At 51.1% G+C, this 71,608-nt stretch overlaps 2 protein-coding genes across 2 annotated transcripts; one reads left to right on the top strand and one right to left on the bottom strand.

Annotated features, from left to right (window-relative positions):
* Positions 1-34,254: 34,254 nt before the first annotated feature.
* On the bottom strand, positions 34,255-35,063 carry LOC120638142 (small proline-rich protein 2E-like). The gene is made up of 2 exons (XM_039910741.1): positions 34,872-35,063; positions 34,255-34,598 (listed from the first exon to the last, which is right to left on the bottom strand). Exons 1-2 carry the CDS (start codon positions 34,965-34,967, stop codon positions 34,338-34,340), a joined length of 357 nt encoding a protein of 118 aa, XP_039766675.1. The 5' UTR covers positions 34,968-35,063; the 3' UTR covers positions 34,255-34,337.
* Positions 35,064-52,807: 17,744 nt separating this feature from the next.
* On the top strand, positions 52,808-53,347 carry LOC120638162 (proline-rich protein 9-like). The gene has a single exon (XM_039910851.1). It carries the CDS (start codon positions 52,808-52,810, stop codon positions 53,345-53,347), a length of 540 nt encoding a protein of 179 aa, XP_039766785.1.
* The last annotated feature ends 18,261 nt before the right edge of the window (positions 53,348-71,608 follow it).

Below are 71,608 nucleotides of genomic sequence, written 5' to 3'. Positions count from 1 at the left end.
CCTCTACTGTAGGACTAGATTCTCGACTGTAAGTTTGTTCTCTAGAATATAAACTCACTGTGGGAAGGGAATGTGTGCATGTATTGTTATATTGTACTCTCCAAAGCGCTTAGTACAGTGCTTTGCAGTTAGTGCTCAAGAAATAAAATTAAATTGAAATTTATTTGAACTACACTGACGATATGGAGCATGTAAAGCAACTGTTGGACTCCCAAGCACTTAATAGACTGCTCTGCATAAAAATAGAAGCAGCGCAGCTTAGTCAAGAGAGCACAGGCCTGGGAATTAGAAAGACCTGGGTTCTAATTCTAGGCTCCACCACTTGTCTGCTGTGTGACCATTGGGCAAGTGACTTAATTTCTCTGGGTCTCAGTTATCTCATCAGTAAAATGGGGATTAAGACTGAACCCCATGTGGGACATGGACTGTGTCCAACCTGATTAGCTTCTATCTATAAGCTTCTATTTTTATGCAGAGCAGTCTATTAAGAGCTTGGGAGTCCAATAGCTACTGTCTACGCTCCATATCTTCAGTATAGTTCAATTCAATCGTATTTATTGAGCACTTATTGCCTGCAAAGCACTGTACTATCTAGTACGGTGCCTGGTACATAATAAGCTCTTAACAAATACCATTTTAAAAGAGTAAACAAAACAGGAATATTCTACTGGACAGAATATATATTTACAATTCCCATGGTTGTGAACAGATGCTCTTTGTGGACAGGGACTATTATGATATTGCCCTTACACAGCATTCAACCCCTTGTATGTTCAGAACATATCATTGCTAGTATAAATAGTTAATGTACGAGCCATTGATATGCAAAACAGTGCAAGACATAACCCTTACTATGTTAGGCAAAAACTGGGTGATAAAAAATTTTTAAGAGTCAGGTTTTTACCATCCTGGTCGAGGAAAGATGAGGCGGGGTTGGGTAGAGTCAAGTGAAGACTTAGCCCAAAGGCTACATCCACATTGCCTGATTTTAAGCACAGAAGCTTTTCGGCCCTGGTGGCTCAGCTGCAGCCCAACCCCTAAAAAGGAGCCATGGAACGGGAGAGAAAAGGAATTTTTACAGCACCTATACTTTATTCCAGTACTCACTACCTTGGTGAACTCATTCACTCCCATGGCTTCAATGATCATCTCTACGTGCATGATACCCCAATCTACATCTCCTCCCCTGTTCTCTCTCCTTCCCTCCAAGCTTGCATCTCCTCCTGCCTTCAGAATACCTCCACCTGGATATCCTCCCGTCACCTAAAACTCAACATGTCCAAGACTGAGCTCCTTATCTTCCCTCCCAAATGCTCTCCTCTCCCTGACTTTCCCATCCCTGCGGACGGCACTACTATCCTTCCCATCTCACAAGACCGCAACCTAGGTGATATCCTTGACTCCGCTTTCTCATTCATCCCACTTATCCATTCAGTCACTGAAACTTGCAGGTCTCATCTTCATAACATCACCAAGATCTGCCCTTTCCTTTCCATCCAAACTGCTAGCACGTTAGCACAATTGCTCATCATATCCCGACTGGATTACTGCATCAGCATCCTTTCTGATCTCCCAACCTCTTGCCTCTTCCCCACTTCAGTCTATACTTCACTAGGCTGCCCCGATTATCTTCCTACAGAAACGTTTTGGGCATGTCACCCCACTCCTCAAAAATCTCCTGTGGTTGCCTATCAACCTCCATATCAAGTAAAAACTACTCACTATTGGCTTCAAAGCTCTCTATCACCTTGCTCCCTCCTACCTCACTTCCCTTCTTTCCTTCTACATCTCAAGCCGCAAACTCCACTCCTCTGGTACTAACCTTCTCACGATGCCTTGTTCTCACCTGTCCTGCCGTCAACCCCTGGCCCATGTCCTACCTCTGGCCTGGAATGCCCTCCCCCATCACATCCGCCAAACTAGCTCACTTCCCCCTTTCAAAGCCCTACTGAAAACTCCCCTCCTTCAGGAAGCCTTCCCGGACTAAGCTCCCCTTTTCCTCTTCTCCCCTCCCCTCCCCACTGTCCCCACTCACTCCCTCTGCTCTACCCCCCTCCCCACCCCACAGCACTTGTGTGCATATATGTACATATTTATAATTCTATTTATTTGATTAAAGATGTGTATATAACTATATTTCTATTTATTTATTCTGATGCTATTGACACCTGTTTACTTGTTTTGATGTCTGTCTCCCCCCTTCTAGACTGTGACCCCGTTGTGGGCAGGGATTGTCTCTATTTGTTGCTGAATTGTACTTTCTAAGTGCTTAGTACAGTGCTCTTCACACAGTAAACGGTCAATAAATACGATTGAATGAATTCATCAGGAGGAAGGTGGGAGGAGGAAGGGGGTCAAAAATATTATTTTCTTCTCTAGAGAAAGAATTGAAATCTATCCCTCTTCTGGCTCCACCAGAAAGGACCACATGGGGATAGATTCATGCGGTGACAACCCCTACACAGCCCAACTCCTAACACTGATGATGCTCCCTCCCAAAGCCCTCTATCTTACCGGGACAGTCTTGGAGTCCCACAGTGGGTGAGGTCTACAAACCAGGACATGGGGAGGGTTACGCCTCTCTATAGAATTGAGGGCCCGAGGCCTTGGTTAAGCCCTGTCGTCAGATCAGGCAGAGATCCTGCCCACAGATCCTACCTCTGAGTGGAGACATCTCCCCTCGCAGAGAGACGGGCAATCCTCTCCTTACTAAACCCAAGTGATACTAACACATATCGATGTCTGTCTCCCCTCTAGATGGCAAGCTCATTGTGGGCAGGGAATTGTGTCTGTTATATTGTTGTATTGTCCTCTCCCAAAACCTTAGAACGGTGCTCTGCACACAGTAAGCGCTCAAAAAATTAGATTGACTGATTCCCATCACCTCAAGAAGGAGTCAGGCCAGTCTTAGTGGTCAAAGTTCATGTGAGACCACATTTGACGTCAAAGGAAACTGCACTGTCCTAGGCAAGAGGGGCAGAAATAGACGAGAGACTGCCCTGGGGCAGCGCAGTCCTAATGGACTGGGAGCATATTGCAGCAAGCCGCCACTTTGTCCTTCACCAACACCAACGTGGAGAAGGGTACCCTGATAAGCGCTTAGTACAGTGCTCTGTACACAGTAAGTGCTTAATAAATACGATTGAATGAATCTGCCTCCAAGAGACCTTCCCTGACTAAGCCCTCCTTTTCACTTCCCCCAGTCCTTTCTGCATCACCCTGTCTTGCTCCCTTTATTCATCCCCCCGTCCCAGCCTCAAATCATATCCATATCTATAACTTACTTATTTTAATCCATCTCCCCCTATAAATTGCAAACTCATTGTGGACAGGGAATGTGTCTGTTTATTGTTATTTTGTACTCTCCCTAGTTCTTAATACAGAGCTCTGCACACAGTAAGCACTCGATAAATACAACTGAATGAATGAATGTGCCAGATCCCAGAGCTTCAGACATCACCCGCTCCACCCAGGGCACCCCGGCCATGGCATGTCCAATGTGCTTCTCGGGAGTGGCCAAGGATGGTTGTGACCACATCAGCACTGACATAGCTGGGCTTCGGATCCTGCCCCGAGGAACATATTAAAAGCAATCCCATAACCTTCTTTATTCCAGCTTCAGATGCTGCCTGTTCATCATCAGTGGCATTTATTGAGCACTACGATACGCAGAGCTCTGTACTAAGCGTTTGGAAGAGTTCAATACAACAGAGTGGGCAGACATGTCCCCTGCCCACAACCTGCTTACAGTCTAGAAGGGGAGAGAGACATGAATTTATAATGCATAATTTAAAGATATGTACATAAATGCTGTGGGGTTGAAAGTGGGGTGGATAGCAAATGCCCAAAGGTCACAGATACAAGTGCACAGATGACAGAGAAGGGAGAGGAAGCCAGGGAAGAGGGCATAATCAAGGAAGGCCTTGGAGAAGCAGCGTGACTTCATGGATAGAGCACAGGCTTGGGAATCAAAAGGACATATGTTCTAACCTCATGTCTATCACTTGTCTGCTGTGTGAACTTGGGCAAATCACTTCACTTCTCTGGGCCACAGTTATGTCATCCATAAAATGGGGATTAATACTGGGAGCCTCATGTGGGACCTGGACTGTTTCCAACCTGATTAATTTATTCATTCAATAGTATTTATTGAGCGCTTACTATGTGTAGAGCACTGTACTAAGCGCTTGGAATGTACAAATTGGCAACAGACAGAGACAGTCCCTGCCCATTGACGGGCTTACAGTCTAATCGGGGGAAACAGACAGACAAAAACAATAGCAATAATCTCATTAAAACAATAGCAATAAATAGAATCAAGGTGATGTACATCTCATTAACAAAATAAATAGGGTAATGAAAATATATACAATTGAGCGAACGAGCACAGTGATGAGGGGAGGGGAGACGGGGAGGAGCAGAAGGAAAGGGGGGAAGAGAGGGCTTAGCTGAGGGGAGGTGAAGGGGAGGTAGAGGGGGAGCAGAGGGAGCAGAGGGAAAAGGGGAAGCTCAGTCTGGGAAGGCCTCTTGGAGGAGGTGAGCTCTAAGTAGGGTTTTGAAGAGGGGAAGAGAATTAGTTTGGCGGAGGTGAGGCGGGAGGGCATTCCGGGATAGCAGGAGGACGTAGCCCAGGGGTCGAAGGCGGGATAGGCAAGAACGGGGGACGGTGAGGAGGTGGGCGGCAGAGGAGCGGAGCGTGCGGGGTGGGCAGGAGAAAGAGAGAAGGGAGGAGAGGTAGGAGGGGGCAAGGTGATGGAGAGCCTTGAAGCCTAGAGTGAGAAGTTTTTGTTTCGTGCAGAGGTTTATAGGCAACCACTGGAGGTTTTTAAGGGGAGTGACATGCCCAGAACGTTTCTGCAGGAAGATGAGCCCGGCAGCGGAATGAAGAATAAACTGGAGCGGGGAGAGACAGCAGGAAGGGAGATCAGAGAAAAGGCTGACACAATAGTCCAGCCAGAATATTATAAGAGCCTGTAACAGTAAGATAGCTGTTTGGGTGGAGAGGAAAGGGCAGATCTTGGTGATATATAAAGGTGAGACCAGCAGGTTTTGGTGATGGATTGAATGTGTGGGGTGAACGAGAGAGCCAAGTCAAAGATGACACCGAGGTTGCGGGCTTGAGAGACGCGAAGGATGGTCGTGCCATCCACTGCGCTAGGGAAGTCAGGAAGAGGACAGGGCTTGGGAGGAAAGATGAGGAGCTCAGTTTTGGCCATGTTGAGTTTTATATCTTATTTATTTCTATCCCAGAGCTTAGGATAGTGCTTGGCACATAGTATGCGCTTAACAAGTTCACTAATAATAATAATTATTATTAATAAAGCTGGGAGAGTGAAGAGAGTGATGGTCCGGTGTATATGGAGAGGAAGGACATTCTAGACTAGGGGAAGAATACTGGAAAAGCGGTCAGTAGCTAGATAGATGAGATCGGAGCACCCTGAATAAGCTGGCTCTATAGAGGAACGAAGTGAAGCAGCATGGCCTAGTGGATAGAGCACGGGTCCAGGAGTCAGAAGGACCTGAGTTCTATTCTGGGCTCTGTCACATGTCTGCTGTGTGATCTTTCATTCATTAATTCATTCATTTAAAACGTTCAGGACATGTCAACACCCTCCTCAAAAAAATTCCAGTGGTTGCCCATCCACCTCCCTATCAAACAAAAACTCACCATTGGCTTTAAAGCCCTCCATCACCTTGCCTTGCTTCTCTCCTTCTACAACCCAACCCGTACACTTCACTTTTCTTGTTCTAACCTTCTCACTTTGCTTCCATCTTGCCTGTCTTGCTGCTGACCCTTAGCCCACATCCTGCCTCTGGCCTGGAACATCCTGCCTCTGGCCTGGAACGTCCTGCCTCCTAAAATCTGACAGACAATTACTCTCCCAGCACTTCAAAGCCTTACTGAAGGCTTTTCTCCCTCAAGAGGAGTTCCTAGTCTAAGTTCCACTTTTCTTCATCTCCCACTCCCTTCTACACTGCCCTAACTTGTCCCTTTGCTCTTCCCCCTCCCGGCCCCACACCACTTATGTACATATCTATCATTTTATTTGTATTACTGTCTGCCTCCCCCACTCTAGACTGTAAGCTCATTTTGGGCAGGGAATGTCATTGTTTATTGTTGTATTGTACTTTCTCACAGAGTAAGTGCTCAATAAATACAATTGATTGAATGAATGAATATTTTTTGAGCACTTACTGTGTGCAGAGCACTGGACTAAGCGCTTGGGAGAGTTCAATACAACAATTAACAGACACATTCCCTGCCCACATGAGTTTACAATCTAGAGGATCTCAGGCAAGTTACTTAACTTCTCTTTGCCTGTTACCTCATCTGTAAAATGGGGATAAGAGTGTGAGCCCCATCTGGGGCAGGGACTGTATCCAAACTGACTAACTTGTATCTACCCTAGCAGTTAAAATAGTGATTGGCACATAGTAAGCACTTAACAAGTACCATAATTAATATTATTATGTCTATCTTTCCCCTCATAAATTGTAAGCTCATTTTGGACACAGAACATATACCAAGTTTGTTATACTGAACTCTTCTAAGTGCTCAATAAACGCGATCAATTGTTCCTCGTCCCCATGGAACCACAACCCCGCCTTGAGCGATACACAGGGGCTGTAGACAAACTCACATTCAACCAGGTGCTTAAACTCACTTGTGGAGCGGGTGATAGCCAGAAAGGCTAAGAAGTCATTATTATTAAGCACTTACTGTGAAGTATCAATGTAAGCACACAACCTCTCCACAGAACGTGGAAAGGCTATCCTTATCAAAGGTACACCTCCTCCAAAAGGCCTTCCCTGATTAAGCCTTCTTTTCCGCTTCTCTCACTCCCTGTGTCGCCCTAACTTGTTCCCTTTATTCATGCCCCCTCCCAGCATCACAGCACTTATGTCCATATCTGTCATTTATTTCTATATATTAGTGTCTGCCTCCCCCTCTAGACTGTAAGCTCATTGTGAGAAGGGAATGTGTCATATATTGTACTCTCCCAAGCATTTAGTACAGTGCTCTGCAAAGTGAGCACTCAACAAATACTACTGAATGTCCCTTGCAGTGTTGGTGTAGCGCCAGTTCACCAGTGGTGAACCAGTGGCCTAGTGCTATTAATGATGTTGCCACTTGGTCTTGGAAGTTTTCAGAAATTTCTGCATGAGAATGATAATAATAATGAAAATAATAGTATTTGTTAAGCACTTATGTCTCAAACACTGTTCTAAGAGCTGAAGTAGATACAAGCTAATCAGATTGGACACAGTCCCTGTCCCACATGGGGCTCACAGTCTTAATCCCCATTTTACAGATGAGGTAACTGAGGCCCAGAGAAGTGAAGTAACTTGCCCAAGGATGCCCACAGCAGACAGATGATGGAGCTGGGACTAGAATCCAGGTCCTTCTGACTTCCAGGCCTGTGTTCTATCCACACAGAACCACTCACCACCTTGATTGTGGAGTTGAGGCGGGTCAGTCAGAAGCAATTGACTTCATCAGCTGATAATCAGCATTGATTTAGGCTTAGCTTTATTTTGCCCTCAAAATGACCACGCACACCCACAGTGACTAAAGTACCCCACAAAAGAAACCCCTCTTATCCACCCCTTCACTGATTCTAGCTGAGTTCTGACCCCTCAACTTCAACTAGATGTGGTCCTGCCCTTACTTTAAAATTACCCCCAATGCCAACACTTCCACTCCACCGCTCTTCAATCAAGTAGTTCTCACCCCTCCAATCTCTCCCCTCATTTCCAGACATTAAGATACTAAACTCTACATTAGTCCATGTGAGCAACACAATCATTAGCAACTCAACCACCCTCCTCAAACGGTTTCCAGGGCCATTAACATCTCAACCATCATCACGAGCCTCAGTAATAATGATAATAATGGTTTTCGTTAAGCACTTACTGTGTGTCAAGCACTTTTCTAAACTCTGGGCTAGATACAAGTTAATTAAGTTGTTCCACATGGTGCTCACAGTCTTAATCCCCATTTTACAGATGAGGTAACTGAGGCCCAGAGAAGTTAAGTGACTTGCCCATGGTCACACTGCACACAAGTGGCAGAGCCAATATTAGAGCCAATCCACCTGAACCCAATCGCCCCCTGAATCCCATGCACCCCAAGTTTAGATAAAAGCCCAACCCTACAACATTTCCCAGTCAACATTTCCGAATACTCAATTTAAACGCTCGGGCAAGCTCTAAAATCCCCCAAAACCCACACAATACCACCATTAGCAAGGCAATAAATCACAATTGAACCAGATCCCACAGAAATGAAAAAACGGGGGGGGGGAGGGGGCAGCAACGCACCACCACCAATATCAAGGCAATAAATCACAAATGAACCAGACCCAATAGAATAGAAAAAACAGAGGGAGGCAGCTACAGCCGCAGCTCCCAACTTACCATCTCCTGGAGCTAGACGACCTCTCCATCTCTCTCCCAAAGGAAAAAAAAATCACCCTCCTCCCCAGCACTTCCTATGGGGCAGAGAAGAATCCAGAAGGCCCTGGGGTCTTAAAGGGGCAGCAACTATTGTTCGACTGAAAGGCACTTCAGGGAGAGTATAGTGTTTTGCACACAGTAAACACTCAATTCATTGTCATTCAATTGTATTTATTGAGATCTTACTGTGTGCAGAGCACTGTACTAAGCGCTTGGGAAAGTACAATGCAACAATAAACAATGACATTCCCTGCCCACAACGACCTCACAGTCTAGAGTGGGGGAGACAGACATCAGTACAAATAGATAAAATTGCAGATATCCAGCATTTAAAACAGTGCTCGGCACATAGTAAGCATTTAACAAATACCATTATTATTAGATATGTACGCAATGAATGAAGGACCAGGTGTTCCTTAGGGAGGAGAAGCAGCGAGGCCTATTGGGAAGAGCCCTGAATCAGAGGACGTGGGTTATAATCCCAGCTCCACCACTTGTTTGCTGTGTCACCTTGGGCAAATGACTTAATTTCTATGCATCTCTGTTACCCTATCTGTAATAATAATAATGGTATTTGTTAAGCGTTTACTATGTTCCAAGCATTGTTCTAAGCGCTGGGGTAGATACAAAGTAATCAGGATGTTCCATGTAGGGCTCACAGTCTTAATCCCCATTTTACAGATGGGGTAGCTGAGACACAGAGAAGTTAAGTGACTTGTCCAAAGTCACACAGCTAAGTGGTGAAGGCGGGATTAATAATAATAATAATAATAATAATAATGATAATGGCATTTGTTAAGCACCTTCCACTTCCATGTCGCATACCCACTTGGAACAGGGAGAAGAGGGCGGAGGAACGCATCGCCCGGGGAGCCATGGAGAGGAATACAAAGGCAAACACACCTCCCCGGAACCATGAAGGGGAGGGTCTTGCTGCTCTCTGGGTAACACTGTGCCATGTCCCCAGAATGGCAAAAAGGGCAATAATAATAATAATAATTGTGGTATTTATGAAGTGTTTACTATACCATGGACTGCCCAAAAGACAAACAAATGAATTTAAGAGCAAATTAAACCAAAGTGGTCTTTGGAAGGCCAAATGACTCGACTTAGACTAGCATATTTTGGATTTATAATCAGGAGGACTAATTCTCTGGAGAAGACACTAATTCTAGGAAAAGTCCAGGGAGAAAGAGGAAGAGGCAGACCAGCAGCTAGATGGATAGAGACTATAACAACGATAACGGAAGAACCATTAGAAAGGTTGCGGATTATGGCAGAGAACAGGACATTCTGGAGAAATTATATCCATGTAGTCGCTATGAATCAGAAATGACTCGAAAGCACTTAACAATAATAATAATAATGATAACAATAATAATGTGCCAGGCATTGGACTTGCTCGAGAACAGGGGTTCTAGCTCCCCGAGGAGCCTGGGTGTGTGGTCAAGCTGCATACCATGCTGTTCGGTACCTAGGAGAGTGGCACCCATATTCCAACCACCCCCCTAGCCTGGAGTTCCCATCCTGGGGCCGAGCCCGGATGGACCGTCGCAGCTGGAAAGACAGACAAAAGGAACACAGGAGCCAAGAGAAATTTTACAAGAAAGGTTTATTGAGGCGGGGGGAGGGTGGGGAGAGGAGAGGGAGGTTGTGACTTCCTCATGGCGGGATTTTCGGGCTTTCTGGATGAACCTCTGACGAGGGCCCAAGCCGACACCGTGGCCGGCTAGGGGAAGTCCATGTGATTGATGGCCAGGACCTGTTCTGCCTTAAGAGAGTCAGTGGGTCGCTTTTGGGGATGAGGCCAGGAGGGGTCTGCGGACCACATGGAGGCCTATTTCTGCTTGGTTTGGGGAACCTGCTGGACCGGGGGGACTTTCTGCTGGGAGGTGGGTGGGCACGGCGTGGGATTCTTCGGGGGGCACGGCTCCTTGACGACAGGGGCAGGCGGGCACGGCTCCTTGACCACAGGGGGAGGCAGGCATGGTTCCTTGACCACAGGGGGAGGCGGGCACGGCTCCTTGATGACAGGAGGAGGGGGGCACGGCTGCTTCGTCTGCTGCTGGTATTGCTGAGACATCTCGCTGGCAGGTGAGGAGGTGCTGCTGTGGGGAAGGGAGTCAGAGGAAACTCACACCTGATCTGGTCTCTCCTCGCCCCGATCCACAGTCGACCTTCCCTCTCTGTCTCCCGGTGTAGCCTCGTCTCTCTGACTCCCTTTCTTAGAGAAGCAGCATGGCTCAGTGGAAAAAGCCCGGGTTTGGGAGTCAGAGGTCATGGGTTCTAATCCCTCCTCCTCCACTTATCAACTGTGTAACCTTGGGCAAATCACTTCACTTCTCTGTGCCTCAGTTACCTCATCTGAAAAATGGGGGTTGAGAATGTGAACCCCACATGGGACAACCTGATTACCTTGTACCTGCCCAACGCTTAGAACAGTGCTTGGCACATAGTAAGCACTTAACAAATGCCATTATTATTATTATTTCTTCATCGTGTCTCCACTTCTCAGCCTGTCTCTGTTCGACTCTGCCTCTCTTCTGTTCCATGTGTACCATTTTCCTATCGCTTTGGGTCTCTGTCTCTCCTTGGATTCCCTCTGTCTCCTCTTTGTCTCCCGACACTACTTTTGTCTCCCAGTCTCGGCCCCTGCCTCTATCTCTCTTTCTATGTTCTCTCCCTCCCGACTCCCCTCGAGGGGGTGGATGGGTCAGGCTGTTTCTTAAGGGGACCCCGGGACCGCCCTCATTGATGGTAGGAGAAACTGCTCTGTCTCGGTCCAGCCGTGCCAAAACGGGGAACTCGAACCTGCCACCCTGAGGCTTTTCCCGTTAAACGGAGCACACACAGAGACACTCGGACATGGTCAAAGACTTCGATGCAGAGGTTGGAGACACACAGACAGATAGAGATGTATACAGAAAACACAGAGGTACAGAGAGAGACACACAATCAGATTCAGAAAAACAAAGAAATAACCAGAGAGGTACAATAAACCAGAGAAAAAGAACACAAGCTGAGATGGACTGGGGAGATATGGAGATATATATGGTGTGTATGTATATACATGGTATATATGGTGTGTATATATATATGACTGTGAGCCCCACGTGGAACAGGGACTGTGTCCGACCTAATTAACCTGTATCTACTCCAGCTCTAAGAAGGGTGTTCGACACCTAGTAGGTGCTTAACAAATATCATGGTATATGATATGTTCATGATATGTATATCATGGTATGTGTATATATATACACAGATATATATGTATATACAGATAGGGAGAGAGACAAAAACTTGGGTTCTCACGAGATATGTACATATAAAGAGAGGCAGAGATAAAGTCACAGAGAGTAACAGAGACTGAGATACGCACACATACATCACAGAGACGCACAGAATCAGAAACTAGAGTAGTCACAGACTTGTACTTTCCAAGCGCTCAGTACAGTGCTCTGCACACAGTAAGCCCTCAATAAATACCACTGAATGAATGAATGAATGAAACACAGAGACAGAGAAAAACAGAGATTGGGGTAGGCAAGAGAGACACTGATGGATAGGCAGACAGATAGGAAAGGCACTCAAGGTCGGCCAAACAAGGGGATGGGAGAGACACAGAGGCACAGGCAGCCGGGAGGAGAGAGGCAGGAAAATGACCGAGACACTGTAAAATGTACACGGAGGTAGGAAAAAACGGAAGTAGAGAGATAAAGGGCCAAGTTCAGAAAGAAAAATGTAGAGTGAAACAGAGAGATGCAGCGACCTTCATAGGAGGGGCGCAGAGGCAAGGGAGGAAGGCATGTGGGGAAATGGAGGCAGGGGCATAGAGAAGGCCAGGATCTGGGAGCTGAGGCAAAGGGGACTCACCGAAGGAGGTCGAAGGAGACGGGCTGGAGCTGTCTGGTTTGTTCGTCTCAGGCACCGTCCGCCCTTTATAGAGGCTCCGGGAAGGTTGGGGGGGGGGGGCGGGGTCCTGTAAATTTTCCTTCCCTCCGTGCTGCCTGCCCCTCCCCGGGGGCTGGGATCGCCCTTGTCGCGGAGCCCGCCCAGGACCAGCCCTAAACCGCCCTGCCAGACAGGTGGACGCGGGATGACGAGGAGGAGCAAAAGGGCCCCACCCCAACCCCCCGCCCCAATCATGTACCTGGAGTTTCCCTCAGAGGTCTTGCTGGAGCCGAAGGGGGTCTCCTGGCCCGCGCATCCCAAATGTCAGTCAATCACCGGGGGAGATAGAATAATAATTATTATTATGGTATTTGTTAAGTGCTTACTATGTGCCAGGCACTATACTAAGCGCTGGGATGGATACAAGCAAATCGGGTTGGATTCAGTCCCTTTCCCCTGTGGGGCTCACAGTCTCAATCCCCATTTTACAGATGAGGTCACTGAGGCACAGAGAAGTAAAGTGACTTGCCTAAGGACATACAGCACACAAGGGTGGAGGCGGGATAAGAACACATGACTTTCTTATTTGCAGGCACATGCTCTAACCACTACGCCCTGCTGAATGGACACTGGATCAGAGGCCCGGGACGGCCATGGCAGAGAGGTCAGAGGAACCGGGAAACAGGGATCCCTCTAGACTGTAAGTTCGTTGTGGGCAGGGAATGTGTCTGTTTATTGATCTATGTACTCTCCCAAGCGCTTAGTTCAGTGTTCTGCACAAAGTAAGTTCTCAGTAAACACGATTGAATGAATGAATGAAAGGAACTGTCCTGAAGTCGGCTGCAAGTCTAAAGTAGAAAACACACACACACATACTACTACTACTACTACTACTACTACTACTACTACGTCTTGGGGAAAGAACAGAGTAGGAAGAAATCATTGCTGCCCTGGAGAAGTTTCCAGTCTAGATAGAGAGACCGAACTACCCCCCTCCCCAACACACACACACACTTAGACACGCAATCAGACCACAAAGGTACACCTAACACACCCAGTTGCTAGTCTATCCCGCCTCCGACCTCTCCCCCACGTCCTCTAGCCCACGTCCTGCCTCTGGCCTGGAACGTCCTCCCTTTTCATACCCGACAGATAATTTCTGTTCCACCTTCAGAGCCTTATTCATTCAATTCAATAGTATTTACTGAGTGCTTACTGTGTGCAGAGCACTGTACTAAGAGCTTGGGAGCATACAATATGACAATAAACAGACATATTCACTGCCCACAGCAAGCTTACATTCAAGACACATTTCCTCCAAGAGGTCTTGCCTAACTAAGCCCTCATTTTCTCCTTTCCCACTCACTTCTGCATCGACCTGACTTGCTCCCTTTATTTACCATCCCCGCCCCCAGCCCCACAGCACTTATGTACATATCCGTAATTTATTGATTTACATTAATGTCTGTCTGCCCCTCTAGGCTGTAAACTCGTGGACAGGGAATGTCTGTTATATTGTTGTATTTTGCTCTCCCAAGCGCTTAATACAGTGCTCAGCCCACAGTAAGCGCTCAGTAAACAAGATCGATCGATCGGCCATTTGAAGACCAGAAACAGCATGGCTTAGTTGATAGAGCACGAGCCAGGGAGTCAGAAGGACCTGGATTCTAATCCCGGCTCTGCCACATATCTGCTGTGTGATCTTGGGTAAATTACTTAACTTCTCTGGGCCTCAGTTACCCTCATCTGTAAAATGGGGATTAAGACTCTGAGCCCCATGTGGGACCGGGACTGTGTCCAACCTGATTAACTTGTACCCACCCCAGCGCTTAGAATAGGGTTTAGCACATAGTAAACCCTTAACAAGTACCATAATTATTATTATCATTAATATTATTATTACGACTCTGTTTAGCGAAACGGCACCAACGCCTGTGATTGTGAGTGTGAGTGGATGCGTGTGTGAAAGTATATTGCACACTCTCATCCCTTCACTCTTGGGCACAGCTCGGGCCCAACGAGGAAGCGGGGACCGTCTGAAATTGTGTGCGCAGCAGCGGGGACGATTGGCCCTAAACCAAAAGCAGCGTGGCTCAGTGGAAAGAGGCCGGGCTTGGGAGTCAGAGGTCATGGGTTCTAATCCCGGCTACGCAGCTTGTCAGCTGTGTGACTTTGGGCAAGTCATTTAACTTCTCTGGACCTCAGTTACCTCATCTGTAAAATGGGGATGAAGACTGTGAGTCCCACGTGCGACAACCTGATCACCTTGTATTCCCCCCCCCAGCGCTTAGAACAGTGCTTTGCACATAGTAAGCGCTTAACAAATACCACCATAATTATCCTCATCCCTCCCGCGCCTTCCCCGGGGGTCGGCGGGGGCCCCTCTGAAGCGGCGAGCGCTGTCCACGGTCAGGCCATAGGACACGGGACCCAACGCCATCGCGCTGGACCAGGTGTCCCCTGAGCTCGGATTGAGGGGGTGGAAGCTGGACCTTCCCTCCCTCGTCTTCGAGAAACGGCGGGGAGAGGAAGCACCCGAAGCGGAAACAGCAGCCGTGCACAGACAACCATCACCGTGAAACCCGATCGTGTCCCCGCACGACGAGACAGGACGAAACCGGATCAGCTGGAGCCCGGGGGGTGGCCAGGAAGCAGGCGCGGGTGGAACCCGCACGGCCACTCCCAACTACCTCACAGCCGACCGGGCCGGCCGGATCCCGCCACCGTCCGACAGGCTGCCCCCCAAGTCTGACGAGGTGCACATCCACCCCCCCCACCCCCGCCAACCCCTCCCGCCTTTCCCGTCCATCGATGGAGTTCTTCACAGCTGGCATTCAAGCAATCAAATATTATAATGATGATGGTATTTGTTAAACGCTTACTATGTGTCAGGTGGTGTACCAAGCGATCGCGTTGGACACACGGTCCCCGTCCCACATGGAGCTCATAGTCTCCAGCCCCATTTTACAGATGAGACTACTGAAGCATAGAGAAGTGAAGTGACTCGCCCAAGGTCACACAGCAGACAAGTGGTGGAGTCAGGATTAAAACCCATGACGTTCTGACTCCCAGGACTGTGCTGTAACCATGAAGCCATTATCTACTGAGAATCGACTACGGAACACTGTACTAGACACTAGCAACAGAATACCAATCTCCCCCCCACCCCCTTCAGGGGGCTTATGGTGGAGAGGATACAGAACAATTATTAATGTAGACAGGGAATGTGTCAGTTTCTTGTTGTAGTATACTCTCCCAAGCGCTTTGTACAGTGCTCTGAACATAGTAAGCGCTCAATAAATGCAATTGAATGAATTATTAGTATTATATGGTAATAATAATAAGTAGCTGTAGGAGAAGAAGAGCAGCAATAGAAGTAGGAGATTGTAAATTCGTTGTAAACAGGGAATGGGTGTATTTATTGTTATATTGTAATCTCCCGAGAGCGTAATACAGTGCTCAGCACACAGTAAGCGCTCAATAAATACGAACTGATTGAATGAATGAAAGAATAAATGAAAGATGCAAGAGAAAATGATTATTTCCAGCCATTGTCTGATGGCGAAACTCAGTCCTTTCCCCTTCCCCAGCCTGGCTGACCGCCCCCTGCCCCGCCCCGCCCCGGGATCCAGAACCGGCCGGTCCCGCTTTGCGCCGACCCCGGGATCCGGCCTCTCCCGGGGCCCCCGGCAATGACTCCACCCGGTCAATCCTTCCCCGTCGCCATCCCGGGCTTGTCGGACGGGGCGCGCACAGGAACGGTTGTCGATCCATTTCCTCTTTCCGGACCGCGTCACCCGCAGGGTCTTTGGAGAGAAGGACCGGTCGGTCTAGAGATGGATTCCCCTACCGGGGCGGGGCCGGGGAACGGGGCCCGGGGATCCGGGCGAGGGCCTGCAGACAGTGGCTGGAAATTATGCGTGTCGTCCCGGGATAGTTTTATCCTTCCTCCTTCTCCTGTTGCTAATGATGTGTCTCCCTCTCTTCCTCATGCACTGGAAACCCCCTGAGGGCTGGGAGGGAAGAGCATCGGCTTAGAACGGTGATGGGAATCGAAACACCTGGATTCGAGCCTCGTAGCCGTCGTTTGCCTGCTGGGTCACCTCTGCGCCTCCGTTTCCTCGTTTGTAAAATGGGGATTCGTCACCTGTTCTCTCTCCCCTTAGACTGTGAGACCCGTGTGGATTGTAAACTCGAGGTGGGCAGGGAAAGTGCATGTTTATTGTTAGAGTGTACTCTCCCAAGCTCTAGGTATAGTGCTCGGCACACAGTAAGCGCTCAATGAATAGGATTAAATGAGTGAATGAATGACTAGGTATTGCATCTGATCTGATTGTACATTCCAAGCGCTTAGTACAGTGCTCCGCACATAGTAAGCGCTCAATAAATACTATTCATTCATTCAATAGTATTTATTGAGCGCTTACTGTGTGCGGAGCACTGTACTAAGCGCTTGGAATGAACAAGTCGGCAACAGATAGAGACAGTACTACTGAATGAATGATTGCATTGTATCAACCCCGGCGATTAACACAGTTCTTGGCATAGAGTAAGCGCCTAACAAATACCATAGTTATTACGAAACTACTACTGCCACTGTTTGCCGTGTGACCGTGGGCAAGTCACTTAACTTCTCTGTGCCTCAGTTACCTCATCTGTAAAATGGGGATTAAGACTGTGAACCCCACGTGGGACATCCTGATTCCCCTGTGTCTACCCCAGCGCTTAGAACAGTGCTCAGCACATAGTAAGCGCTTAACAAATACCAACATTACTACTCGTAATAATAATGGTATTTGTTAAGCGCTTAACTATGTGCCAGGCATTGTACTCAGCGCTGGGTTGGATACAAGCAGATCGTGACTAGTGGCTAGTGAGTGTCCTGTCTCCAACATCTGTCCCTCCGAAGACAGGACTCCTGTGACCTCTGTCCAGTGGGTGGCCCAAGCCTCTGACCTAGTGTCCATTTGATCCTACTTGGTGACTGACTGAGAGTTGGGGTGCGCTGGTCAGGGAGCCCTCCTCAGCTCCAGCGATGCCTCCGGGGATCCGGATGGAAGGGGGTGGGGCGCTCTCGTCCGACACGTCATCCCCTGTCCGTCTGTCCGGCAGCTAGTCCGGCAGGATGGTTCAGAGCAGGCCCCGGGCTGACTCCGTGACACGGGTGATCCCAGTCCCCGGGGTGGGGCAAGGGGCACGGAGGGAAGGAAAACTCCCAGGGTCCCGCCCCCCTGCTTCCCAAAACTTCTATAAAGGGCTCCCGGCCCCGGAGATGTACAAACCAGACAACTCCAGCCCTTCTCCTTCGACCTCCTTTGGTGAGTCCCCTGCCTCGGCTCCCTGGGGCTAGCCCTCTCTGTGAGCCTCTCTGCCTCCATTTCCCCATATACCTTCCTCCCACCTGCCTTTGCTCCTCTCCGCTCTGATTGTGTCTCCCATCTCTCGAGGTCTCTCCTCTCTGCCTTCTCTCTCTAGCTCTGTCCCTCTATATGTCTCACTGTGGTCTACCCCAGTCCCTGTTTTTCTCTCTGTCTCTCTCTTTCTCTGTCTCTATTTTTATTTCGATCTCTGTTTTTTTCCCGTGTCTCTATCTCTGTCTCTCTGAATGTCTATATCTCTCTGGAGAGACCAGTCTTCGTTTCTCTCTTTCTTTGTGTGTCTACCTACCCTGTCTGCCTCTGTTCTGTCTCTCTGGATCATTGAATCTCTCTGCTCAAATCTTTCTCTGCTTCCCTGAGTCTGGACTCTCTCTCTCTATCGCCATCTCGATCTTTCTCTTTCTCTGTGTTTTTTTTTTATTTTACTTTTTGTTATCTTTCGCTATCTCTCTCTCTCCCGTCGACCCCAGCACCGAGGTCTCTCTTTGCTTATATCTTTCTCTACCTCCCTGAGTCTGGATGTCTCTCGCCCTCTTTTTTATTTTTCTGTTTGTATCTTTCACTATCTTTATCTCTCCCTCCGACCACGGCCCCGAGGTCTCTCTCTGTTTCTATCTCTCTCTACCTCCCTGAGTCTTGTTGCCTGTCTCTTTGTCTCTTCTGTGTAAAAATTTCTCTTTACCGGCTTTTACCTCTCTCTCCAGCCCTAGCATCGAGGTCTCTGACTTATCTCTGAGAGTCTCTGTGTGCTCACGGCATAACGGGAGAAGCCTCGGGGTGGCAGGTTCGAGTTTCCCGTTCGCGCGGGGGCGGGGCCAGGGCCCGACTGGACGGAGACAAAGAGGTTTCACCTGCCACCAGAGAGGGCAGGTCGAGGGACTCATTTTGGAAATATCGAGTTCCCCGGGGTGGAGAGGGTAGAGGCAAGTGGGGCGGGGGCAGCGTAATAATTTCCCCCTCCCACCCCTGCCAGTATCCAGGATCGCTTCTAGGGGAGAGAGTGGGATCCTGGTCGATCCTAGGCAGGGGCGAGAGGGGACCAGGCCCTGTACGAGACAGAGACATCCGAGTGATAGGGAAAGGAATATACGGTACACGTCCACGAAGAGAGGCAGAGCCGAACGGAGACACAGTAGAGAAGGAGAATCAGAGAGACGAGGCCAAGCCTGGAGACAGAGAGGAAAGAGGGTTTCAGGGTGATCGATCGTGGGTCGGGGCGAGGAGGGAACAGACCAGATGTGAGTTTCCTCTGATCTCTCCCCCACAGCAGCACCTCCTCACCCGCCAGCGAGATGTCTCAGCAATACCAGCAGCAGACGAAGCAGCCGTGCCCCCCTCCTCCTGTCATCAAGGAGCCGTGCCCTTCTCCCCCTGTGATCAAGGATCCGTGCCACCCGAAGACTCCCGAGCCCTGCCATCCGAAGACTTCCACACCGTGCCCACACCCGTCCCAGCAGAAAGCCCCCCCGACCCAGCAGGTCCCCCAAACCAAGCAGAAGTAAGCCCGTTTGTGGCCCACCCCCCGCCCAAATGCCACCCACTGATTCTCGCAGGGCAAAAGGAGTAGAGTCAACCCATGGCGCGGCATCCCCATAGCCGGCGAGGGGGTTGGATCGGGCCGCGGGGAGAAGCTAACGAGGAGAGCCCGGATATCCCGCTACGATGACTTCACAACATCTATCTCCCACCCTAATAAACCTTTTGCCCTCACCGTGAAATTTCTCCTGTCTTTTGTGTCCATCTCCCCAACTGCGGGGCCCATCTGGGCTCGACCTCCCGGGTGGGACCTCCGGGCTGGAGGGTGGGAGGGAAGGGTCGTCGAGGGTAGGGGAACGTTGGGTCCCGAACCGCGTGATCTCCGATTCGATTCCATACCCCTTTCCGCGGTCCCAGGCTCCCCGGGTGGGCTAGAGCCCCTTTCTAGCTCATGAAGCAGCATGGCGTAGTGGATAGAGCACGGGCTTGGGTGTCAGACGGTCATGGGTTCTAATCCACTTATCTTCTGTGTGATCTTGGGCATGTCACTTCATTTCTCTCTGCCTCCGTGACCTCCTCTGTAAAATGGGGATTGAGACTGTGAGCCCCATGTGGGACAGGGACTGTGTCCAACCTGAATATCGTGTATCTAAGGATAATAATAATAATTGTGGTATTCGTTAAGCTCTTACTACGTGTCGGGCACTGTGCTAAGTGCTGGGGTGGATACAAGTCACAGTTACGGTCCCATCTGGGGCGCACAGTTTCAAGCCCTATTTTACAGATGAAGCAACTGAGACAGTTACCTCAGGGCTTAGTACAGTGCCTGGAACACTGTAAGCGCTTAACAAATACCACGATTATTATTATTATTCTTGATTCGGTATGTTCCTGTGACAAGTCCTGTGTCCTAGTCCGGTCTCTTGGCATTAGGGTGCGCCCATTACCGCACTACGAGAGCACTGCACTCCCCTCCATGGCCCCCTGGGGGCGCGCGTTCCTCTACTTTTCCCTGTAAATAGTCGATCCTATTTATTGAGCGCTTACTGTGTTGCAGAGCCCCGTACTAAGCGCGTGGGAGAGTACAACATAATAATAAACAGACACATTCCCTGCCCACAACGATCTTACTGTCTAGAGGGGGAGAGAGACGTTAATAGAATTAAATAAATGACAGACATGGACATAAATGCTATGGGACTGGGATGGGGGATGAATAAAGGGAGCAAGTCAGAACGACGCAGAAGGGAGTTGGAGAAGAGGAAAGGAGGGCATAGTCAGGGAAGGCCTCTTGGAGGAAATTTGCCTTCAATAAGGCTTTGAAGAGGTGGAGAGGAATTGTCTGTCGGATATGAGGAGGGAGGGCGTACCAGGCCAGAGGCAGGTTGTGGGCGAGAGGTGGGCGGCGCGGTGGATGACATCGAGGTAGTGAGAAGTTTAGCAGTGGAGGAGCGAAGCGTGCAGGTTGGATTGTAGTAGGAGAGTAGCGAGGTGAGGTAGGAGAGGGCAAGGTGATTGAGTGCTTCAAAGCCAGTGGTGAGGAGATTCTGTTTGATGCAGAGGTGGATTGGCAACCACTGGAATTTCTTGTAAAGTGGGGAAATGTGGCCTGAACGTCTTTGTAGAAAGATGATCCGGGCAGCAGAGTGAAGTGTGGACTGGAGTGGGGAGAGACAGGAGGCAGGGAGGTCAGCAAAGAGGCTGATAGTAATCTTCTCCATTCTCGCCGGGATGCCCTGACTCCTCTCCTTGTTCCAAAGAGATTGCAAGATGGACGAGAAGGTGTCAGGGAGAGAAATGAGGGGTCCTCAGAAAGAAGCATAAGGTGGGAAAAAATGAAGGGAGGAGGGACTGAATAGGGAAATGAAAATAGACTGCAAGCTCCCTAAGATCTGGCATAGAAACAAGTTAATCAGGTTTTTCACAGCCCCTGTCCCACATGGGGCTCACACTCTTATCCCCATTTTACAGATAAGATAGCTGAGGCACAGAGAACTGAAGTGACTTGCCCAACGTCACATAGCAAACTTGTGGTGGAGCTGGAATTGGAACTCAGGTCCTTCTGATTTCTAAGTCCGAGTGTTTATTTGCAGCTGGTTTTCTGTGAGTGCCTGTCTGACCGCAAACACCCTCGGGCTAATTTCAAGGCTGGAGCTTCTCTATGAGTCTTTTCCGTTACACTGAAAGTGCAAAAACCCTCTAGACTGTAACTCCTCAAGAGCAGGGAACTTGACTATTAACTCCGTTGTATCGCACTCTCCCAAGCGCTAGTACAGTGTTCTACATTCAGTAAGCGTTCAAATATAATTGTTTGAAAATCCACTGAGGGCAGGATAGTGGCTTTAACTCCCTTATTACCCACGATGCTAGTGTAAGAACTCTGTGCAGTTAGGGGCGGAGGAAGGACAGCTGCCTTCTCCGTGTTCTACCCCACTCCTTCCTTCACTCATCCCCCAGTCCAGTCCCACAGCATTTAGGTACATATCTGTTTATTTCCCCCTCCCATCCCCTATCTGTAGGGGTTCTTAAAGGGGCAATTCTTGGTCCCCTTCTATTCTCCATCGATACTTCTTTGGTGAACTCATTCGCTCCCACGACTTCAACTATCATCTCTACGCAGATGAAACCCCAATCTACATCTTCTCTCCTGTTCTCTCTCCCTCCCTCCAGGCTCATATCTCCTCCCGCCTTCAGGACATCTCCAACTGGATGTCCACCCGCCACCTAAAATTCAACATGTCCAAGACTGAGCTCCTTATCTTCCCTCCCAAACCCCGTCCTCTCCCTGACTTTCCCGTCACTGTGGATGGCACTGCCATCCTCCCCGTCTCGCAAGCCCGCAACCTCGGTGTCATCCTTGACTCTGCTCTCTCATTCACCCCACACATCCAATCCCTCACCAAAACCTGCCGGTCTCACCTTCACAACATCTCCAAGATCCGCCCTTTCCTCTCCATCCAAACTATCTTGCTGGTACAATCTTTCATAATATGAAAACTGGATTATTGCATCAGCCTCCTCTCTGATCCCCCATCCTCCTGGTTCTCCCCGCTTCAGTATATTCTTCACTCCGCTGCCCATATTATCTTTCTATAGAAACGCTCTGGGTATGTCACACCCTCCTCAAAAACCTCCAGTGGTTGCCTATCAACCTTCGCAAGAAGCAAAAACTCCTCACTCTTGGCTTCTAAGCTCTCCATCATCTTGCCCCCTCCTACCTTACCACCCTTTTCTCCTTCTACAGCCCACCCCATACACTCTGCTCCTCTGCCGCTAATCTCCTCACGGTGCCTCATTCTCGCCCATCACACCATCGACCCCTGGCCCAAGCCCTACCGCTGACCTGGAATGCCCTCCCTCCTCACATCCACCAAAGTAACTCTCTTCCCCCCTTCAAAGCCCTACTGAGAGCTCACCTCCTCCAGGAGGCCTTCGCAGACTGAGCCCTCCCTTTCCCTCTGCCCCTCCTCCCCTATCCATTCCCCCTACTCCCTCCTTCTGCTCTACCCCCTTCCCCTCCCCACAGCACTTGTGTATATTTGTATATATTATTTATTAATCTATTTATTTTATTCATGGTGTGTATATATCTATGATTCTATTAATCTATTTTGATGGTACTGATGCCTGACTACTTGTTTTGTTTTTGTCTCTGTCTCTCCCTTTTAGACTGTGACCCCGTTGTTGGGCAGGGATTGTCTCTGTTGTCGAATTGTACATTCCAAGCGCTTAGTACGGTGCTCTGCACACAGTAAGAGCTCAATAAATAAGACTGAATGAACTAATTAATTAATTACTGTCTGTCTCTCACTGTAAGTTCACTGTGGGCAGGGAATGTGTCTGCTTAATGACTCTGCACACAGTAAAGGTCGATAAATACGACCGAATGAATGAATTAATGGTCCTAACCTAGCGGGGCTGGGAAGGCTCGGTGGGGCTCGGTGGGGTCAGTATCTACGTTTTCCCCCTGCGGATTGTGCATCTTTCCCCTCGGCCCCAACTTCTAAGTGTCCGAGCGAATCTGATCGGACGTTCCGGTGGCTGTCATCGAATCTCCGCTTCGTGGGTCCATCTGAGGAGACCGCTGGGTCAGTGGGTCCGTCTGAGCCAGGCCGGAGTGGGGCCCGCTGTGTCCCTGGGTCTGGGAGTTGTTGGGTCTGCATGGTCCGGCTGGGGGAGGGAGAATGTGTGCTGCTCTGAACGTAGAGCTGTGGACTAGAATTTTGCTAGGAGTCTCGGCCTTCAATAATAATAATTATGGCATTTGCTAAGTGCTTATTATGTGCCAAGCACTGTTCTAAGCGCTGGGGTAGATGCAAAGTAATCAGGTTGCCCGAAGTGGGGCTCATAGTCTTAATCCCAATTTTACAGATGAGGTAACTGAGGCACAGAGAAGTTCAGTGCCTTGCCCAAGGTCACACAGCAGACAAGTGGCAGAGGCAGGATTAGAACCCAGATCCTTCAGGCCCATGCTCTATCCACTAAGCCACGTTACTTCCTCTAAGTTCTAGATGGTTCTAGACTCAAGGCCGGACCCTCTGGTTAGGGGTTCTGCCTGTTTCTGACCCGACCGTGGGTCCGGGAGCGGCCTGGAGCCTTCAGTTGTATAGAAAGGCAGAACCCCATTCCCGGCCCTGTCTGTAAAGCCTCCTGTCCATCCCCTGATCCCGGAGTTCGGACTTCCTCATCTAGTAAATGAGCGCCCCCCCGCCCCGGGGAAAGAGGGGTCCAGTGTTAGATCTAGGACGGAGTGAACAATCACTGAGTAAGATAACCTGATCTCTCCTGAAAGAGCAGGTGCGGAATAAACCGGGGCGGGGGAGAGGAGCCGGGACGGGACGCGGAGGGAGGGGCAGGCTCCCACCCCTACATCAGAAGGATAGAAAGGGAGAAAATACAAAATTTTGTTTCTCCTGAAAAGGCAACGGCATTGTCTGACGCTTCCTCCCCAAAGAGCAGACTGGGTTCCAAGGTATGACAGGTGGTCTGTTACGAAATTTACAACATTCTCTGAAGCCCCACTTTTCCTCATCTCCCATTCCCTTCTGCGTCTCCCTGACTTGCTCCCTTTGCTCTCTCCCCACCCCCACCCCCACAACATTTACGAATATATCTGTAATTTTATTTATTTGTATTAATATCCATCTCCCCCGATCTAAACTGTGAGCTCGTGTGGGCAGGGAATATCACTGTTTATTGTTGAATTGTACTTTCCCAAGCGCTAAGTTCAGCATTCCGCACACGATAAGCGCTCAATAAATATGACTGAGTGAATGAATGAATGAATGAATGAATGAATGAATGAATGGATTCTGCAGGTCGAATCATCTTTCCCGCCTACCTCTCACCCACATCTCTCCCTGCCACAAAAGCCTCCGCAGGCTCCGCGAGTCTCTCAGCATCAAAAGAAACTTAGCTTCAAGACACACTCAATAAAATGCGCTCAAAAAAACGTTACTACTGATGTAGCCTGATTCCGTTGGCCGTGAAAGGGTTGTGGCTAGGGGCCAGAGTCTTGAGGACGAATTTTTGGAGGGGGACAAGGTCCTGCCTCATTTGGCAATCTCAATCAAACCTTCGCCTTTCTCCCCCCGCGGAATAAAAGTCTACCACAGCTGCTTTCTGCTCTGAAAGAAACTTTATTCCCTAAGCAGGAATTCGTCGATACACCAGGATAGCAGCTCTGATATTGGGCGCGTTACACTCACCCGCCTCGTGAATCCTTATCCCTATAATTCCGAGATCCCCTGTCACCCAGGAGATCCAATTATCGGGGTGGGGGAAGGTTTCCGCAGAAAGGCTTAGCAAGGGGATAGTTGCAGAGAAGAGAAGGAGAGGAGGGGTCTCCCATTCACCACTTCAGAAAAATGCTGGGTTTTTCTTTCTACTTCAGAGTGGTGAGCGGGGCGACGACATTGCTACTTTCTCTTGGGTGGGCACTTCTCCTGACAGATAGGAGAAGGGACCTGGTCCGGGGGGCATTTTGGCTGGTTTGGGGGAGGCACCCAGGGCCCAGGGCAGGTCGGCGAGCCCGGAGATGGGCACTTGGGCGGGCATGGCTCTGGGCATGGTGGCGGCTGGTATGGTGGTTGGCACGGAGGAGGTTGGCACGGCGGCGGCTGGCAAGGAGGAGGTTGGCACGGCGGCGGATGGCAAGGAGGAGGTTGGCATGGCTGCTTACACTGCTGCTGGTTCTGGTACGACATCTTTCCCAGACTGAGGCAAAGCCGGAAGACTGGCTGGTGGGGAGGGGACATAAGGAGAGGAGAGGGAAGAGAAATAAATGAGGGGATGTTATCCCTACTCGGGACTGACCCCTCCCCATTATCTGTATCCCGTTCCCGACTTAGAATAGTACATTGCATTCAGTAGACGCTCAGTAAATATAGCCACCGTTAATAATAATGATAATTGTACTATTTGTTAAGCACTGACCATGCTCCAAGCGCTGGGGTAGATTCAAGATAATCAGATCGGATAAGGTCCCTGTCCCGCGTGGGACTCATAGTCCAAGGTGGAGGGAAACAGGTATTGAATTCACATTTTACAGAGAAGGAAATTGAGGCACAGAAAAGTCAAGTGATGTATCCAAGGTAACACACAGCAGAAAAGTGGCAGAGCAGGGAGTATTCATTCATTCATTCATTCATTCAATCATATTTATTGAGCGCTTACTGTGTGCAGAGCACTGTACTAGGCGTTTGGAAAGTACACCACCACAATAAAATAGAACTCAGGTCACCTGACTCCGAGATCCTTGCTCTTTCTATTAGGTTACTCTGCTTCCCACCACATCCCAAAACCACCTAGACCCCCGGGACCACTGAAAAAGTCAAATTTCAGGTCCTCCAGAGAGTCTGGTACTTAGGAAGACAGGAGTCAACACTCCAAGTCCTAACCAGAGAAGCAACGTGGCTTAGGGGATAGAACACGTGCTGGGAGTCAGAAGGACCTGAGTTTTAATCCTGGCTCTGCCACATGTCTGCCGAGAGACCTTGAGCAAATCACTGCTCTGGGCCTCAGTGGCATCATCTGTAAAATGGGGATTAAGAGTGTGAGCTCCATGTGGGACAGGGACTGTGTCCAACCTGATTAACTTGGATCTACCCAGAGCTTGTAATAGTTCTTGGCACATAGTAAGTGTTTAATGAAAACCACTGTTATTATTATTATTACTATCAATGATAATAACCAAGCTTCTATTCTTCTCAACTTCCCTCAACCTGTCTCTTCCTAGTATGTTTCAATAGGAAATGTGAAAAAGACAGGAGGATGGAATCGGGAAGAATGGGAAGATGAAAGGTGGTTACCAGTGAGGGAAGGCCTCCTGGAGGAGGTGGTTTCGTCAGAAAGGACTTGTTGGGTAGGGGCGAAGATTTGAGGGACATTGGAAGGGTCGAAAGGGAGGGATGGTGACCACGAAGGGGGGTCTGAGAGGAGGGCAAAGTAAGGGGAGGAGTAGGAGCAGAGTCGGTGGGAGTAACGGGGAGTTCCTTGGTAAGGACTCTCGATGCTCTCTCCCACCTCCAAAAGTGGGACCAAGGGAAAGAGGTTGGGGTAGACGATTTGAGCACGAGATGATAGAGAAGCAGCTTGTCCTAGGGGAAAGAGCCCGGGTTTGGGAATCAGAAGATCTGGATTCGAATTCCGGGCCAATTGCTTCACTTCTCTGTGCCTCAGTTACCTCATCTGTAAAATGGAATTTAAGACTGAGAACCACATGTGGGACAGGGTCTGCGTCCAATCCGATTATCTTATATCTACCCTAAGGCTTAGAAAAGTGCCTGGCACATAGAGAGTGCTTAACAAATATCTTAAAAAAAAATCACAGCAGATAGAGCAGAGATCGGCCCCCACCGTTTTCAACTACTCCCTTCCCGGTGGCTTATGGATTGCCGTGTCCACCTGCTCCGAAGGAGCGTTCTGGACCGAGTGACCTGATGGGGGGATTTCTGCCTCCAGGAGACTCGCAAAGTTCCCAGAGGTGGGCTTTGGACTTACCGATTCCCGGACCTTGAAGAGCAGCGAGTTGTACGTTGGGTGGTTGGGGGAGTCGGCCGTCAGAGGCCCTATATATATAGCTCGCCCCACCAGGCCCTGGGCGTAGTGGTGATGGATGGATGGATGGTTGGACCGAGGGCGACTATGCAATTCTCGATCTTTCCCAACCGGTGAAGAGTCGTCCTGCCCATTTCCGCCAGGAGCTGCCTCCACCCCGCCCTGAATCCTCGCACGGGAGGGAAGGAAGAAGGGGAGGGAGGAAAGGAGAAGAGTGACTGGCTAATGGAGCCCCCTCCCCTTTCGATAGAAGGAAAATATCTCAAGTGTTGCAATCTAGGTCTTGGACTTGAACGGGACGATGATTTGTCCTGTCTCCTCCTCTGCTCTCGGTTGCCCATCTTGGGGCTGGGAGGAGTTCACAAAGCCTTCCCAAGATTCCCAAGATTCCTCTGTCTCAGGATCGCCTTCTTGTTGTCCCCCCCTGCTCCCCATCTCCTAACCCCCGCCCACACCATTCCTTCAACGGCTCATGCCTTTCCTGCCCCTCCTCAGGGTTTTAGCTCCTTAAGATTGAAACCAAGCCCTCTTCCTCCCGAGAGCTCCCCGCAAATTGACCCTGCCTGGGTAATGTCCAGTGAAGAGTTGTTATGATTGCCTCAGTACTCACGGTGTTTACAATGAACAATAGAATTTCCAAGGAAAGTTAAGCAACAAATGATCAAGTGATCAAAATGTTGATCAAAACGTTGAACAAAGACAGTGGCAGAAACTCAAGCTTTTACTGAGCAGAAGGAGGCAGTGGTAAACCACTTCCGTATCTTTACCAAGAAAATTATATGGATATACATACCAGAATGACTTTATGGCAGAAGATAGGACCTTCTGAAAGGTTGCGTCCATGGACTCGCTATGGGTCGAAAACGACTTGACGGCATTTGAAGAAGAGTAGCTGCAAATGGGATTTGAAAGTAAACTGTGGTTTAAATATGTAGGCTTTGGTTGGTTTATTTAACTTAGACCCATAATTAAGCCCAGGTCCTTCAAAATCTGACATGGACTTAATCCATAACTCGATTTCCCAAGTAGAAAAGGTCACATCTTCTCCAAGAGGCCTTGCCTGATTAAGCCCTCTTTTCCCCAGCTCACTCTCCCTTCTGCATGATCTCTGCACTTGGATGAATGACCTCTGGACATTTTATATTCTCCCTACCCCCAACTCCACAACACTTATGTACATATCTTTAAATTATTGATTATAAATTACTTACTCATATTAATGTCTGTTTCCCCCTCTAGATTGTAAGTTCATTATAAGCAGGGAATGTGTCCGAAAATTCTGTTGTGTTGCACTTTCCCAAGCACTTAGAACAGTGCACTGTATGTAGTAAACTCTCAATAAATACTATTGATTGATTGAAAAGCAGGGTAGGAAATCATCCTAGTTAAGTGACAAGAACATGAGCCTGGGAGTCAGAAATCCTGGGTTCTAATCCCTGCTCTATGACTTGCCTGCTATGTGACCTTGGGCAAATAACATCACTTCTCTATACCTCAGAATCCTCATTTGTAAAAACGAGGATAAGATACTTGTTTTTTCTTCCCCCTTAAGCTAGTCCCATTTAGGGCAGGGACTGTACTCCATCTGCTGTACCTCAGGGCTTAGTACAGTGTTTAGCACATAGTCACTCAGTAAATCATATTTATTGAGCGCTTACTGCATACAGAGCACTGTCTTAAGCGCTTGGGAGAGTACAATACAACAATAAATGGATGCATTCCCTGCCCACAACGAGTTTACAGTTTGGTCCTTCACAAATATCATTATCATCATCATCATCATCATCATCATCATCATCATCATCATTCATTCAATTGTATTTATTGAGCACTTACTGTTTGCAACGCACTGTACTAAGCGCTCGGGAGAGTACAATATAATAACAAATAGACACATTCCTGTCCACAACAGCTCACAGTCTAGAGGGGCAGACATTACAATAAATAAATAAATAAATAAATAAATAAATAAATAAATAAATAAATAAATAAATAAATAAATAAATAATCATCATTATTTGAGCAGAGATCTCCCTGCCCCAGGGGTTGGAAGTTTTTTATGGTATCTGTTAAGTGCTTACTATGTGCCAGACACTGTACTAAGTACCGCGGTAGATTTGGGGATAGTACTAGGGGAGGGGGACGAGACAGAGGCCTGCGGGACAGGGGGACTCGGGTCCCCGGGTCACCCCACATGGGCTCGCTAATCCCTGGGCGGGTAAAAACACGTCCGGGCAAGGAAGGAGGAAGTGTGGGAACAGAGGCGGGCAGGGGACCAGGAACACGGGCGAGGTCACCCAGTGACAACGGATGAGCCCCGCGGCACCGGGGTGAAGTTGAGGGAAGAGATAGGGAGAGGGGAGACAGTGGCTAGTGAGCCCACCAGAGGGTCTCGACAGAAGCGCTTAATATAGTGCCGGGCACACAGTAAGCACTTAAATACCAGAATTACTATTATTACTAAGAGCAGGGAAGGAAGGTTGATGACAGGAGGGACGAAGGTAGGAGGGGGTGTGGTCTCTGTCCCGGAGGAGCTACCAGTCTGATTAATTATTATTATTATTATTACGGCATTTAAGTGCTTACTATATGCCAGTTATGGTATTAAGCCCTGGGGTGGATACAAGCAACTCCCAGTCCCTGTCCCATGGGTAACTCACAAACTCAATCCCCATTTTACAGATGAGGTGACTGAGGTCCAGAGAATTGCAGTGATTTGCCCAAGGTCACATAGAAGACAAGGGGCAGAGCAGTGATTAGAACCCATGGTCTTCTGAGTTCCAGGCCCGTGTTCTAGCCACTATGCCATGATCGGGGAGACAGGACACGTCCACGCTATCCTACACACTGTGCTGGGCACTGGTGGATGGGTAGAGCGGGAAGGAGGAGGAGACATTCATTCTTTCTTTCATTCAGTCAATCATATTTATTACTGTGCGTAGAGCACTGTACTAAGCTCTTGGGAAAGTACAATAAAACAATAAACAGTGACATTCCCTGCCCACAACCAGGTCACAATAATAATAGTAATAGTAATCTAGAGTGGGAGAGAAAGACATCATACCCTCCAGGGGCTCCGTACGGTATGAAAGGTTGGACGCAGGGGAATCTGGACAAAGTAGGGAAATGACTTCATGCTGCCCAACCCGAGCTCTCAGAAACGCGGTCCCGGAGCCGGATGGGCACAGATCCAGCCCGGACACGTGTGTGTCCCGACCGCGTGTGGGGCAAATCCCGATCCCTCCCTTCTGGCGCTGTTCCACCCGATTTCCATCCGGACAGCCTAGTGTTATTCTTCAAGTCTAACCACACTCCTTCCCGTTGCAGCATAAACTCACTGACCCTCGAACTGGCTCCTAGGGGAAACAGACCTAACCGGTCTTGTCCTTCTCTCCAAGACCTTCCAGAAGTGGGCAACGGGAAATACTGTCTCCCTCACCCCGAGCTGCAGCTTTCTCCTCGCCGTTCTCCCCTACACAGTCTTGGAGTCAGTCGGGAGTTCCGAGGGCACTTATCTGAAAATAATAATGTTGGTATTTGTTAAGCGCTTACTATGTGCAGAGCATTGTTCTAAGCGCTGGGGTAGATACAGGGGAATCAGAGTGTCCCACGTGAGGCTCACAGTTAATCCCCATTTTACAGATGAGGGAACTGAGGCAGAGAGAAGTTAAGTGACTTGCCCACAGTCAGACAGTTGACACGTGGCAGAGCTGGGATTCGAACCCATGACCTCTGACTCCCACGCCCAGGCTCTTTCCACCGAGCCACTCTGCCGGCCCACAGGGAGCTTTGTCCGGAGGCTTGACCCGGGGCAGGTCTCAAACATGTCTGTCTCGCCGCCGACCCCTGGCTCACTCTCTCCCTTTGACCTGGAAAGCCCGCCCTCCTCAAATCTGCCAATCACTTTTCCCCCTTCAAAGCCCTACTGAAGGTGCACCTCCTCCAAGAGGCCTTCCCAGACTAAGCCCCTTTTACCTAGATCCCCCTCCCGTCCGTGTCACCTCGACTTGTTCCCTTTGCTCTTCCCCCCACCCCTCCCTACAGCATTTATGTACATATGTATATACCTATAATTCTATTTATTTATATTGATGCCTGTTTACTTGATTTGATGTCTGTCGCCCCTCTCTAGACTGTAAGCCCGTTGTGGACAGTTGCTGAATTGTACCCTCAAAGCGCTTAGTACAGTACTCTGCGCACAGTAAGCGCTTAATAAATATGATTGAATGAATGAATGAAACATAAAAGTATAGGGACCCAAAGACGTTAGGCCGTTTGTCCAAAACACCCCAGCACGTCCAGGGCAGACCTAAAACCAGCAAGCCGAAGTTTCCAAACTCTGGGACTCGGGGCCTCTTTTGTGAACTCATTCTCCTGTCCATTCCAACGTGGGCAGTTTCAGGAATCATGGATTGTCTCACCGCCCTGTCCCTCCACCACGTCCTCGATTCTGCACCCAGCATTAAGGAGATGCCCAGGGTGGAGGAAGGGCACAAGGAATGGAAAAGTTGGGCAGTTGGTTGGGCGCATGTTGTGGGGTGCTGAAGGGGGCCGGCCGGGGGCAGTAAGAGGGAACACCATGTCCCCCAAGGACGGTCGTGGTTACCCAAGAGGGTGTCGGCTGCTTCAGGGGGCCCCGGGCCTCTGGGTTGCCACATGGAATGGATTGGGAAACTGAGGCGAACCCAACTGCACGGCCTCGTGCCGCCCGCCCCCGCGACCCCCGTGCCACCCGATAAAAGCAGTCCGGCCCGAGCCACAGCCACCCGCCCGCTCCACCACTGCAACCAGCTGCCACTTCACCCAGGCCGGTGAGTCCTCTCCCCATCATCCCGGGGGTCTGATTTGGGGGACGGGACGGGAAGTGGGGCTAGACAGAGGGTCATGGTACTGGGTGGTGTCGGGTCACCTGACTATGAAACGGACCAGGATTTGGGGAGAGAGGAGAATCGGAGTTTGCCCTCAGCCCCTTTCTCCTTTTCTCTTCAGCCGCAGAGATGTCTTTAAATTGGAGGGGGGGGGCGGGGGGATGGGGGGACGAGACGTTTGGGGTGTGGGTGCTATGGCTTTAAATGGGGAGAAGTCTTCTCTGTAGCTGGGGTGGATTCAATCTGAAAATCGGATTGAAAACCAAATTTAGCCAACTGAGAATGAAAGAAAAGGTGCTAAAGTGCCCGGGCAGTAGACTGAGGTTAGAGAGAGCGTGCTGATGGTAAAGAAGTCAGGCTGATGGTCAAGAGAGTATTTATTAAGTGCTTACTGGGTGCAGAACACTGTATTAAACGCTGGGGTAGAATACTCACGTGGAAGACATGATCATCAGGGGCCTCACAGTCTCGGTGCAGTGACTAGGTTGGGTATAATAAAATTAGAAAGCAGAGGGGACAGGCATTCTGTATCTCGAACTACCTCCTGCCTTGAGTCCATTTTAGAGTCTGCCCACGTCGAGAAAGATGTCTTTCCAGCATTATCAGTGCAAACAGGTGTGCCAGCCCCCTCCTCCATGCCAGCCCAAGTGCCCACCTACAAGCTCTGAGCCGTGTCCACCGAGACACCCGGAACCGTACCAGCCGCAAAACCCAGAATCGTGCCATCCGGGATACCCAGAACCGAGTCAGCCGCGATACCCGGAACCGAGCTACCCGAGATACCCAGAACCGACCTACCCGAAATACCCACAACCATACCAGCCACGATACCCGGAACAGAACTACCCGAAGCATCCAGAGCCATGCCAGCCACGATACCCGGAGCCATGCCCACCAAGAAGCCCAAATTCGAGATACCCGGAACCGTGCCATCCACGACACCCACAGCCGTGTCCACCTAGAAGCCCGGAACCGTGCCCCCCGAGACACCCGGAACCGTGCCATCCGCGACACCCAGAGCTGTGCCCACCTAGAAGCCCGGAACCGTGCCCCTCGAGACACCCGGAACCGTGCCATCCGCGACGCCCAGAGTTGTGCCCACCTAGAAGCCCGGAACCGTGCCCCCCGAGACACCAGGAGCCGTGCCCTCCAAGAAGTCCTGTGTCGGGCCAGCCCCACTTCCCTGAGCCATGCCCACCGAGGAGCCCAGAATCATGCTCTCCTGGGCGCCATAGGCACCGTCCTAAATATCCGGCTCAGTGCTCAGAGCCGTGCCCTCTGCAGTGCCCGGAGCCGCGCCCATCGCAGCCACAGCAATGGAAGTGCACCCCCGTGCAGCCCTCACCCTGCTGCCAGGGGAAATTCCCCCAGGAGTATAAGTAACACCGCCCGGTGCTGGCCACTCCGTCACGCTCAGTGATGGAGACCCTGCCCCCCGAACACACCCCTAAATCTCTCCCCACCCGACCCTTCCCCGGGGGAGACCAGCCCCGTCTCACCCTGCTTCAGCTGAGCTGAGCGGCTCCAGCTCCGTAGACAGCAGGCGAGGGCAGCAGAGGAGGAAAGGGGTCTAGAGCAGGGGTACCTGATCCCGCGGCCTGATCCTGAATCTTTTTCTGCCCCGACCCTTTTCTGTCCCCTTCCCCGTGATCCCGCCTGATCCTACGCTGGCTGTTCCCTTCTACACCGTCAATAAAGACACGCTTCTGGAGAATTTGCTTTCCAAGTGATTTCCTTCTAAACCCAAACACACACACATACACAATCGCTCACACGGAAACAAACGCACTGCCTGAGTTGGGGGGAGACTCTGTCTCTGTCCCAGCTGGGCTCTGGGGAGGGACAGAGGAGCCAGTTCAGAACTAGCTCGAATATACTCTCGCACCAACCAGTCAATTACTGAGCGATTAGTGTGTGCAGAGCACTGTGTCAAGCTCTTGGGAGAGGAAAACACAACAGAGTAGGTAGAAGTGATCCCCTCCCACAAGAAGGTGACAGCCCACAGGGGGATACAGGCATTAAACTAAATTAGCGGTAGGGGAAATAGATGCCCTCGCCCCATCTCTGCCCACTACCCCTCGAAGCCGCCCCCCACCGAGAAGATAGATACACGAGGCCTGGGTCGGACTGGAACCCGAAGGTGCAACTTTATTCCGAGAGGCGGGGTGGAAAGGGTCAGCGCCCGAGAGGGGACGTCAAAGGCCACCAGCTACTCCTGCTGCTGCCATGGCACGGGAGGCTCCGGACAAGTAGGAGAGCAGGGCTGAGGGTTCTGTGCAGGAGGTGGGCAGGGCTGCGGACACTGAACAGGCGGCGGGCACGGCTGCGGGCACTGGACAGGCGGAGGGCAGGGCTGTGGGCATTGCACAGGCGGAGGGCACGGCTGAGGGATCGGGGGAGGTGGTGGGCACGGCTGCTTGACCTGCTGTTGGTCTTGGTACGACATCTCTGCGGGAGGAAGGTCGAGTTTCTGGAAAGACAAAGGGTTGGGTCACCACATGGAACACGCATCCGCTCCCCCTCCTCCCGCCTTCAGTTTCCCCCGTCCGACTCCAGCCCCGGGAATTCCGAATTTAGCAGGCAGAGCTCCGGGAGCTGCCCTCGCATCCCCGGTAAGGCCGGTCCCCATTCCGAAGCGTCCGGATGCCGGAATGACCGTGTCCCCACCCGAGAGACCCCGGCACGGCTCAGCCCGCTCCCCCAGCCCAGCCCGGAGGACCGCGGAGGCGTGAAGTCCTCTCACCGGAGTCTGCACGGGCTGCGGTCCGGATGGCGAGTGGTTGGCGATAAAAAAGCCCAGTCTTTTATCCAGATCCCGGTTGGAGCGGCAGGGCTGCATCCTGGTCTCTGGGCGTAGAGGTCGCAGATGGATTTTCCGGAATCACACCCTCCTATCGCCGTTCCGAGAGGAACACTTCCGCAGCCTCAGACCTCTGATTCAGAGATTTTGGCAGATTTCGGACAGGGACCGTGTCCAAGGAGATATGCTTGTATCCACCCCCGCGTTTAGTACAGTGCTTGGCACATAGTAAACGCTTACAAATACACAATTATTATTATTACGTCGGGAATCCATCCGGAAGGGTTCCAAGGTGGAGGCAGGGCCTCGTCGGAGCGATGGGAAAGTGACAGGGGGAGCTGCAGTGTGGTGCCCTCTGAGACACGACGATGAGGCAGACTGAAGTCGAGAAGAAGGGATGGGGGTACAGGAGAAGGAGGTGGAAGGGAAGTGAAAGGGATGAGGGGAATTGCGTCCAACAGCATGGTATCTTGAGTGCTACTTCCTGACCCCTCCGCCCCTTACCCATCGCTCCATCCATCCTCCTGACTGTGGCCTAATGAGGAGAGCGTGGGCCAGGGAATCGGAGGGACCTGGGTTATAATCCCGATTCCACCACTTGTCTGCGCGGTGATTTGGGGAAAATCATTTAATTTCTCTGCGCCTCGGTTATCTCTGCTGTATAATGGGGATTAAGAGTGTGAGTCACACGTAGAACATTGACTTTGTCCACCCTGATTACCCTGTGTCTAACCCAGCCCTTATTACAGTGCCAGGCATATAGTAAACGCTTAGCAAATACTATTAAATAATAATAATAATAATGATAATGGACAACCCCTCCGGGATTGACCCCGTCCGGCCTCTTGAGGCCTGTCTCCCTTTCCCACCCGGCTCTCAGTGTGCATGGGCCGCTCTGATGTGTTTCCCCACGGGTTCGAAATCGCTGCCGTGACAAGGACCGAACAGGTGGGGTGGCCCCGGGGCAGCCCAAAAGATGAGCCCAGGAAATTAGAAATGTTTTCAAAGAGAACAACGGCTGTAGCGCCACCCTCCAATGCCCGCAAAGAGTTTCTGAGAAAGTCCAAACCCGCCGGACACTCTCCCGTCCTGACGAGCTCTCTGGAGGGGGAGGCTGGAGAGGTCGTCCGGATCGGGCAGGGATGTTTCCAGGAAGTCTTCCAGGATTGTAAACCGCCTTAAGAAACCCACCGCCCTGAGTGCGAAATCCCTGAGTCAGAGGGCAGCGCCATCGGAACTGTGTCTCCAGGAACAGGGATGTGAGGAGGATTATCCGGGAAAATCCCTCTGCAGCCCTTCCGCCCAGAGACCCCGGATCCGGCCCTGCCGCTCCCTCCCGGACTGGGATTAAAAGCTGGGACGCCTCGACTCGCCAACCACTCGCCATCCGGACCGCAGACCGTGCAGACTCCGGTGAGGGGACTTGACGGCTCCGCGGTCCTCCGGGCCGGGCTCGGGGAGCGGGCCGAGCCGCCCCGGGGCCCTCGGGTGGGGACACGGTCCTTCCCGGCGTCCGGACGCTTCGCGATGGGAACCGGCCTTCTCGGGGATGCGAAGGCAGCCCCCGGAGCTCTGCTCGCTGACTCCGGGATCCCCGGGGCGGGGATCGGACGGGCGGGGGGGACGGAAGGCGGAGGGAGGAGGAGCGGGTGCGTGTTCCGTGCAAGTGACCCAGCCCCTTGTCTTTCCAGAAACCTTCCCTTCCTACCGCAGAGATGTCGTATCAGGACCAGCAGCAGGTCAAGCAGCCGTGCCCACCACCTCCCCCGATCCCGCAGCCGTGCCCGCCTCCTGTCAAGTGCCCGCAGCCTTGCCCGCCGCCCGTCAAGTGCCCGCAACCCTGCCCACCGCCTGTCAAGTGCCCGCAGCCATCCCCGATCCCCCAGCCGTGCCCGCCGAAATGCCAGGAGCCGTGCCCGCCCCCGCCGTGCCAGAAGTGATGTCTCCGGCAGCAGGACTAGCCTGAGCCGCGGCCGTCTGAGCTCCGCGCCCTCCATTTTCACGGTCCCGTGTCCGTTCCCATTCCCCGTTCCTGGGCGAACATGCCAGGCATTGGCGGGTCCCCGATGCCCCACTACCGCGCCCCCACCAAGCCCAGGCCCGGATCCCCTTGCCCGCTTCCCGAAATAAACAAATTATCGGTGGATTAACGAGTCGCTGTGAATGTACCCGTCGGATTCCTGGTCCAACTGTTCTTGGCCTGTTGAAGATACCGCTCAGGGAGCAGGGAAGGAGGGAGACAGGACACACACATGCACAAACCTATACACACTGCCAGGTTCTGGAAAAGGGACAGGGAGAGGAGGAGGAGGGGACCCTGTCCCTGCTCTCGAGGGGCTGCCAGTCCATGCGATTCGAAGGCGGGGCTACAGGGAGATCTGGATAAAGAAGTGCAACGCCTTCAGGCTGCCCCCGCGATCCGACTCCCGGGAGCTCAGAGTCGCGGTCCCGAAGCCGGACGGGCACAGATCCAGCCTGGACACGTGGGTGCTCCGACCGTCTGCGGGGGAAATCCCGTTCCCTCCCTCGGGGCGTTGTATCACACGATTGCTTTCCGGACAGCCGAGAGCTATTCTTCGAGTCTAACCGCACTCCTTCCCACTGCAGCATAAATTTAGTGGCCCTCAAACTGGCTCCTCGGGGAAACACTCCTTAACTGTCTCGTCCTCCTCCCCTAGATCCTCCAGGGGAGAAGAACAGGCAATACGATCTCTCTCACCCCGACCCTCAGCCTCCTCCTCTCAGGCCCCACTCTCCACTTCTGTTTCGCTTCCACACAGTTCTGGAGTCAGTCGGACAGCCCGAGGGCACCAGATCTGGAGATCCGGTCCAAGAGGAATTTTGTGTCCAGGTCTGGCCTGGGGCGGGTCTCAAACATGGGACAGCGGAGCCCAGAGAAATTAATTTGCCTGTCCCATTAGTCAATCCATCATTCCCATTTATTGAGCACTTCCTTTGTGCAGACTACTGCAGTAATTTCTTGAGAGAGTATAATAAAACAGAGTGGGCCGACATACTCTCCCTGCTCACAAAGGGTTTACCTTCTAGTGGGGGAGACAGACATTAAAATGAATGGCAGATATGAACATGAGTGCTGTGGGCTCAGGTTGGGATGAATAGCAGGTGCATAAATGTACATAACCAAGTTTAAGGGCGAAACAGAAGGGAGAGGGAATGGGGAAATGATGGCTTAGTTGGGGAAGGTTTCTTGGAGGAAATGTGATTTCAGTAAAGCTTTGAAGTTGGAAAGAGTGGTGGCCTGTTTTGTATATGAAGGGAGAGGGACTCCTGACCAGAGGGAAATGTGGGCAAAGGGTCGGTGGTGAGATAAACGAGATCGAGGTACAGGTTAGCATTAGGGGAATGAAGTCTGTGGGATGGATTATAGTAGGAAATCAATGAGGTAAGGTAGGAGGGGCAGAGTGATGGAGTGCACTGAAGACAATGGAAAGGGATTTCTTTCTGATGCCTGGGTGGATGGGCAACCACTGGAGGTTCTTGAGGAGTGGAGAATCACGGATTGAACGGTGTTTTAGAAAAATGATGCGGGAAGCAGAGTGCGGTAAAGACTAGAATGGGAAGAGACAGAAGACAGGGAGGTCAGTGAGGAGGCTGATGCAGTAGTCAAGGCGGGAAAGGATAGTCAATCAATAATTGGTATTTGTTGAACGCTTACTATTCCCGCCTGGGGGTCTCCTTCAGGCTGGGGGAAAGGATCGAGGGCGTCGTGGGACGATGGGACATGAGGGCAGTCCACGTTTCCCGAAGATGCCCAAGTTAGACTGAACAGGACAGTGACACCGCGGTCGCGGCTCGTGTCTCGGAATCCAGAACCGTCGGCCTGCTGGTCTCTGATCTACCCTGCGCAGGCTGTGTGACTTCTCTTCTCCATCTGCACCCTCTTCCTTGGAGAACACAATCGCTCCCATGGCTTCAAATACCATTTCTATGAAGATGATTCCCAAATCTTCATCTCCATTCCGACCTCTCCTCTTCTCTGCCCTCTCGTAATGTCTGGTGCCTTCAAGACGTCTCTAATTGGATGTCCCCCCGACACCTCAAACTTAACATATCCGAAACAGAACTCCTCATCTTCCCTCCCCTGATGCCATCTTGTACCTCGATCTCGTTTATCTCGCCACCGATCCCTTGCCCACATCTTCCCTCTGGTCAGGACTCTCTCTCCCTTCATACACAAAACAGGCCAGCACTCTTTCCAACTTCAAAGCCTTATTAAAATCACATTTTCTTCAAGAGGCCTTCCCCGACTAAGCCGTCATTTCCCCTATTCCCTCTCCCTTCTGTTTCGCCCTTACACTTGGATATGTACACTTTACGCACCTCCTATTCATCCCAGCCTCAGCTCCACAGCACTCATGTCCGTAACTGCCATTTATTTTAATGTTTATCTTCCCCTCTAGACTGTAAGCCCTTTGTGAGCAGGGAATATGTCCGCCAACTTTGTTATAATATGCTCTCTCAATAGCTTACTATAATGCTCTGCACAAAGGAAGCACTTAATAAATACGATTGATGGAATGATGGATTGACATTGGACATGTATCTTCTCATCTGTAAAATGGGGACCAAGACTGTGAGCCCCAAGTGGGACAACCTGATAACCTCGTATCTATCCCAGCGCTTAGAACAGTGCTTGACACATAGTAAGCGCTTAACAAATGCCATTATTATTATTATTATCTTAATTTCTCTGGGCTCAGCTGCCCCGTGTTTGAGACCCGCCCCAGGCCAGACCTGGACACAAAATTCCCCTTGGCCCGGATCTCCAGATCTGGTGCCCTCGGGCTGTCCGCGCCCAGGACCTTGTGGATGCGAAACAGGGGTGGGGAGTAAGAGCTGAGAGGAGAAGGTTGCGGGTCGGGGTGAGGGAGAACCTATTGCCCGTTTTCTGTCCCTGGAGGATCTGGGGGAGGAGGATGAGATCCCTAAGAGCTGTTTCCCGAGGAGCCAGTTTGAGGGCCACTAAATTTATGCTGCAGTGGGAAGGAGTGCGGTTAGACTCGAAGAATAGCTCTCGGCTGTCCGGAAAGCAATCGTGTGATACAACGCCCCGAGGGAGGGAACGGGATTTCCCCCGCAGACGGTCGGAGCACCCACGTGTCCAGGCTGGATCTGTGCCCGTCCGGCTTCGGGACCGCGACTCTGAGCTCCCGGGAGTCGGATCGCGGGGGCAGCCTGAAGGCGTTGCACTTCTTTATCCAGATCTCCCTGTAGCCCCGCCTTCGAATCGCATGGACTGGCAGCCCCTCGAGAGCAGGGACAGGGTCCCCTCCTCCTCCTCTCCCTGTCCCTTTTCCAGAACCTGGCAGTGTGTATAGGTTTGTGCATGTGTGTGTCCTGTCTCCCTCCTTCCCTGCTCCCTGAGCGGTATCTTCAACAGGCCAAGAACAGTTGGACCAGGAATCCGACGGGTACATTCACAGCGACTCGTTAATCCACCGATAATTTGTTTATTTCGGGAAGCGGGCAAGGGGATCCGGGCCTGGGCTTGGTGGGGGCGCGGTAGTGGGGCATCGGGGACCCGCCAATGCCTGGCATGTTCGCCCAGGAACGGGGAATGGGAACGGACACGGGACCGTGAAAATGGAGGGCGCGGAGCTCAGACGGCCGCGGCTCAGGCTAGTCCTGCTGCCGGAGACATCACTTCTGGCACGGCGGGGGCGGGCACGGCTCCTGGCATTTCGGCGGGCACGGCTGGGGGATCGGGGATGGCTGCGGGCACTTGACAGGCGGTGGGCAGGGTTGCGGGCACTTGACGGGCGGCGGGCAAGGCTGCGGGCACTTGACAGGAGGCGGGCACGGCTGCGGGATCGGGGGAGGTGGTGGGCACGGCTGCTTGACCTGCTGCTGGTCCTGATACGACATCTCTGCGGTAGGAAGGGAAGGTTTCTGGAAAGACAAGGGGCTGGGTCACTTGCACGGAACACGCACCCGCTCCTCCTCCCTCCGCCTTCCGTCCCCCCCGCCCGTCCGATCCCCGCCCCGGGGATCCCGGAGTCAGCGAGCAGAGCTCCGGGGGCTGCCTTCGCATCCCCGAGAAGGCCGGTTCCCATCGCGAAGCGTCCGGACGCCGGGAAGGACCGTGTCCCCACCCGAGGGCCCCGGGGCGGCTCGGCCCGCTCCCCGAGCCCGGCCCGGAGGACCGCGGAGCCGTCAAGTCCCCTCACCGGAGTCTGCACGGTCTGCGGTCCGGATGGCGAGTGGTTGGCGAGTCGAGGCGTCCCAGCTTTTAATCCCAGTCCGGGAGGGAGCGGCAGGGCCGGATCCGGGGTCTCTGGGCGGAAGGGCTGCAGAGGGATTTTCCCGGATAATCCTCCTCACATCCCTGTTCCTGGAGACACAGTTCCGATGGCGCTGCCCTCTGACTCAGGGATTTCGCACTCAGGGCGGTGGGTTTCTTAAGGCGGTTTACAATCCTGGAAGACTTCCTGGAAACATCCCTGCCCGATCCGGACGACCTCTCCAGCCTCCCCCTCCAGAGAGCTCGTCAGGACGGGAGAGTGTCCGGCGGGTTTGGACTTTCTCAGAAACTCTTTGCGGGCATTGGAGGGTGGCGCTACAGCCGTTGTTCTCTTTGAAAACATTTCTAATTTCCTGGGCTCATCTTTTGGGCTGCCCCGGGGCCACCCCACCTGTTCGGTCCTTGTCACGGCAGCGATTTCGAACCCGTGGGGAAACACATCAGAGCGGCCCATGCACACTGAGAGCCGGGTGGGAAAGGGAGACAGGCCTCAAGAGGCCGGACGGGGTCAATACCGGAGGGGTTGTCCACTATTATTATTATTATTCAATAGTATTTTTAAGCGCTTACTATATGCCAGGCACTGTAATAAAGGCTGGGGTAGACACACGCTCATCAGGGTGGACACAGTCAATGTCCTACGTGTGGCTCACACAGCCGAGGCGCAGAGAAATTAAATGATTTTCCCAAAGTCACCGCGCAGACAAGTGGCGGAGCCGGGATTAGAACCCAGGACCCTCTGATTCCCTGGCCCACGCTCTCCCCATTAGGCCACGGTCAGGAGGATGGATGAAGCGATGAGGAGGAAGCGGAGGGGTCAGGAGATAGCACTCAGGGTAGCACGCTGTTGAACCCTATTCCCCTCACTTATCTTCCCACTCTTCCTCTTGCTCCTCACTCCCTTCTTCCCGACTTCAGTCTGCCTCATCGTCGTGTCTCAGAGGACACCACACTGCAGCTCCCCCTGTCACTTTTCCATCGCTCCGACGAGGCCCTGCCTCCACCTTGGAGCCCTTCCGGATAATTCCCGACATAATAACAATAATAATAATAATATTTGTGTATTTGTAAGCGCTTACTATGTGCCAAGCACTGTACTAAGCGCTAGGGTGGATACAAGTAAATCGGCTTGGACATGGTCCCTATACCACTTAGGGGTCACAGTCTCAATCCCCATTTTACAGATGAGGTAACTGAGGCACAGAGGAGTGAAATGACTTGCCCAAGGTAGCACAGCAGACATGTCGGGGAGCCGGGATTAGCACCCATGACCATCTGACTCTCAGGCCTGTGCTCTAACTACTATGCCATGCTGCCACCATCTTCAGAAACCCCTAATTTTACGCTTTCCCACAGACTCCAGGCGAGGGGAGCGAGGGCTGCGCAAGCGTGTGTCTGTTGTGTTCAGAACCCGATAAGGGGTCGTCAATTTATCCAGCGTTTCGGCCCTGGGGGGCAGGGGGTCTTGGGAGAGGCCAATGTCTTTGGGGTCTGAGGCTGCATCCCCTTCGCCCCGCTTTCCCAACCTTCCGGTCTCGGACGGGATTTCGGGCCTTCGCAACTTTCCAAATCGAGCTCCTCCCTCTGTCCTCGAAGCCAGGGAGCTCCTCGGGAGCAGGCAGGGACACTTCCAGGAAGTCTTCTAGGATTCTGGGCTACTCCAGGGGACGCCCTGCTCAATTGGGCCGAAATCTCTGAATCAGAGGGCCGAATCCTCGGAAGTCTCCCTCTCGCAACAGCGTTAGGAGGGTGTGATTCCGGAAAATCCCGCTGCGACCTCTCCTCCCAGAGATCCAGGATCCAGCCCTGCCGCTCCCTCCCGGACTGGGATATAAGGCTGGGGCGCCCGGACTCGCCAACCACTCGCCATCCGGACCGCAGCCCGTGCAGACTCCGGTAAGGGGACTTCCTGGCATCCGGACTCTTCGGGATCGGGATCGGCCCTCCCGGGGATGAATCCGGGATCCCCCGGGTGGGGGTCAGGCTGGGGGAACTGAGGGCGGAGGGAGAGGGAGCGGATACTTGTTCCGTGCGAGTGACCCAGCCCCGTGTCTTTCCAGAAACCCACCCCTTCGCCCGCAGAGATGTCGTACCAGGATCAGCAGCAGGTCAAGCAGCCGTGCCCACCACCTCCCCCGATCCCTCATCCCTGCCCGCCGCCTGTGAAGTGTCCGCAGCCTTGCCCGCCGCCTGTGAAGTGTCCGCAGCCCTGCCCGCCGCCCGTCCAGTGCCCGCAGCCCTGCCCACCGAAATGCCCAGAACCGCATCCCCCTAAATGTCCGGAGCCGTGCCCGCCCCCGCCGTGCCAGCAGCAGAAGTAGCTCCGACCCCCTCGGCTCCCCAACTCCCGGGCACCATCCTTCCCGCACCGCCCAGCTGCTGCCCTCCCCGAAGACTCCCCTTGCCCTGGCTTCATACCACTCGCCCCGTTGCCGCCGACCCTCCCCTCCCCCTGCGTCCTCGGTCAATCCCCTCCTCTTCGCACATTAAAAACCCTTCATGGTGAGCTTGGCTTCGGCTGGAGTCCTTTCCCAACTGGCTCTGTGCTCCGGATACGCCGCTCAGGGGTGAAGCAGCGTGGCTTAGTGGAAAGAGCACGGGCTTGGGAGTCAGAGGTCGTGGGTTCTAATCCTGCCTCCGCCACTTATCAGCTGTGTGACTTTGGGCCAGTCACTTCACTTCTCGGGTCCTCAGTTACCTCATTTGTAAAATGGGGATTAAGACTGTGAGCCCCTGCTGGGACAACCTGATTACCCTGTATCTACCCCAGCTCTTAAAACAGTGCTTGGCACATAGTAAGCGCTTAACAAATACCATCATTATTATGGACACACACAGGGTGCTGCGGGAGGGGGAGGGGAGACGTGGTCCTTACCCTTGGAGAAGTGGTCGAGTGAAATCTCACATAGACACATACGCACAGAGTGCTGGGTGTGGGGGAAGGGAGGGAGGAGGAGGAGACACGGTCTTTGACAGTCTGCTCAGGAGATATCACACACATGCACATAGACGCACTCACCCACACGCACATACACAAACTCACACACACATACACTGTGCTCGGTGCTGCGGAAGGGTCAGAGGGAGGAGACACGGTCCCTTCCATTGGGAATCTGGTCGGGAGATATCACATACACAAACATGCACACACACACATACATACACACGGTGATGGACCCAAAGGGAGGGAAAGAGGGAGGACTCACGATCTCTCCACCAGCATCTTTCATTCAATCATATTTATTGAGCGCTTACTGTGAGCTCAGTGGAAAGAGCCTGGGCTTCGGAGTCAGAGGTCATGAGTTCGACTCCCGACTCTGCCACTTGTCAGCTGTGTGACTGTGGGCAAGTCACTTAACTTCTCTGTGCCTCAGTTACCTCATCTGTAAAATGGGGATTAACTGTGAGCCTCACGTGGGACAACCTGATTACCCTATATCTACCCCAGCGCTTAGAACAGTGCTCTGCACATAATAAGCGCTTCACAAATACCAACATTATTATTAAGCGCTTGGGAGAGAACAATATATCAATAAACAGACACATTCCCTTCCCTCAAGGAGCTTAGAGGGGAAACAGACATTAATATAAACAAATACATTTCCCTCAGCTCCCTGAACCTATCGGTCTTTTCCCAGGGCTGGAATTCCTACACCATCCCTGACCATCCTGGTTGCCGCCCCCACCCGCCTGCCAGTGAGACCCCCGTCTCTTCCACTTGTGGGTTAGAAACGCCTGCCAGAAGCAGAGCCAAAAGGGCGATGCAGGGTGGGGAAGGATGCGGGACTGATACGAGAAATGACTTTGGGTAAGTGACTTCACTTCTCTGTGACTCAGTTACCTCATCTGTAAACTGGGGATTGAGACCGTGATTAAAAATAATACTAATTAATAATAATGATGGTATTTGTTAAGGGCTTACTATGTGCCAAGCACTGTAAGGAATGGGGGCTTTCCGTCGGAGCATAATCCCTTCTCCCCTCGATCCCTGCAAGTGAGTGGGGAGGCGGGGGACCCTCACCCGCAACGCCATTGATGACGCCACAGTGAGCTCACAATCGGGAACTCGGATATTCCCATCGGCGGCGGGGAACGGGGGTCTCATCTTACAGGAATCGCCGAGACCCCATCTCAGCGGCCCGGCACCTTCAACATCACGGTCCGGGGAACAGATCCAGTGAGCTCGGGGGGTGCTTTGACCCTGGAGGGACCTAGGGGGAAGGGTCCGGGATGAGGGGAGGGGTCGGAGGGCGATGTCCCTCTCTCAGATTGGGCTCGTTTAGGGTGGTGGGGCTAGAGACTCCAGGAATTTATCGCCTGGGGACTGAACATGTGGGGGTCTTGTGGGCTTGGGGGGCGAGAATGGATTATGCTTCGACGGAAAACCGGTTGTCTGGCGACCTGCCCCCATTCCTTACAGTGCTTGGCACATAGTAAACCCTTTACAAATACCACCATCATTATTAATTATTATTATTATTTTCGTATTTGTTAAGCGCTTACTATGTGCCTGGCACTATATTAAGCTCTGGGGTGGATACAAGCAAATCAGGACGGACACAGTCCCTCTCCCATATGGGGCTCACAGTCTCAATCCCCAATTCATGCTCCAATTCCAAGCCCTGGAGTCAGTCGATCAGTGAGTCAATCATATTTATTGAGCGTTTACTGTGTGCAGAGCACTGCACTAAACCCTTGGAAGAGTACAATCCAGTCATATTCTATTTATTTATATTGATACTTTTGATGCCTATCTACTTGTTTTGTTTTGTTGTCTGTCTCCCCCCTTCTAGACTGTGAGGCCGTTGTTAGGGATTGTCTCTATTTGTTCCCGAATTGTACTTTCCAACCGCTTAGTACAGTGCTCTGCACACAGTAAGCGCTCAATAAATACGATTGAATGAATGAAATGAGTAAATAGACACATTCCCCGCCCACCACTGCTCTACATTCTCGGGGGTAGAGGAGACCCCTTCAGCTCTCTCCACGCTCCCACATTAGTCCCTCTTCTCAAGTCCCCCGAGCCCGGGGGCAGGGCGTTGAGAGGAGGAACCCACCCCCCACACTCATCGACCTTTCCCTGAAGCCCTCCCTCTCAGCTATGGAGCGGTCTCTACCTAAAACAGACTCAATAACAATCATAATGATGGAGTTTGTTAAGCGTTTACTATGTGCCAGGCACTGTACTAAGCGCTGGGGTGGATACAAGCAAATCGGGTTGGCTACAGTCCTGTTCCATGTGGGACTCACAGTCTCAATCCCCATTTTACAGATGAGGGAACTGAGGCCCAGATGAGTGAAGTGATTTGCCCAAAGTCACACAGCAGGCAAGTGGCAGAGCCGGGATTAGTACCTATTCATTCATTCAATCAATCGTATTTATTGAGCGCTTACTAGAGAAGGAGCGTGGCTTAGTGGAAAGAGCACTGGTTTGGGAGTCAGAGGTCATGGGTTCTAATCCCGGCTCTACCACTTGTCCGCTGTTTGACCTTGGGCAAGTCACTTAACTTCTCTGTGCCTCAGTTACCTCATCTGTAAAAAATGGGGATTAAAAAATGTGAGCTCCACGTGGGACAATCTGATGACCCTGTATCTACCCCAGCGCTTAGATCAGTGCTCAGCAGATAGTAAGCGCTTAAAAAATACCATAACTATTATTATTATTATGTGCAGACCACTGTATTAAGCGCTTGGCATGTACAATTCGGCAACCGAGACAATCTCTGCCCAGCAACGGGCTCACTATGACCTTCAGACACCCAGTCCCGTGCTCTATCCACTACACGGTGCTGCTTCTCGTCTCCCGCAGCCGGACGGGATTCAGGATACCAATCCAAAAATCATTCCTGAAACTTTTTCCATCTCCGCTCCTGTATCCTTCTCGTTTCCTCATCCTTTTCAAGTTTCAATAATAAGGGAAGCGCTCTTCCCCCCTCCGCTCTCTGCTGGCCACCCCCTATAATCTCGCTCGAGTTTCATGCTTCCGTTAAATAAACGTGCTTTCACACGCACACAAACACACGCAGGCAAGCACAAACACCCCGCCCCCCCAACCCAACACACACACTGTAGCTGTAATTTATTTATTTATATTAATGTTTCTCTCCCCTTTTAGACAGTAAGCTCGCTGGGGCAGGAATTGTGTCTGTTAGTTTTTGTATTCTACTCTATCAAGGGTTTAGTACAGTGTTAACCCTAACAGTAAGTGCTCAATAAATACGATTCGCTGACTGACACCCATACAGGTAGGTGCACTATCTTCTGGTGTAACTCCTCTCCCTCTTCTCCCTTCAGGGAAGATGGCGGAAGACAAGGACCACTCCTCGTGCCCCCCAAAACCAACATGTCCGGCGACCCCCAAATGCTCAGAACCATCAAAGGTCTCCAACTGCCTAAGGAAACTTCTTGGCTGCTCTGCACCCAGTCCCCCGAAGTGCCCTCCCAGGGATCCACCCAAGTGCCCGCATAAATGCCCGCCAAAGGAGCCACCCAAGTGTCCCCCGAAGGAGCCGCCCAAGTGCCTGCCTAAATGCCAGCCAAAAGAGCCGCCCAAGTGCCTGCCTAAATGCCAGCCAGCGGAGCCCCCTAAGTGTCCACCAAAAGAGCCACCCAAGTGCCCGCCGCCAGACAAGGCCGAGAACCCATGAACTCTAACCTGTGACCTGTGCCCAGCCGCTGCCAAGAATACACGCCTCTCCTGCCTTGGTCTCCCCCATGTTCTTGTCTCGCCTGGAGTAGGCCTGGAATCCAGAGTGGAGAGGGGAGGGAGAACCCTTCTAGAAGCCAGAGAAGGGACAAGGGAGAGAGAACCAGACTAGAATTCAGAGCAGGGAGAAGAGAGCAAGGAGAAGAGAGGGAGAGCGGGTCTGGAATCCAGAGACAGAGAGAACTCATCCAGAACCTGAAGGGGGGAGAAGAGAGGGAAAATCAGTCCAGGACACCAATCCAAGCCTGGAGGGGAGAAGGGTGTTAAGGCAAGACTCTCTTCCTTCCCCTATTGACTTCCCCTTTCCCAGAAGGATGAGGCACGGACAAGGTCAGGTGGGAAGAGAGCAATGGGGGCCGGACCAGCGGAAAGGGAGTGGGAGGAGAGCATTTGGGGTGGGAAGGGGAGGATCCCCCCTAGGATGGGACTACTCCACTGAGGAGTCCAGCATCTCCCCAGTGCCCAAACTCCTAGAATCACCCCTCCAAGATCCCATTCCTGGGAATACCGGGAATCTGGCTCATTCGCATCCTGAAAAGGAGAGAGTCCGACCCTGAGTCGGCCCCAGGTGGTTCGAGAGGAGAAGGAACACACTTCCGGATCTTGTCTGTAAACACTGAACGGGGGAGATAGTTATCAGGTGGCCATCTTTCCCCAGCGTCTGCCCCAGAGGGGCCAGTCACACCCTGCCTTGAATCACCATCCTTCACCCTTCCCTGACTCCTCCATCCCACTTCCCCTCACCTGGGACCTCCAAGTCCAAGTAATTAAAGTGGGGGAAGAGCTGGCCTTTAGGAGACACAGGACCCCCTTTGTGACCTTAAGCGAGTCACTTTTTTATGGTACTTATTAAGCACTTACTATGTGCCAGGCATGGTACTAAGCATTGGGGTATATGCATGGTAATCAAGTTGGACACAGTCCATGTCCAACATGGGACTCCAAGTCATAGTCTCCATTTACAGATGAGGAACTGAGGCCCGGAGAAGTGAAGCGACTTGCCCAAAGTCACTCAGCAGACAAGTGGCGGAGCCGGGTTTAGATCCCAGGGCCTTCTGGCTTCCAGGACCGTGCTCTATCCATGAAGCCAAGCAAGCCCTTACTATGTGCCCAGTAATAAAACCCAGGTCCTGATTCCCATCCCCTTGTTCTATCCATTAGATCACTCTGCTTCTCTTGTGGACCTTCTAAAACCTTCCCCCCTGTGCCCTTCTGGATGGCTCTCCCTGCCTTGGCCCAGGTATGCCAAACAACAGATGCCTTCTCAGGCTGCTGGGCCATTTTGCATTATCCGCATATTTGTATTAACTGCACCATGTCCTGTCCATCAGGACAGATCACCAATAGCGGACGGTGGGTGGTGGTGTTCTTAATGTCCCTTCACTTTCAGCCCAATTTCCCACTAGATGCTTCCCGATCAGCCTAGTGGGAGGCAGCATGGCCTAGCGAAAAGAGCAAGGGAACACAGGCCTGGGAATCAGAGGACCTGAGTTCTATTTATGCCTCTGTCATCTGTCTTCCATGTGACCTTGAGTAAGTCATTTTTCTTCTCAGTACCTCAGTTACCTCCTCTGTAAAATGGGGATTAAATACTTAGACTGTGAGTCCCGTGTGGGACAAGAACTGTATCCAACCTGATTATCTCATATCTACCCCAGAGTTTAGAACAGTGCTTGGCATATAATAAGCCCCTTCCAAGTACCATAATTATGTGTCAAGCAGTGTTCTAAGCACTGAAGTGGACACACTTAGGTCAGACATGGATCCTGCTCCTCAGGGATTTTGCAGTCTAAAGAGTTAATATTTCGGGACCTAGGGGTCACCAGGGGACTGTCCAAGAGCCAGAGCTACCAAAAATGGTCACTGCATGTGGATGACTGGGTGACAATCCCAGAACAGGGAAGCGCCCCCAAGAGGTCAACCATTTCAACCCCCTGTCTCCACACTTCAGGTTCGGCAGTGAGTTCCATCCTCATTTCTTTCATTCCAAGAATCCTTGTCTTCCTCCTTATCCCTCCACTTCCAGTTGGCCAAAGTGACTGACTCCATCTATCCCCTCCCACCCACCAAGAAGTCCTGAATTGTTTAAGGTTCTGCTTGGAGGAGAGAGAACCTATGGCCAATGATACAGCATGGCTTAATGGTTAGAGTATGGGCCTGAGCATCAGAAGGACCTGGGTTCTAATTCCTGCTCCTCCACTTGTCTGCTATGTAACCTTGGACAAGTCACTTCATTTCTTTGGACCTCAGTCCCCTCATATGTAAAATGGGGATTAAGACTGTGAGCCCCATGAGGGACAGGGAGTGTGTCCAACCTAATTAGCTTGGGTCTACTCCAGTGCTTAGAACAGTGCTTGACACATGTAAGCACTTTACAAATACCATCATTATTATTATGAGTCCTCGAGGTCCCTCTGGGGTAAATCCCACAAACTGGGAATGTTTATAGTGGCCCTGAAGGAGGTGTTTAAGGAATCCTGGCCCTCTCCACCCACTCCACCCCATCTAGCCATGCCACTAATGACACCCTGGGACAAGGAAGACATTAACTGGGGGTTGGCTAGAGATGGGGTGTGGGGGGGGGGGGTTGGGGGGTTGGGGGGTTTGGTAGCAAGGAAGGGGCTGGAAAGGTTAGTTGTCACCCCCAGAGGGGCAGGTGCCACAGAGAGGTATTGGGTGAAGTTAAAATAATAATAATAATGATGGTATTTGTTAAGAGCTTACTATGTGCCAAGCACTGTTCTAAGCACTGGGGTAGATACAAGGATGTCAGGTTGACCCACATGGGACTCACAGTCTTAATCCCCATTTTACAGATGAAGTAACAAGCACAGAGAAGTTAAGTGACTTGCCCAAAATCACGCAGCTGACAAGTGGCGGAACTGGGATTAGAACCCATGACCTCCGACTCCCAAGCCCGGGCTCTTTCCAAGGAAGTAGGGGCAAATTCCTAAGTTTAAGTAGTAAAACTGCATACTCCAACTGGAGGTGCTGTAGTGGTCCCCACCGTGCTACTCTACTGGGGCCTACGGTGGTAGTCTCCTGGTACAAGGGGTGCTACTGGTCTCCATGGTGGTATTCATGGTAAGATTCTAATAATAATAATAATAATGTTGGTATTTGTTAAGCGCTTACTATGTGCCGAGCACTGTTCTAAGCGCTGGGGTAGACACAGGGGAATCAGGTTGTCCCACGTGGGGCTCACAGTCTTAATCCCCATTTTACAGATGAGGGAACTGAGGCACCGAGAAGTTAAGTGACTTGCCCAAAGTCACACAGCTGGCAAGTGGCAGAGCTGGGGTTCGAACCCATGACCTCTGACTCCAAAGCCCATGCTCTTTCCAGTGAGCCACGCTGCTTCTCACTGATCCCCATAGATCAGTATTGAACTCTATTGGTTTCCATAGTGATAGACTTCTACTGGTCCCCTTGGTGGTATTCTTCTATTGGTCCCCATGGTACTACTCTACTGGTCTTCTTGGTTCTATTCTTCTAACAGTGCCCATGGTGGTACTCAACTGGTTCCCAAGATGGTATTCCTCTACTGATCCCCATGGTGGTACTCTACTAATCCCCATTATGATATTCTAAGTCAGTCAATCATACTTACTGAGCACTTACTGTACTGTACTAAGCACTTGGGAGAGTATAATATAGCAATAGACACATTCCCTGCCCACAATGAGCTTACAGTCTACAAGTGGTACTCTACTGGTCCCCATGGTGATACTCTATTGGTCCACAAAGTGGTAGTTTTCTGGTCCCCGTGGTGGTATTCTACTGGCTTCCATGGTGGTACTCTACTGGTTCCCAAGGTGCTTCTCTCCTGGTCCCTATGATGATGCTCTACTGGTCCACAAGGTAGTAGTCTGCTGGTCCCCTGGTGGTATTCTACTGATCTCCATGGCGATATGCTATTGGTCCCCTTGGTGGTACTTTACCGGTCCCAATGGCTGTACTCTACTGGTCCCCATGATGACACTCTGCTGATCTGCTAGCAGTATCACGGGTGCTCTATCCGTGCTCAAAGTGGTACATGGAAGGAGAGAGCAGAGTGAATTTCCTAACTGCCCTGCCCCTCAGAGTGGATGGGGAAAAGGGCGGGACTACCAGGGGGGAGACAGAGGGTGAGAAGTGGGGCAGAGGGGAGGGAGTAAGCCCGGGCGTGCAGACCCCAAAAATCTGGGGGTGGGTAGATCAATAACTGGAAACCAGAAAAGGAAATGGGCCTCCTGTTCCCCCTACCGAGCCAAGAGGTCCAGGGGAGGACTGAGATGAGACGGTCAGGAACCAGTCATGGGGGATCTGCCCAGGGAAGAATGAGAGAGGGGTTCCCCCCGACACACCGCCCTCACTCCGGGGATGGGCATTTTCGCAGAAGGAGGAGGGAAGGGAGATAGGAAAGGTGTGTGTTTACAAAGTGGAAAGGCACCTGTCGTCACAGTTTGCTGCGACGCCGTGACTGGAGCCGCAGATGGATCTAATCTCGGAATCGGGACCCGGAGGGGGGAGTAGGGACGGGGGTTATCAGATGAATAAGCTTCCCCAAACCCTGAGTCAAGACTGGGCCAAAATTATAGAGGGAAGAGAAGGGGTTGGAGGTGGGGAGGAGAGAATAAAAGTTGCTGGAACCCGGCCCTTCACCAGAACCTGCTGCTCATCGGCCATTTGCCCGCCCTTTGCCCACTGCTCGCCTGGCACTCTTCTGCCACTCGTCGTTGCTCGCCCACCGCTGTCTTTCTACAGGGTGAGTGTAGGGGACGGTGGAGGAGGGAATGAGCGGCTGGGGAGGGGGAATAGGGTCGAGACAGGGAGGAACGGGGGCGGCGGGGAGGGGGGGGCGCTACTGGAGTTTTCCCCTCAGTAATGACCTGACTACCCACTTTCCAGGACTCTCCCGACCACACCACGATGCCTTTCCACGCTCAGCAACGCAAGCAACCATGCCTGCCCCCTCCATGTCTGCAGCAGCAGCAGGAACGACTGAAGAGCCAGGAAGCGTGCCCACCGCCTGCATGCAAAGAGCAGGAGCCAGCCAAGTGCCAGGATCTCTGCCCGCCTTTGTGCCAGGAGCAGGGCCCTGCTAAATGTCCACCTGCATGCCAGGAGCAGGGCCCAGTGAAGTGCCAAGATCTGTGCCCACCTGTCTGCCAGGAGCAGGGCCCCGCAAAATGCCAAGATCTGTGTCCACCTCCGTGCCAGGAGCAGGGCCCCGCGAAATGCCAGGATCTGTGTCCACCTCCGTGTCAGGAGCAGGGGCCGGCGAAATGCCCGGATCTGTGCCCACCTGTCTGCCTGGATCAGGGCCCGGCGAAATGCCAGGATCTGTGCCCACCTGTCTGCCTGGAGCAGGGCCCGGCGAAATGCCAAGATCTGTGTCCTCCAGAATGCAAGGAACAAGGCTCGGTGAAATGCCAGGATCTGTGCCCTCCAAAGTGCCAGGGCAAGTAGCCGTGAGCTCCTCCTTTCCCCTCCCCACTCCCGGGAGCTCGGGACCACGGCCGATGTGTTTGGCTGCTGAAGAGTCGTTCCCGGATTTTCAGGAAGAAGTCAGTCTGACCTTCGTCGCTTGGTCGGGGATCCGGTGTGGGGAGAGGTTTGGGAGGGGGTGCCCCCTTCCCCACTCTGAGGTCTTTCCACCTCCCCCTTTTCCACCCCACCTCCCTCCGGTTTTCCATCTTCCCCGCCCAACCTCTCTGTTTCCGCGCTTGTTCCCTGGCGTTTAGTACAGTGCTCTGCGCACAGTAAGCGCTCGCTAGAAACCATTAACTGTTAGTTACTCTCCCCACTAAAGTAGTAAACTTTTTCAGCTGCAAGTGGTCTCCTCGCTCCTTCTTGCCTCTGCTCCCGGGGTGGGTGGGCCAGTTGGGGGGTCTGAATCCCAAAAGTAGCAATGGAGAGGAGCTACTGGGGGCGGGGGGAGAGGAAACGGGAATTGTCAATTTGGTAGGAGAGACAGAATAAAACACACGCGTGCGCGGACACCTACAATGTTGGTCTCTGGCTTGGAATAGAGGAAAGAGGAAACATCTGTCGGAGGAGACAGGACACACAAACACACACAGACACAGACATACACACAGACACACACACAATACTCTGGAAGGCGGGGGAGGAACAGCGAGAGTGTCGCCTAGTGGATAAAGCACGGTCCAGGTCCTCCGTGTTTTAATCCTGGCTCGTCGGCTGTGTGACCTTTGGCAAGTCATTTCACTTCTCTGTACCTCACTTCCTCCTCTATAAAATGGGGATTACGACTGTGAGCCCAATATGGGACAGGGACTGTGTCCAGCCCATTAACCTTGTATCTAACCCAGCGCTTAGTACAGTGCATGGTAAACAGCATGACCTAGTGGCTAGAGCAACAACCTGGAGTCAGAAGGACCTGGGTTCTCATTCCGGTTCTGCCACTGTTTGCCGTGTGACCTTGGGCAAGTCACTTCACTTCTCCGTGCCTCAGCTACCTCATCTGTAAAATGGGGATTGAGACTGTGAAGCCCACGTGGGACACTGTGTCCTACCTGATTAGCCTGTATTTACCCCAGAGTTTAGAACAGTGCTTGACACATAGTAAGCGCTTACAAATACCATCATTATCAGGCGCTTAACGAATACCACATTACTGTTGTAACCATTATTTTGTGGGGACAGACAAGCCTCTCCTCCAGAACCACCTAGTCGCCTCGGGAGGCGGGCATTCCCCAGACTGGGTCAGTCTTGGAAGGTCAACCCTGGAGCGGGTGGATTTTTAGTAACAATTTAGTAACACCTCAAAGACCCAAATGTCACAGATCCAAGTGCAACTTGGTTTGTTTTGTATCTAGCCCAGCGCTTAGTACAGTGCCTGGAACATAGTAAGTGCTTAATAAATACTACAATTATTATGAGGGGTGCTGGGGGCGAGTCACCTCGATATTGGGCCCCAGTTCGGCCGAGGAGGAAGGGGAAGAATGGGGTGCGGATGGGTGTTGAGGGAGGAAGAGGAGGAGGAGGAAGAGAAGGAGGAGGAGGAGGAGGAGGAGGAGGAGGAGGAGGAGGAGGAGGAGGAGAGGTTTCCCTGCGGGGAGGGAGGAGGCTGGGGCTCGCAAAGCATTTTGCACATCAAAGGGCGCGGGGCGAAATCGGGAATCACCTCCCCCACCCCCCCTGCGGCAGGGCCTTAATTTCCCCTAATTAGAGGTTGAATACCTCGACGGCTGATAAGGGGAGAAAGAATTCAGCTCGTACATCCGGACGGTCCTCAACCCCACCCACCCTCTCCCCTTCTGCCCCTCACCGCCCCACCGTCCCTCCCCTCTCCCTGCTCTACCCCTGGCCGAAGCGCTCTGACCCTGGCAGTGAGGGACGGACCCTCCGAAATCCGTCATCTCTCAGCTAATAATAATAATTAGGATATTTGTTAAGCGTTTACTATGTTCACTAGAGAAGCAGCGTGGCTCAGTGGAAAGAGCACGTGTTTAGGAATCAGAGGTCATGGGTTCTAATCCCGGCTCCGCCACCTGTCAGCTGTGTGACTTTGGGCAAGTCACTTCACTTCTCGGTGCCTCAGTTCCCTCGTCTGTAAAATGGGGATGAAGACTATGAGCCTCACGTGGGGCAACCTGATTACCTTGTATCTACCCCAGCGCTTAGAATAGTAAGCGCTTAACAAATACCAACATTATTATTATTTATTATTATTATGTGCCAAGCGTTCTAAGCGTTGAGGTAGATATGTTAATTCGGGTGGGCACAGTCCCTGTCCCACAGAATAATAATATTGTAGGTATTTGTTAAGCGCTTACTCTGTGCCGAACACTGTTCTAAGCGCTGGGGCAGATACAAGGTAATGAGGTTGTCCCAAGTGGGACTCACAGTCTTCATCCCCATTTTACAGATGAGGTAAATGAGGCACAGAGAAGTGAAGTGACTAGCCCAAGATCACAGAGCAGACAACTGGAGAGAGGGGATTAAAACCCAGGTCCTTCTGACTCTCAGGCCCTGGCACATAGTAAGCAGGCTTGGGAGTCGGAGGACGTGGGTTCTAGTCCCGGCTCCACCACTTATCCGCTGTGTGTCCTCGGGCAAGTCATTTCACTTCTCTGAGCCTCAGTTACCTCATCTGTAAAATGGGGATTAAAAGGGTGAGCCCCACGTGGGACAACCTGATTATCCTGTACCTACCCCAGCGCTTAGAACAGTGTTTAGCACAGAGTAAGTGCTTACCAAACACCATAATTATGATTATTATTTCCAAATACCATGATCATCATCTCAGGCCCGTTCTCTGTCCACTAAGTCACGCAGCTTCAGGTTCCCTGTTCGTCCCCGCCCGTCGCCTCCGATCTAAAACTGTCAAGGCCCAGAAAGCCCCTTGGGTCTTAGAGGAGGGTGGAGGTAATCAGGAGGGTCAGATCTTCGCTCCAGCTAACCCCCACCCCCGGCCCACCGTGGGAATCCCACTCGTGCTCGTGTTGGAAACGGTGGGAGCACGCCCGAGAGCGTGGATTTCTTGGAGAATAATAATAATGTTGGTATTTGTTAAGCGCTTACTATGTGCCGAGCACTGTTCTAAGCGCTGGGGTAGACACAGGGGAATCAGGTTGTCCCACGTGGGGCTCACAGTCTTAATCCCCATTTTACAGATGAGGTAACTGAGGCACCGAGAAGTTAAGTGACTTGCCCAAAGTCACACAGCTGACAAGTGGTAGAGCCGGGGTTCGAACCCATGACCTCTGACTCCAAAGCCCGTGCTCTTTCCAGTGAGCCACGCTGCTTGGGCTTCGGAGTCAGAGGTCATGGGTTCGACTCCCGGCTCTGCCACTTGTCAGCTGTGTGACTGTGGGCAAGTCACTTAACTTCTCTGTGCCTCAGTTACCTCATCTGTAAAATGGGGATTAAGACTGTGAGCCCCACGTGGGACAACTTGATTCCCCTGTGTCTACCCCAGCGCTTAGAACAGTGCTCTGCACATAGTAAGCGCTTAACAAATACTAACGTTGTTAATTATTATTAGTAGTATTATTATTATTATTTCTAGAGCTCTGCCGCCACCTGGTGGCAGTCTACAGGCAATACTCCGCTCAATGTGAGGTGAGCGCCCTCCTGCGTCCATCAACTTATTTATTGAGCGCTTTCCTTCATAATAATCGATTCATTCATTCAGTAGTATTTATTGAGCGCTTACTCTGTGCAGAGCACTGTACTAAGCGCTTGGAATGTACAATTCGGCAACAGAGACAATCCCTGCCATAACGGGCTCACAGTCTAAACGGGGGAGACTGCAAAGCAAAACAGAACAAGCAACATCATCAAGATAAATAGAATCATGGAGATATACACATCGTTAACAAAATAAATAAGGTAATAAATAATACATGCAAATATGCATATAATAATTGTGGTTTGTTAAGCGCTTACTATGTGCCAAGCACTGTTCCAAGCGCTGGGGTAGATACAGGGTAATCAGATTGTCCCACGTGGGGTTCATAGTCTTAATCCCCATTTTACAGATGAGATAACTGAGGCCCAAAGAAGTTAAGCGACTTGCCCAAAGTCACACAGCTGACAAGTGGCGGAGGCGGGATTAGAACCCTTGACCTCTGACTCCCAAGCCCGAGTTCTTGCCATTAAGCCGTTCAGAACACTGTACTAAGCGCTTGGGAGAGTACAATATAACCATGTAACAGACACATTCCCTGCCCACGACGACCTTACAGTCTAGAGGGGGTGAAAGACATCAACATAAATAAATGGATACCGATATAAGGGCTGTTGGGTTGAGAGGGGGGATGAATAAAGGGAGCAAGTCAGGGCGATGCAGAAAGGAGTGGAAGAAGAGGAAAGGAGGGCTTAATCAGGGAAGTCTTCTTGTAGGTCTCTTGGGTCGAAGCAAGGAAGGGAGGAGTGGGGGGTGACCCAGGTCATCTGAGATCACGATGCTCGGAAAGACCCCCAGGCTTTGCGGAGGCGATCTGCTTGGGAAACGTTCCTCACCCTCCACCTTTAATGAGAAGCAACATTAACCTAATGGAAAGAATATGGGCCTGGAAGTCAGAGGACATGGACTGTAATCTCTGCCATATGTTTGCCGTGTGACCTTGGACAAGTCATTTCACTTCTCTATGCCTCACTTACCTCATCCATAAAATGAGGATTAAGACTGTGAGCCCCATGTGGGACAGGGACTGTGTCCAACCTGATTACCTTGTATCTACCCCACCACTTCAAAGAGTGCTTGGTACATAGTAAGCACTTAACAAATACCACACTTATCATTATTATTATTATTGACAATTTTGGTATTTGTTAATGACAGTAATAATATATAAATATTCTTGGAACGTGTCTGCCAACTGTTGTAATGTACTCTCCCAAGTGCTTAGAACAGTGCTTTGCTCGCAGTAAGAGCTCAATAAATACAATTGAATGAATGAATGCAGTGTCCTGCACATAGTAAATGCTCAATAAATACCACTAATTGATGGATTCTTCTCTATCCATCTTCACAGCCTATAATACTCCCTTCCAACCAACCTAACAACTCAAACCCTTTGGCCACTCTGACCATTTAAACATTTTAACTTTTCCTAACCCATTGTCCAGATGTGGACAGTCAATTATAAAGTCTGTACTGAAGCAAACCAAGGGGGTCGAGACCTGGAGCAAGAAGCCTGTTTGCCTGCCAGTTTAAGAGGAGAAAGAGCAGGTGCTCAGTTCACAAACACAGAGGGTGGAGGGGGTTGGGGGGATAAGAGAGGACTTGGATGGGGCTGGTAGGGTAGACAGGATGTTGGAGGGTGAGGCAGATCCAAGAAGACAGCCTAACTGAGGTAGACTGAAAGAAGGGAAGGAGTAAGAGGGCAAGGGGGATGAAATTTCCTGTAACTTGGTCTTCAAAGAGTCAGGAAAAAGAGGAAGAGGAGGAAAAGTGGGAGAAGCACCATGGCCCAGTGGAAAGAGTAAGGGCCTGGGAGTCAGAGGACCAGTGTTCTAATTCTGGATCCATCATATATCCGCTGGGTGACCTTGGGGAAGTTACCTAACTTCTCTGTACTTCAGCTACCTCATCTATAAAGTGGGGATTATGACTATGAACTCCATGTTGGTCCATGTCCAACCTAACTGGTACCTACCTCAGAGCCTATTACAGTGCCTGGCACATAGTAAGCACTTAACAAGGAAGGAAGGGGTTGGGGAAGAGAAAAAGAAGGAGGAGGAGGAGGAAGAAGGGGGGAAAAGCAGGTAGAGGAAAGTAGGGAGGCAACAGGTACAGCAATAAGGAGTGCAGGACGGCTTTGCGGATGGAGCATGGGCCTAGGAGTCAGAAGGACCTGGATTCTATTCCCAGTTCTGCCACATCTCTGCTCTGTGACCTTGGGCAAGTCACTTAATTTCTCTGGGCCTCAGTTACCTCATCTGTAAAATGAGGATTAAGAGAGTGAGCCTCATGGGGGACAGGGACTGTGTCTAACCTGATTAACTCGTATCTTCCCCAGTGTTCAGAACAGTGCTTGGCACACAGTAAGCACTTAACAAGTACCATTATTTTTTTATTATTATTATTGAGTGTGGTTAGACCTAGAAGACAGCAACCTGAATAGAAGGAATTTACCTTGAGACTAGTGCCAAGAGTAGTAAAAGTATATATTTTATATTATGTATTATATACATAATACATAGTATATATTATATATACCATATACAATATATATGTAGTATATTATAGTATAATATATCATATATACACTATATAATATGCATAGTATAGTATAAACTATAGTGTATACTATCATTTATACTATATATAATATAGTTTATATTATATATACTATATAGCATAGCAGATATTTTATACTATATTATAGTATTTGTATATATTAATTACTCTATTCATTTTATTAATGATGTGCATATATCTATGATTCTATTTATCTATTTTGATGGTATTGATGCCTGTCTGTTTTGTTTTGCTGTCTGTATCCCCCTTTTAGACTGTGAGCCCGTTGGTGGGCAGAGATTGTCTCTGTTGCCGAATTGTACATTCCAAGCACTTAGTACAGTGCTCTGCACATAGTAAGCGCTCAGTAAATACGATTGAATGAATGAATGAAAAGGGATGGACTTGGTAAACCCAGGCTTTTAAGGGGGTGGGCTGGGGCAAGGAGGGAAGGGGTGATTGCCCTCTGGCTCCAAGACAGCAGGAAGGGGACTCCAGCACCTCCACCTGCCTCCCGCGGTTCTTTAGAACGTCAAAGTCCACTTCCTTCAGGAAGCCTCCCCAGATTATCTCCCCCAACTCTGTTCCCTGAGGAGAGAAATGGGAGAAAATGTTTCTCTGCCCTGTGTCCCCACGCTGGACTAACAAGTCCTTGAGAGCAGGGACTATGCCCCTCACCAACCACTGTGTGTGTGTGTGTGTGTGTGTGTGTGTGTGTGTGTGTGTGTGTTTGCGTGCAGGAACCGGGCCTCCTCCTCCCATTCTCTCCTCCCACCTTTGAAGAGCTCCTCTGGAACCGAAGTATGACTATCTCTTGCTCTGTCTCTTCCTGTCTCTGTCCTTCTCCCTCTGTCTCTCCATTTCTCTCTGTCTCCATCTTTCTGTTTTGGTCTCTCTGTCTCTCTCTCCATCTATTTTTGTCTCTGTTTTTCTCCACCTCTTTCTGTCTCTCTGTCCCTGTATCTCAGTGTTTCTCTTTTCCCTATCTTTGTCTCTCCCTTGGTCTCTCCCTCTGTCTCTATTTATCTCTTCCTCTGGCTCTCTCTTCTCTCTATAACTCTATTTCTATCTCTTTCTGTTCTCCTCCCTCCTCCTTCTGTCTCTTTCTGTTTTTCTGTCCCTGCCGCTCTGTTTCTCTTTCGGTCTCTCCCTCTTTTTCTGTCCCTGCCTCTCCTTCTCTTTCTGTCCCTGTCTTTCTCTCTGTTTCTCTCTCCTTCTGTCTCTGTCTCTCTGTTTCTCTCTCCTTCTGCCTCTGTCTCTCTGTTTCTCTCTCCCTCTGCCTCTCTCTCTCTCTCTCTCCCTTCACACCCTGACTCTGGACTGTCATGAGATGTGGTTTATATCCCCTGGCCGCCCTCCCTGGCGTGGTTCCGCCGCCACCCAGATCCCAGGGGATCACCGGGCCAGGCCGGGTTGGGTCTCCTGGCCAACTCCCGCCGAACTGACGCTTCTGCCCCGTGACTCAGGCCACAGTCAAGTCCGGGCGGCCTCTGACAGCGGTGACAGAGCGTGCTTTGGAGTCGGGAGCCGCCCTGCCATGGGAAGGTCCCAGCCTGGCCTTTTGGGAGGAGAGGGGCATGTAAAAAAGGGACAGACTGGGGGAGTGGGAGACAGAGGGACAGAGACAAAAAAAGGGAGACAGAGACATGGACCCAGAGAGAAAGAGAAAAAGAGACTGGGGGACTGAGCGAAAAGGTGAGAGAGAAAGTACGTATCTCTGAGACAGAGAAGGCAGACCTCTCACCCAGATTTTCCGGAACCATATCTCCACCAAGAGGCCTTCTCTAAGCCCTCCTTTCCTCTTCATCCACTCCCTTCTGCATCGCCCTGACTTGCTCCCTTTGTTCTTCCCCCCTCCCAGCCCCACACCACTTATGTCCATATCTGTCATTTATCAATCCATATTAATGTCTGTCTCCCCCACTTCTAGACTATAAGCTCATTATGGTCAGGGAATGTGTCTGTTTATTGCTGTACTGTACTCTCCCAAGCCCTTAGTACTGAGCTCTGCACACGGTGAGTGCTCAAGAGGTATGATCGAATGAATGAACGAATGAACCCACAGGGCGCCATCCCAGAGTTCTGTGAAACCCACCCAATTACCCCTTTCCCCCTCCATGGATCCTCTCCTCACCAGGGGACTCCCAGCCCTGGGAGGGAGGAAGGCCAGAGAGAGAATAATAATAATTATCATTATTATTATGGTATTTGTCAAGCACTTACTATGTGCCAGGCACTGTACTAAGCACTAGGGTGGATACAAACAAGTCAGGTTGGACCCAATCCCTGTCCCACATAGGACTCACAGTCTTGATCCCCATTTTATAGATGAGGTAACTGAGGCACAGAGAAGTTGTGACATGTCCAATGTCACACAGCCGTCAAGTGGCAGAGTCTGAATTAGAACCCATGGCCTTCTGACTCCCAGGCCCGTGCTCTAACCACTAGACCATGCTGCTTCCCAATCCACTGATTAATGGTCAGCCAATCAGGCCGACACCTCCCCCCACACCCCTCCACAGTCGGCCCCCTCCCAAGTATGGTCCATGTCTCTCCTGGAAGAAGGAGGGGGGGGGGGGCTCAACCAGTCAAGGCACGAGGGAGTCAATTCTCTAAGGCTTCCTGGAGGGGGCGACCTCGAGCCAGGGGGGAGAAGCCATCCGAGTCACCAGCTAGAGCTAAGGAGACGAAACCAAACCAGCTCACCTCCCAGGGTCGTCGCAGAGGGTCATCCGACCCAGCCCTCCGCCTCTGACTGGGCCCATCCTGACACACTCTGGGAGGCTTGAGTTGGCCCCATCTTGAAAATTCAGGCTCCAGTTCCATTCACCTCATCCCCAGGGGTCCTTCCTCAGCTGTAACCACACAGTCTTCCTGCAGTGAAATAATAATTGTGGTTTCTGTTAAGCGTTTATTATGTGCTTATTATATTATTATTATAAGCACCGGGGTGGTTACAAGCAAATCGGGTTGGACATAGTCCCTGTCTCATGTGGGGCTCACGGTCTCAATCCCCATTTTACAGATGAGGTAACTGACGCCCAGAGAAGTGAAATCCATCCAGGAGATCAGAGGGGAAGGAGGGTTCAAGCAGAAAGCCCAGGATTTGGGGGGCCAATAAATGATGAATTCGAGGAGTTGGTGACTCGCTGTTTGCACAGGAAATGGGTTTGTCTCTCTTCCCCGGAAGCGATTGTGCAAACTTTGGTAGCAACTACAGGCCCCTGTAACCAAGGTGTCTGGATGTCTTCAAGTTTCAATCTTGGCTCACCCAGAGGAAGGCAGGTCAGGGCAGACTCGGAGTAGCTGCTCCCCAAACCCCACAGCACTGGGGCGAGGGGCCTGTAGGAGAGCGGGGAGGAGTCAGGTTCATGACAGGCAGAAGGAAACAACACTTCCCTGAATGATAGAAGGAAAAGAGGAGAAAATCTGCTTCCCCGAGGAGCTTTGCATTGGAGAATATTGGCCCGGGGGTTTGGACTTATTTACAGATGATTCCCTCGAGTTGGGTTACTGGGGGGAGTCAAGGATGGAGAGGGGAGAGTCAGGGGTGTTGAATGGTTTATGCAGGTCACTGGGAGAGAGTCAGAGATAGAGAGTAGAGAGCCAGAGGTGTTAGATGGTCCAGATTGGGTCGCTGGGGAAAAGTCAGAGATAGAGAGGAGAGAGTTAGGGATGTTGGATGATTTGTGCTGGGTCACTGGGGGCGAGTCAGGGATGGAGAGGGAAGAGTCAGAGGTGTGGGCTGGTCTGTGCTGTCACTGGGGGAGAGTCAGGGAAGGAGAGGGGAGTCAAGGATATTACATGATCTAACCCACCCTTAATAAAAATTATTATTATTATTACTATGGTATTTGTTAAGCACTTGCTATGTGCCAGACACTGTACTAAGCGCTGGAGACTGGAATCCCCTCGGCCCCAGAATGGGAAGAGATATCCAAACTCTAAACCTGGGTGCTTTATGACCCCAAATGACCCCCTCACCTTCTCTGTGCCCCAGATTCCCAAGCAGGGAATTGGGGCCAGGGAACCCCACCCTGCCCCGGCCTGCAGGGCATCTGGGCCAGGCGGCAGGAGCGATGAGGAGCATGTGGGGTATCTCAGTGATGGTGCAGGGCAGGCCGGGCAGATGACTCAGGAGACTGGAGTGACCTTCCAGCTCAGACCCCAGGTAATTACCCCCTATCCAATTACTGGGTCTCATCCACACCCCCCAGCCTGCGTACCCTCTGTCACTACGGGCCAGTGGTGAAGTAGAGAGAGGACTGAGGCCCCACACTGCTTTAGTGTCAACTTTAGGAAGGAAGGTTGAGGGTGATCACCTAGCTGGATAGTTGGCTTTCATTACCCACAGGGCTTCCCAGCTAAACTGTAAACTCCTCTTTTATAATGTCTGTTAAGCGCTTACTATGTGGCAAACGCTTTTCTAAGCACTGGGACAGATACAAATCAATCAGGTCGGTTTAAATAGGAGGAAGATCAAGTATTGAATCCCCATTTGGCAGTTGTGGAAACTGAGGCACAGAGAAGTTAAGTGACTTACCCAAGGTCACACAGCAGATAAGAGGCAGAGTTGGGATGAGAAACCAGGTCCTCTGATTCCCTGGCCCGGGCTCTTTCCACAGGGCTAAGCTGCTTCCCTTGTGGACAGAGAGTGTGTCTAATAATAACAATAATAATAATAATAATGTTTGTTAAGCACTTACTATGGGCCAAGCACTGTTCTAAGCACTGAGCAGATCCAATTTAATCAGGTTGGACACAGTCCCTGTCCCACATGGAGCTCTCAGTCTAAGTAGCAGAGAGTAGGATTTAATCCCCATTTTACAGATGGGGTAAATGAGGCACAGAAAAGATAATGATTTATCCAAGGTCACAAAATGGGCCTGTGGCAGAACTGGGATTAGAATCCACATCTTCTGATTCCCAGGCCTGTGCTCTTTCCACTAGGCAATCCTGCTTCTATCTACCAACTCTGTTGCATTGTATTCTCAGAGAAGCAGCATGACCTAGCGGATACAGCAGGGGCCTGGGAGTCAGAAGGTCTTGACTTCTAATTCCTGTCCTGAGACTTGCCTGCTGTGTGACCTTGGGCAAGTCTTTTCACTTCTCTGGGCCTCAATCACCTCATCTGTAAAATGGGGATTAAGACTGTGAGCCCCATGTGGGACTTGGACTGCCAAACCTGATTAGCTTGAACAGTGCTTAGTATGGTGCCTGATGCATAGTAAGTGTTGAACAAACACCATAAAATATAAAATAAAATTTGTTATGACTGTGTTATTTGAGTTTCTGCTCTTGATTGACAGCTTGTTGTGGGCAGTGATTGTCACTATTATTGTACTGTTCTTTCCCAAGTGCTTAATATAGTGGTCTGCACACAGTAAGCGCTTAATAAATATGAATGAATGACTCTCCCTTCATGTCTTCTCCATCCAGTCAGTCAATCGTATCTATTTAGCGCTTACTATATGCAGAGCACTGTACTAAGCACTTGGGAGAGTACCATGTAATAACTGACACATTCCCCACCCACTGGAAAGGTGAGGGCAGGGTGTACAGCCCCAATCCCCCATCCACTCCCACATTGCCCAGAGCCATGCCTGATTGCCAACACCTGGTTTTCCATAGAGGGTCACGTGCGAGCAGCTCTTGGTCAGAGGGAGGGAGAGAGAGAAGCAGCATGGCCTGTGGAAAGAGTACAGAGCTGGGATTCAAAGGACCTGGGTTCTAGCCCCAGCTCTGCCACTTATCTGCTGTGTGACCTTGGGCAAATCGCTTCCCTACTCTGGGCCTCACTTACCTCATCTGTAAAATGGGGATTAAGACGGTGAGCCCCCACGTGGGAGATGGGCCATGTCGAACCTCGAATCTACTGCAGAGCTTAGTAGGGTGCCTGGCATATAATAAGCCCTTAATAAATACCTTTTTTTTTTTCAAATGGAGAGATTAGAACAGGCCGAACTGCCTCCTTGGGATCAACACCGCTTCTCGCCGAGGGCGAAATCCTTTCCATGAGTCCCGATGAGGCGGGGGCGGGAGGGAGGGGGACCGGAAAAGACCTCGAGGCCTCTCCTTGCAGTTCCTTATCTCCGCTCCTCTGAGGGCAGAGGGTATAAATTAGGCCCTCTCATAGTGCTTTATCCTCCACTACCCCAGATTCGGGTGCAGTGAGGAGGTAAATGCAGAGCTGAGAAACTATCTAATCCATCCACCTGCCTCTGAGAGGCGGGTGGATCAGGACTGAGTGGGGAAGATGGGGTGGGTGGGGGTCCTGTTCTATTAAGAATAATTATGGTACTTTTTAAGCATTTATTACATGCCAAGCACTATTCTAAGCCACTGTGGCCTCTTTACCAATTTCCCTCTCTCCCTCCTAATCTGTCCTTTACACTGTAAACTCACTGAGGGTGGGGAATGTGTCTGTATGTTACATTGTACTCTCCCAAGTGTTTATTACAATGCTCTGCATACACTAATGGCTCAATTAATACCATTGAATGAATATAAATTGATCAGATTGGACACAGCCCCTGACTCACATGGGGCTCCTACTCTTAATCCCCATTTTACAGATGAGGGAATTGAGGCACAAAGAAGTTAAGTGATTTTACCTAAGATCACACAGCAGACATGTGGTGGAGGCACAATTAGAACCCGGGTTCTTCTCACTCCCAGGCCCTGTGCTTGATGCATTAAGCCAGGTTGCCTCTCTAATCAATCAATCAATCAATCGTATTTATTCAGTTTCCTCAACAGAAGGGGGATTCAAGATTGGTTCTCCCTCCTACTTAGACTGTGAGCCCCATTAGGGAAAGGGACAGTGTCTGACCTGATCTGTTTGTATCTATCCCAATGCTTAGAACACTGTTTGACACATAGTGAATGCTTAACAAATACCCATTTAAAAAAAGAAGTTACCTGTTCCCTGTTGTACTCAAAGACAGGGAAAAAGGACTCTACACCCACCTGATCTAGGGTGGCCTGGCCGGCCTCTCCTAGGTCTGCCTTCGCTCCCTCTCACGTGCTTTCAAACGGGTAGGCCGTGTTTCTGGGCAATGTGAGACATTGGAAACTGCAGGTGAAACGCTAGGTAGCTGAAGACCAAAAAAAAAAAAAAGCATTTTAAAAGCAAAGTCAGAGACCATCCTCTGTCCCCTCCTTCAGAAAGGAAAATCCCAGTGTCCTTGAAATGTGAACTGGTCTAGCCACCTACCTCCAGGCTGACTTCCGGCAGTCCCTCCCATCTCCCAAATCCCTGATGTGTTGTCTCCACTGAGGGAGGAAGAGGGAGACCTGCTTGATGACCTTATCAGCCTGGAACCCCATTGGGTTCTCTTCAGAGAAGGGAGTGGGAGCAGCTGTTGGCTATTCAGCCAGCTTTAAATAATGCTACATAGGGAGGAGGAAAGGATCTCTTTTTCCTCCCTATTGGCCTGAGAACACCATCAGGTCTCCTCCAGGTGGGGAGGATGGGGGTGACCTATCTGTCCTCACCATGGTCTAAGAACACCACCAGATCTAATCTAGGTGGGGAGGATAAGGGAGACTTGCCTGTCTTCACCATCGGCCTGAGAACACTACCCTGTCTATTCCAGGAAAGATGGGGGTGATCTTTCGGCTGCCCTCAGCTGGATGACTTTGGGGAAGTCACTTAACTTCTCTGTGCCTCAGTTACCTCATCTGTAAAATGGGGATTAAGGCTGTGAGCCCCATGTGGGACAACATGATTACCTTATATCTACCCCAGCACTTAGAACAGTGCTTGGCACAGAGTAAGCACTTAAATACCATAATAATAATTGTTATTATTAGGAGAAGTAGCATGGCCTAATGGGTAGAGACCGGGCCTGAGTCAGAAGGTCATGGGTTCTAACCCGGGATTGGCCACTTGTCTGCTGTTTGTGAACTTGGGCAAGTCACTTCACTTCTCTGTGCCTCAATTCCCTCAACTGTAAAATGGGCATTGAGACTGGGAGCCCATATGGAACAGGGATTGTGTCTAATCCAGTTTGTTTGGAACCACCCCAGCGTTTAGAACAGCGTCCGGTACATAGTAAGCACTTAACAAATAAATAAATGCAAATGTGTTTGTTATAGTGTCCTCTCCCAAGCACTTAGAACAATGTTTTACACACTGTAAGCGCTCAATAAATATGAATGAATACGTGTCAGTCACAGAAAGGGGCTGCTCAGCCGGGTAGTGCCCCAATAATTATCATTTTAGTTCTCCACCCGTGGGAGGTTTAGGGGCCACTTCTAGGGGAGGGGAAGGGGTTCGTTCAGACCAGAAGACTCCGCCTCTCTCCCTCCTCCCACATCTCCTCTTGTACCAGCCTCTCCGCCCTCCCCAGTCTCCACCCGGGAACCGCCCGCAACCCCTCCTTTCATCCCGAGGTTCCGAGTTCAAATTCCACATCAGATGGATGCCGGGCGAGGGCTAATTAGAGGTTGGCACGGGCCAGCTGCCCCCGGGCAGGGCGGGCCGTGACCCTCCCCCTCCCACGGGTTTCCGCCGCCCCCGACGACCTAAATTTCACCCCCACCCGGGGCGGGGTGGTTACCTGGGTGACAGAGCCGCGTGGAGAACTGAATAAGTAATACCTGGGAATGTGTCTGCTGCTGTCGCATCAATTATCCCATTGAGTCCGGCACCGCAGCCCTCGGGAGCAGGGGAGAGGCCAGGATTGTCCGGATTATCGGATCCACTTCATGCACGCGGACACGGAGACCAGAGAGGCTAGGCCACTTGACCGAGGTCACCCAGCGGGCGCCGGGGCCGAGCTGGGACAAAAGGCCGGTTGGGCCTGAGGAGAGAGATTACAGGGTTGAGAAAGGTCCTGCCCTCTTTTTTGGGGGGGTGGGGGAGAGAGGGGTCTGTCTTCCCTATTGGACTGGGAGCTTCTCTAGTAGAAGGACGGTCAACTGCCCCCCCCCTGCCCCCTCCCGGTCTGATAGTACCCAGAATCCAAGGAAAGGATGCAACTGTGAGCCCACTGTGGGCAGGGATTGTCTCTGTTGCTGAACTGTACTTCCCAAGCACTTAGTTCAGTGCTCTGGACACAGTAAGCGCTCAATAAATGCGACTGAATGAATGAACATACACGATGGAGTAAACTCCTTCTGGGCAGGAAATGTGACTACTATTATAATGTTCTCTCCCAAGAGCTTAGTAAATGCTCAATGAAAGACTACTTGTTTTGTTTTGCCAGACTACTTGTTTTGTTTGGTTCTGTTTTGCTTTGCTGTCTCCCCCGTTTAGACTCTGAGCCTGTTACTGGGCAGGGATTGCCTCTGACTGTTGCCGAATTGTACATTCCAAGCGCTTAGTACAGTATTCTGCACATAGTAAGTGCTCAATAAATACTATTGAATGAATGAATGAAATACGATTGATTGATGATGGAAAAGACAGTACACACACACACGTACACAGGGTTGGGTGCTGAGGGAGGGACAGGGAGGAGGAGACAGAGAACTTGCCCTTGGGTGTAGGCAATAATAATAATAATAATGTGTTTACTATATGCCAAGCACTAAGAACTGGGGAAGATGAAGATAAATGGGTCGATCACAGTCCCTGTCCTGAATCCCCATTTTATATATGAAAAAGCTGAGGCACAGAGAAGTTAAGGAACTTACCCAAGGTCACACAGCAGGCAAGTGTCAGAGTTGGTATTAGAACCTACATCTTATAACTTTCAGGCCCTTGTTCTTTCCACAAGGCCAAAGTGATGGGGAAAGAGGACACACTACAAACATATACACACACAGGCATACACACGAAGACTAGGCCCTGTTAGGAGTGGGACAAAGGGAAGAGGAAACAGCACCTGCCCTTGGGGGTTTCATTCCGGTTAGGGAGGCAGGGCTCTCTCTCCTGGATGCTGGGGCAAGAACAGAGGAAGGAATCAGAGATATAATCCTTGCCTTCTAATAATAAAAATAATAATTAGGGTATTTGTTAAGCACTTACTATGTGTCAGGCAATGTACTGAGTGCTGGGGTGGATACAAGCAAATCGGGTTGGACACTGTCTCTGTCCCACATGTGGCTCACAGTCTCCATCCCCATTTTACAGATGAGGGAACTGAGGCCTAGAGAAGTGAAGTGATTTGCCCAAGGTCACCCAGCAGGCAAGTGGTGGAGCTAGGTTTAGAACCCATGCCCTTCCGACTCCCAAGCCTGGGCTCTATCCACTAGGCCATGCTGCTTCCAGACCATCAGCTCCTTGTGAGCCAGGAACAGCCTACCAAGCACTTAGTACAGTGCTCTGTACTCTCCCAAGCACTTAGTACAATGCTCTGCACCCAGTAAGCGCTCAATTAATACAGAGTGAATGCTTGGGACTGTGTCCAACCCGATTTGCTTGTATCCCCCCAGCACTTAGTACAGCGCCTGACACATAGTAAGTGCTTAACAAATGCCATCACTATTATTATTACTATTATTACTGTTCTTAGAAAGGGGAGCTCTCCGGACGCCAGTGTTTTGAGATCTGCACTCTTTGACCCCAGGGGCTGTGGGGTGGTGGGAGGTAACTCGGTGCCTGGGCAGAAGTTTAGCTCCACAAAGTGTGGATTCCATGCCCCCTCCCGTCCCCTCCCTCCCTGCCTCCTCGTTGCCTTTCTTAATCCATCCTAATTATGCCCCACCTCATCGCTGGCCCGGTCTCCAGGGGCCACTGGACGTACAACTCAACTGCCACTCCTCTCCCCGGCCCCCCACCCACCCCCCTCGGGGCTGGAGGGGTGCGGGGAGACGATCCCTCTCCCAACCCTGCCCGGCCCTGGCCTTCCCCTCCCTCGCCACCTCTGGCCCTGCCGGTTTCAAGCCAGCTGGGCTGGAGATAGGCGTGAAGCAGGGAGCTCAGGTGCTTGGAGGGGAAAGGTGGGGGGGTGCAGGGGGGCCGAGGAGAGAGGGAAAGGGGACCCTCCCCAGGAATCTAGCGGGAAAAGAAGACTACCCTCTGCTGGGGGTAAATCCAAGAGACTTGTCCGCTGTGTGACCTTGGGCAAGTCACTTAACTTCTCTGTGCCTCTGTTACCTCATCTGTAAAACGGGAATTAAGACTGTGAGCTTAGTGTCTAGTGGGGGTAAATGCAAGAAACTTGTCTGCTGTGTGACCTTGGGCAAGTCACTGAACTTCTCTGGGCCTCAGTTACCTCATCTGGAAAATGGAGACTAAGACTGTCAGCCCAATGTGGGACAGGGACTGTGTCCAACCAACTTACCTTGTATCTGCCCCAGCGCTTAGTACAGTGCCTGGCTCACAATAAGTGCTTAGTAAGTGCTTAACAAACACCACACTTATTATGGTTATTCTCGGAGAAGGTAGGAATATTCCACCAAAATTTGTTTTATTCACAAGAAGCAAAGGTTGTTATCCCCCAACTTGCCTGGCTTGGGGCTCTGGTTTCTCTAGCAACACCAGGATGCCCTTCTGGACCCTGACTCTCCCTCAGTGGCCCAGCACAGACCATTCAACCCCCCTGACTCTCCCTTTTCCATCTTTGACTCTCCTTCAGTGACCTAAAATGGACCATCCAACACCCCTGACTCTCCTCTCTCCATCCCTGACTCTCGCCAGTGACCCAGCCTGGTCATGCATCTGTGTGTCTATGTTCAAGCCCTTTAAGACCTAACGATATTCCCGGCCTCAAGGCTTCCTTGGGCGGGGGCGGGGGGTGGCAGATTCCCTCCACTCCTCTTCCTCTATCCTCCAGGTAAGAGTTGTTTCCTTCTTTCCCACCTGAACCTGCCTATCCCTCTCCCCTGGGGCCCTTTGTCCCGGGACTTTAGGCTTTTCAGAGCAGTCAGTCAGTCAATCATATTTATTGAGCATTCACTGGGTGCCGGGCACTGTACTAAGAGTTTGGGAGAGTACTAAGCACTATGAGAAGCATAGTGGCTTCGTGGATAGAGCACGACCCTAGGAGTCAGAAGGATTTGGATTTTAATCCCCGCTCTGCCACATGTCTGCTGGGTGACCTTGGACAAGTCACTTAACTTCT

The sequence above is a fragment of the Ornithorhynchus anatinus genome, chromosome X5 (genome assembly GCF_004115215.2).
Source record: "Ornithorhynchus anatinus isolate Pmale09 chromosome X5, mOrnAna1.pri.v4, whole genome shotgun sequence".
Classification (NCBI taxonomy): Eukaryota; Metazoa; Chordata; class Mammalia; order Monotremata; family Ornithorhynchidae; genus Ornithorhynchus; species Ornithorhynchus anatinus.
The sequence above is the reverse complement of the archived record's forward strand: the minus strand, read 5'-3'. Positions and strand labels throughout refer to the sequence as shown.

Bases quoted from the DNA above. Each gene is read 5' to 3' on its own strand.
- LOC120638142 (XM_039910741.1), bottom strand. From the start codon at position 34,967: ATGCAGCCCTGCCGCTCCAACCGGGATCTGGATAAAAGACTGGGCTTT. The intron at 34,599-34,871 runs GTGAGAGGACTT...TTGTCTTTCCAG, and splicing joins CGCAGCCCGTGCAGACTCCG to AAACTCGACCTTCCTCCCGC.
- LOC120638162 (XM_039910851.1), top strand. From the start codon at position 52,808: ATGCCTTTCCACGCTCAGCAACGCAAGCAACCATGCCTGCCCCCTCCA.